This window comes from Capra hircus, chromosome 24 (assembly GCF_001704415.2).
Source record: "Capra hircus breed San Clemente chromosome 24, ASM170441v1, whole genome shotgun sequence".
In the NCBI taxonomy this organism is placed as follows: Eukaryota; Metazoa; Chordata; class Mammalia; order Artiodactyla; family Bovidae; genus Capra; species Capra hircus.
Window position 1 is genome coordinate 46,095,056 of NC_030831.1, and position 61,758 is coordinate 46,156,813.

General features: G+C 43.0%; 2 protein-coding genes across 3 annotated transcripts; one reads left to right on the top strand and one right to left on the bottom strand.

Moving 5' to 3' along the window:
- Window positions 1,673–10,406, bottom strand: ATP5A1 (ATP synthase, H+ transporting, mitochondrial F1 complex, alpha subunit 1, cardiac muscle). The gene is made up of 12 exons (XM_018039617.1): window positions 10,086–10,406; window positions 8,544–8,622; window positions 7,174–7,343; window positions 5,401–5,574; window positions 5,146–5,312; window positions 4,797–4,945; window positions 4,309–4,460; window positions 3,967–4,191; window positions 3,348–3,455; window positions 3,092–3,236; window positions 2,027–2,177; window positions 1,673–1,887 (listed from the first exon to the last, which is right to left on the bottom strand). The coding sequence occupies exons 1-12, from the start codon at window positions 10,143–10,145 to the stop codon at window positions 1,806–1,808; spliced, it is 1,662 nt and encodes a 553-aa protein (XP_017895106.1). The 5' UTR covers window positions 10,146–10,406; the 3' UTR covers window positions 1,673–1,805.
- On the top strand, window positions 14,331–27,582 carry HAUS1 (HAUS augmin like complex subunit 1). 2 transcript variants are annotated; one of them, XM_005697172.2, is made up of 9 exons: window positions 14,331–14,421; window positions 15,402–15,576; window positions 19,488–19,623; window positions 21,189–21,323; window positions 22,511–22,634; window positions 23,139–23,204; window positions 23,954–24,025; window positions 24,372–24,419; window positions 25,986–27,578. In XM_005697172.2, the coding sequence occupies exons 1-9, from the start codon at window positions 14,392–14,394 to the stop codon at window positions 26,034–26,036; spliced, it is 837 nt and encodes a 278-aa protein (XP_005697229.1). In that variant the 5' UTR covers window positions 14,331–14,391; the 3' UTR covers window positions 26,037–27,578. The 2 variants fall into 2 exon arrangements, with proteins under 2 accessions (XP_005697229.1, XP_017895268.1); XM_018039779.1 differs by lacking the exon at window positions 15,402–15,576 and having other exon boundaries at window positions 14,352–14,421; window positions 25,986–27,582.

Consider the following 61,758-nt stretch of genomic DNA (forward strand, 5'->3'; position numbering starts at 1 on the left):
GGACATGAGCTTCAGCAATAGAATGAGCTGAACTTTAGGTAAATAAAATTAGGGAAAGGGCCACAACTCAATCCACATGATCAGACTTAAATGACTTTCCAAATTCATACAGCTTATGCACAGACTGGTCTACATGAGCAAACTCACACTCTTCACAAGGCATACTTGATGTGTTGGTCTCATTACCACCAGACAAATTAAACTACAACTGTTTGGGGACTTCCTTAGTGGTGCAGTGGAGCAGAATCCACCTGCCACTGCAAGGTACACGGGTTCCACCCCTGGGCCATAAGAGTCCACATGCAGCAGAGGTGGGCCCATGCTCTGCAGTCCACCCACCTAGAGCCTGTCAAGAGAAGTCCATGCACGGCAGCTAGAGAAAGCCCCAGCCAAGCAACAAAGACCCAACGCAGTCAAAACAGTTTTTAAAAACTAGATCTTAAAATTTTCTGTGTATCCAGATTCTGAGAGGAAGGTAAAAATAAACATTTTGGCTTTCTTCAGCTGTCATATAAGCAAAATTTCTCTTTATCCCAAATCATAATCTACACTATAATGATAAATAGACACGGTGTATAGTGTGTCCACATGCAAAATTCTTAACTACTGGGTGAAATCAACAGATCACGTATATAATGTAAAAGTGGCACAATAAAAACTGCAATACACAATTGACAGAAGAAATAAAGTCAGCTGCTTTTAGAGAGCAGGAAGTTGGGGGTAGACAAACAAGATTGCCATTTTTTTCATCAACAGCCCTATCCTTGGCTCTGCCTATGGTACCGTTTTTGTTTCAGTATTGCTGTGAAGGGTTTGTTTTTTTTTGGTTGGGGGGGAGGACAATCTATCACTGGACTACCAGGGAAGTCCCATGTGAAGGTATTTTTTAGATGATTAACACTTTAATAAAAAAGCATTAGACTTCGAGTGAAGTCCATTACTCTCCATAAGGGTGGGTCTCATTGCCATTGAAAAACCTGAGGTCTACTGTGGGAGAAGGAATTGTACCTCCAAATGGAACACTTCCCTAAGTCTCCAACCTGCCCACCTAACCTTTCAAATTTGCCAACACTATAATCTCTCTGTACAACTACACTTATGTTTCATTTCTCTGAAGAACTCTAATATGTGAATTAAGCTCTTAGGTGACAGCAAATCTTCACAACTCTTAACAGAAAATAGTTATCTCTGTGACTGTAAAGATTTCCTAAGACCAAACATGAAAACCTGATCACTTTATAATAAGAACTGCAGCGTACTAAGTTAAAGCAAAGATATTGACATGTTCACAATTTTATTCATTCTGATACCCACTTTCACAATTTTTGCCCTGATCTTTTATTCTTCACTTAGCATTTTTTTTTTCATTTCTTTGAAAACCTTAGTTGCCCTATTTTATTTTACCGATTACAGTACCTCTTCATGCAGATCAGTCTTCTGGGCAGAGAAGCCAGTCAGGCTTTTCACATTATCAAATATGAACTTTGCCTCTTATGTCCAGTTAGTGAATTTCTCTTTAATCAATCACAAAACACTCTGGGATCGTGCAAAGAATTCAGTCATAAATATTATGTAGGCCTGCTAACTTTAATTAGTAAAAAAAGCTAAGAAACATATTTACCAATTCCTTAAAGTAACCTCAGTTCTTTTAAAGAATCAAACTATACAAAACCACCAAGCAACATGGAACCTTTATTTTAATGTGATTACTGTACATCTGCAGTATTGGAGTAATCCTTTTACAAATGGAACTAGAAGAAACAATGACAAAACCAAACTGGCATTTGATGTGAATCCACAGGAGTTTAAGCTTCAAATCCAGCCAAGAAGTTTGTTACAATCTCTTTCAGCTTTGCATCTGCCTCTTCTGAGATCTTTCCATCGGTCCTATTTGAAAACAAAAGCAGATCAGTTGTGACCTGGGCAAAAATTCAATGACTAACCTAATTACAGAATACAAAAGAATTTTAACAAGACTTTTTATTTTAAAGCTTACAAGAAAAGGAGACATCAGTTGTGTTCATACCTGATTTTGCCCAACAGAGTTTGATGTTGGCTGATAACGTGCGACAAGAAAGCATTCTCAAATTTTGTGATCTTGCTGGGCTCCAGCTTGTCAAGATACCCCCTGACACCCGCATAGATAACAGCCACTTGCTCTTCAATAGCCATGGGAGCTGAAATGAAAAGAAGTTGCTCAACAAATGCATGCCATTGTTCCCAGTTAGAGACTTATTTTTTTCCACAAATTATTAAAATGTCTCCATAGATCACGGAACTTCACAAGTAGAAATTCCATATTAGTACTTCTTCCCACCTCACTGGAGAAACAGTTTTTTCCTTATTGGTAAGCCTTGAAGTACAATCTTTGCACTTATTCCATGAGCACTATACATCACCCAACAGGATTGTTTTGGGTATAAACAACTTGCTGAAATTTTATAGGAAGATATTTTTGGCTGCACCACATAGCTTGCAAGATCTTAGTTCCACAACCAGGGATAGAAGCCAGGCCCTTGGCAGCGAGAATACAGAGGTCCTAACCATTGGACCACTGGGGAATTCCCAACACTAACATTCTTTATTAGTTATTCTTTATTAATTATTAGTTTATTAGTTATCTATTAGTTATCCCTTGTGGCTCAGCTGGTAAAGAATCTGCCTGCAATATGGGAGACCTGGGTTCAAATCCCTGGGTTGGGAAGATCCCCTGGAGAAGGGAAAGGCTACCCACTCCAGCATTATGGCCTGGCAAAGTCCATAGGGTCGAAGAGTCGGATATGAGTGAGCGAGCTTCACCTTCAACATTCTTTTAAATCTGCCAGATTCCACACGTATATAGCCAAGGCAATGGTGGGGAGACATACAGTCTACTATGTCTTAATTTCCAAAAGAAAGGTATTATTATAATTATACCCTTCCTAACATTTCCATTGAAATAATGACTGTACTTTAATTAAAACAGGTATCAATCATATTCAAAAGGCAACATCTTTAATCAAAGGTAATGACACATACTACTGTTTGTAAGGAGCTTTGTGATAGTCCCAGGTCCTAACAGAGTAGGAACTTGACCAAATGTACAACTCACAATACTGTCCTTGCTTGAGCAACTCAGTCAAACGCACACCACGACTCAAGAGTTGTTGAGTGGCAGCATCAAGGTCAGAACCGAACTGGGCAAAAGCAGCAACCTCACGATACTGAGCCAACTCCAGTTTCATGGTACCTGCCACCTGAAACATAGAAAGGGTTAACTCAAACAATACGAAAATACTTCAATGACACAGACCACCATACAAATAACATTTTTATTTTTAACCTAATGACAAAGTGATACAAATTACCTGTTTCATGGCCCTGGTTTGGGCAGCAGATCCAACACGGGACACAGACAAACCAACATTAATGGCAGGGCGGATACCTTTGTAGAACAATTCTGTTTCCAAGAAGATCTACAATGTAAGGAAAATTCAGAGGCATATCAGCAAGCTTAAAGAAATCAATTATTTTCACAATTAAGTCACTATAGCAAAAACTGAAGCCCCAAAACTGAAGAATGCTAAATGGCTTCTTATCCTAAAGAGCTCCTCAAATCTTTCACAACTCAAAATCGTCCTGTATATTCCACTGCTGAGATGAGGAGGTGATATGCAAAAAAATTAGGTACCATATTTACATTAAAACTTAAACTGATGAAGTGATGTGATCTCTCTAGGATTTGCTTCAAAATTGTACACAAAAGAGAACCGTGGGGAAAAAGAAAGCAAGAATGAAGTATACTATACCATCAATACATAAATAGGTGGAATATGTGGGGTTTCATTATACTATTCTCTTTACAATTGAGGTTTTTCCATAATGAAAAGTAAAAGGAATTTAACAAATTAGTTCAAGACTACCAGTCTCAATTGCTGCCTTGAAATCACCAAAGTTTTCACACTTATTTCATCATAAAAATAATACCTGTCCATCAGTGATGGAAATGACATTTGTTGGAATGTAAGCAGACACATCACCAGCTTGCGTTTCGATGACTGGTAGAGCAGTCAAGGAGCCACCACCAAAAGCATCGTTCATTTTAGCTGCTCTCTCCAGGAGTCGGGAGTGCAGGTAGAATACATCACCAGGATAGGCCTCACGACCCGGGGGTCGGCGGAGCAGCAGAGACATCTGACGATAAGCAACCGCCTACAGTATAGAAAAATGCTCACCTATTAGACAGGAGCTACATTTGTCAACTACCACATACAAACATATAAACACATACAAACATATAAACACGTCTAAAAGTACATTTCTTTTGACCTGTTTAGATAAGTCATCATAAATGATCAAAGCATGTTTGCCATTATCCCTAAAATATTCTCCCATTGAACACCCAGAATAAGGAGCCAGGTACTGAAGTGGGGCAGCATCTGAAGCAGTAGCTGAAACCACAATGGTGTACTTCATGGCATCTGAGAAGAAAATAAACATTAAGTTGTACACGATTATTAATACTGTGATTTTAAATTAGATGCTACTAAAATAAAAATTAAGCACTTTACTACTGTCATTACTATTAAGATTACCCAGTCTAATAGCTTCTACTTTAAAGAAACTAAGAAAACTTAAGTTACTGCTCCTTTATACTACTGATATAGTGTTTTACTTACTACTTTTGTACTGACTTGTATTAGTAGAAATTTGAATTCATTAGGGAGTAATTAAAATCAGACTTCATTATAATCATAAGCTAGTCTAAGATTTGCAGCACCCCAGATAACTGCAATGAGACTGAAATTCCTTAATACCTGCATCTGTAAGTCTCTTCACCAACTGGGCAACAGTGGATCTCTTTTGACCAATAGCAACATAGATACAGTACAGCTTCTTCTTTTCATCAGTTCCATCATTGAATCGTTTCTGGTTAATGATTGTGTCAATAGCAATTGACGTTTTGCTGTAAGAAAAAAGAAACATAAACCTTACTAAGTACTTCAAAGAACTCCCCAACTTAAATTCCACTACAAGTTACTCTCATATTACAGTCTACTCTCGTCATATAGCCGAAGTATTAATATCTACCATTCCAAGTCTAAAGGTAATCTTTCAATAGAGCATGTTTTAGTTAGAACTTTTAACAAGCTGTTAAGTCTTTACCCAGTCTGTCGGTCACCAATAATCAGCTCACGCTGACCACGGCCAATCGGCACCAAGCTATCCACAGCCTTAATGCCAGTTTGCATTGGTTCCCGCACAGAAATTCGAGGAATGATCCCAGGGGCTTTCAAGCCAACTCGTCTTCGGGCCTTGGAACCAATTGGACCCTGTTAAACAATAAGAAGAAATCCCAGAACAATCAATTTGGCTCTTTGTTTTGAAGCTACAACCAAATCCAATAAATGTTAAACCTACCTTTCCATCAATGGCATTACCAAGGGCATCGACTACACGACCCAGCAGCTCCTCGCCAACTGGAACATCTACAATAGCCCCAGTTCTCTTCACAATATCTCCTTCCTTAATAAGTTTATCATTTCCAAACACGACAACACCAACATTGTCAGGCTCCAAGTTCAGAGACATACCCTATACAAAAGACATAAATGAACATCCATGAAGCCAGAGTGGCACTTCTTCCCATACACCTACACTACATGTGAAAATGGAAGGGGGAGCAATACCAACTTTTCAGATCTGGTTCACTTCTATTTTTCCACCAATCTTCGATAAACACTTGTCAAGTTCCCTCGAATAATCAGAGTTTAAAATTATAAGCCAAACATGCACCTTACCACACCCTCTAGAAACTAAAACAAGCAAAGAAACTGAACTGCTTAAGCTTCTTCCACTGCATTTCCTTTGACTGCAGTTTTTGAATGGGGTGACCAGTATGAAGTAAAGTGTCAGGGTCAACTAGGAAGACACACTTGATTTACATCTGTGAGAACTCATAAACAATCTTTTTTAAAGATTATCTAGTAAGAACCTATATCCATCAAATCAGTAAAAAGTGAAATTAAAAGCTACCTAATCAAGAACAAATCTGTTCAACAGAACAGTGCTGGGTCATCTCATCATATTTCAAAATGGTAAGATTTTAGGTCCCTAGCTCATACATAATCAATGCAAAAAGGCTAGTCCAGGAACTGAATCTGATCAATAAATAAAGCTCTCAAGAATTACAGAGTAAATATAGAGGAGTACCATGGAATACCATTGCAAGTACAAAACCTTTAGTCTAAATCTCTAATGTTCAACAGAGTAGCCACTAACATCATATGGCTATTTAAAATTCAAATTAGTAATTGCCCTGTTACCCAAGTCAGAGAAACTTCAGTAGTTACCATATCCATATCTATAAAACATTTCCTTCATGGCAAAAGTTATTTCAGACAGTTATCAGTCTGGACTCCTAGATCTTTAAAAGTTAAATGAAAATGAGTTCCTCTATTTCAGCCTAACCTTTCAAAGATACGATAGATCAAAGGGTAATTTTTAGCCAAGGTCTGAGAGCTACTGATAAAACATTTGGCTCCATAATCAGTCTTTCACACCAACAGGTTCTTTTTCCATACTGGACACCAGCAAGAGAACCAAGACGATCCTCCCCCATCTATGTGATTAGTGGGTAATTCTACTGCCCCTGGTCCACCTGGATATCATAACTCTGCTTTTGTCAAGAGAACCCATGACTCCAACAACTCTGACTTCTCATCTTACTGGCCAACTACAATAATCTAATAGGAAAAAGCACACTTCTATTGTTAGTGCTTTGATAGCTATACCACTAGCTCACATCTCAACAACAGGTCTACTCCTACAAAAAATACAGTCAGTGACTTCCAACTTTCTGCCAAAAATGAATTTAACTAATCAAATGCTTTTGTTATAGAATGATCTTAACAGCTACGAACAGACTTGAGCTTTTCACAATCTGGTTGAAGATTTACCCAATTTTGTATTTCAGTGCTAATGGTTACAACTTATGCATAAATTAGTCCAGAGGATACAAGTTTGGTTAACAAAAAAATTTACTCTATTCACAATCTATAGTAATGACAAACACAAAATCTCTGAAGCAGACTCGAATTCAAAGTTTAAAAAAAAAGTGACACAATCTCTTAATTACTAAATAACGGAGGAAACACCAATGCTAAAACTATAAAATCTCACTTTACAATTTACCTTTAAACCTGAAGAAAACTCTACCATTTCTTCTGCTTGAACATTTCTTAGCCCATGTACCCGGGCAATACCATCACCAATACTTAAAACACGCCCAGTCTCTTCAAGGTCAACAGAGGTATCAGCTCCAAGAATGCGCTCTTCAAGAATAGAGGACACCTCAGCAGTGCCTATTAAGAGAGGACAATTTCATTACAAAAAACAGCCTGGTCCAAAGATCTTTTCAAAACTCATTTCCCCAACAACATATAAACTATAGTTGTGATCATAATAATCAAATTGTATTCTAAAATTAACATTCTTTAAAAGAAGCTTGATACCTACCACTATGAAAACGAGACTGAGAGAAAACTTCACGAGACAAACAAACCAGGTAAGGAGCTAATCAAATTAAGCAATATCCCTAAAATAAATATTTTCTATCTCCTAATTTTTTGGTATAATCTCTTAAGAAATCTGAAACTTGAATTTTTTGGCTAAATTCTATAAAAAGTATATCTTAAAAGGCAACTGCTTAGGAATTCCCTGGCAGTCCACTGGCTAGGACTCCGTGCTTTCAGTGCCAAAGGCCCAGGCTCAATCCCTGCTGGGGGAAGTAAGATCCCACAAGTCACTCAGCCAAAAACAAAAACACCCCAACTGTTTAACAAAATATAAGTACTGACAGCCCCTGCATTTTGAAAGTTCATTTATGTCACCTCACTTTGACAAAAAAAGGGTAATTTCTTCTTCAAACTTTAATCATTTCAGCCAAGGAAAAAATTCATTAGAACGCCCACTTTCAAATAGTGATGAAAAGCTGTTATTTCTCCCTTTCAAGGGAAGCATGTATTATATTCCTCATCTTGGCATACAGACGATACCTAACTGTATTTCAAAAGCCCTAATGCACATCTCAAAAAAATTTCCCAACCTACAGAATCTTCTTAAGTGTACCTCCTCATTTCTCTATTGCATTTACAATGTGCAAATTCAGACTGCCAGGTATAGGTTACCAGTTCCTGTTTTTGAAACACATCGTCTTTTCCCAATGTCTATTAGGAAAGGGTTCATAGGTCAGAAAGGAGCCTACCACCTGACATATACTGATACGGACCAAGAAGTATTCATTACAACAAAAAAGAACCTGTGCTCCCATGAAGAGAAATAAATAATTACAGTTCATTTCACTAGAAGGGAACCTACCAAAATAGAGCTAAACGGCATATTATGGGTTCAGAATCTAAACTTCCACAGTAACTAAAATTGAGAGAAAAAAATTCACTAATGGAAAAAAATCCAAAAAATATTCCCAGCAGGTATGTAACCTAACATTTATCATTTAGTAACAAGACAGTAAGTGTGGTCCAGACACAGAAATAATGACTTACCGGTTTTCTGAAGACGAGAGTTAGAGGCATGCAGGTTCCTTGCAGCAATGAAGGATGATCCCAAAGCATTTTTGGAGACCTAGTGCAAGAAATTTTCTTTAAAAATCTGATTTTAAAAAAAAGCCTTTATAAAATTAGCAAGCTTAAACAAATGCAGGCTTGGCATGATCAAATTATCAGCACAAATATTAATCACGTGAAAAAGCATTTATCGATATACATGAAAATTTGTTAATGAAGTTCCTGGTACACTGTAATTACACTAAAAAGCAACTGCTAACAAAGTATCTTTCCTTTTAAAGGCACCAGATAAATATTATTTTGACTTTAAATGTATTTCAATTGAGTTGTGGAAATCCTCAATTTTATAAACTGCTTCCTAAATGGGGCAAATCTCAATAGATTTTCTATTCTAATCTTAAAAAGCCTCTAAATGTTGAGTTTGGTTAGAAACTAAGAGATATGGCAATATGCTTTTCAAAAAAACTCCCTTCAACAAATCCTGCAGGAATCCGGACCCTCCTACAACTGTGCTTGGTCAAGGCGTATTCTGAAGGCATTCCCTTCTACAGGACTAGGATGAATGTCCTTGAGTACTTTTTTGTTTTTGTTAATAGAAATCCAAGATGTTATCAGCGGTTGTGTTAGGGCAGTAAATGGCCAACGAATTTATTTAGCTTTCCAAGCTGAGATTACTCTGAAGATGAAAACACAAGTAAATGTCAAAGCGTTTACATAACCTTTAGGGGTTATGTCCTTAACTTCAAGGGATTTAAGTAATGAAGGGCACTGACCTTCAAGAGATTCTCCCAAACTATGTTCTATTTTACTTGAGTTTTCAGTCACTAACATTCCTCAAGGATGAAATCTTAAAACAAGTCAAAGCACCGGCAACGGAAGTCTGCCCAGTGAGACAGTTTGGAAGCCAGCTCCTCCGCTGTCAGGGTGGCGCCCGCACTGAAACGCGTATTTGCACCTGTACGGTGTTTTCACGATCGTTTCGCTATTCGGCACTAAGAGATCGCATATAGAAGCATTAAGAAAGGCACCTTCATTTATTGCTTTTCTCTGAACCGACCTCGGGAGGAGGTGAAATGCCGGGGCCTGCTGACCTTCACGCGATGCTCCCTACCTTGCTTCAACCCGGGCTGACAACAGTGCTCTGACCTTCAGCGAGGAAGGCCGGGGAGTCAGTGGGACCCAGGCTCCCCGTTTCGGAGCAGGCCTCGGGAAACTAGCGCCCCAGCCCTGACCTTCATCCAAGGCCCCTCTCCGGCCTCTCGGACGAAGACTGGAATCGTTCCGAGGCGCCATCTCCAGAAAGCACGAAGGTCACTGTCAATGCAGCACCCTGCACCCTCCGGCACCGGGCGAGCAAAAGAGCCCTTCGCCGACAGCCCAGGCCAGGCCGAGCGGCCAGCGGGGCAAGATGGCGCCGCCCGCCACAGCCCCTCACCCTCCGCACGGAAAGAGAGCCCGAGCCGGTGTAATCGCCCCCCGCCGCTGACTGGACCCTCCCTCCAGCCAGCCTCCCGTGCTCACCAGCCCCGCTCGCCGAGGGAGGGCGCGGGCCACGGCAGCGGCGACGCGCACGGACAGCATCTTTGCAGCTCCTCCTCAGGTGCTTCCTCCGCAGCCGCAGCCTCGAGACTGACTGGGACAAAATGGCCGAGCTGCGGGGAAGGTCAAAGCAGTCAGCCCACGTGACCCGGATGTACCGCCCCTCGCTTCACCCCCGGACGCGAATCTGCCAGGATGGGGGTGGGGGGTTAATTACTTTCTTCCTTTAAGTATAATTTTTAGATTTTGAACCTCCAAATGACTGATTAGACGTTTGCCAGCTTCGACCCAGGCACTGGTTACATATTTACTTTTATCTTTCTCATCGACCTTGTGGTTGCCTTGGGCGACCACATGGTTATAGCGGAACTGGCTGAGAAGCAGTTTCCAGGCCGCATCCTGGTAGAAAAACGATGCTGCCGTCACCTTGTCCTGGGGCGCAGCTGGCTAGCTTGACCATCAGGGAGGTTGACTGTGGCGGGTCCCGAAGATACAGCTATTAAACCTTGGTGATGTGGGTGCAATAGTTACTCCTCTTGGGCGTGTAGGGAGCAGAGCATTTCCTGCTGTGCCAATTAACTCAGATTAATACGCACAATTGCACTCATCTCACACGCTAGTAAAGTAATGCTCAAAATTCTCCAAGCCAGACTTCAGCAATACGTGAACCGTGAACTTCCAGACGTTAAAGCTGGTTTTAGAAAAGGCAGAGGAACCAGAGATCAAATTGCCAACATCCTCTGGATCATTGGAAAAGCAAGAGTTCCAGAAAAACATCTATTTCTGCTTTTTTGACTAAGCCAAAGCCTTTGACTGTGTGGACCACAATAAACTGTGGAAAATTCTGAAACAGATGGGAATACCAGACCACCTGACCTGCCTCTTGAGAAACCTATATGCAGGTCAGGAAGCAACAGTTAGAACTGGACATGGAACAACAGACTGGTTCCAAATAAGAAAAGGAGTGCGTCAAGGCTGCATATTGTCACCTTGGTTATTTAACTTATATGCAGAGTACATCATGTGAAATACTGGGCTGGGCGAAGCACAAGCTGGAATCAAGATTGCCGGGAGAAATATCAATAACCTCAGATATGCAGATGACACCACCCTTATGGCAGCAAGTGAAGAGGAACTAAAACACCTCTTGATGAAAGTGAAAGAGGAGAGTGAAAAAGTTGGCTTAAAGCTCAACATTCAGAAAATGAAGATCATGGCATCCAGTCCCATCACTTCATGGCAAATAGATGGGGAAACAGTGGAAACAGTGTCAGACTTTACTTAGGGGGGCTCCAAAATCACTGCAGATGGTGACTGCAGCCATGAAATTAAAAGACGCTTACTCCTTGGAAGAAAAGTTATGACCAACCTAGAGAGCATATTCAAAAGCAGAGACATTACTTTGTCAACAAAGGTCCGTCTAGTCAAGGCTATGGTTTGTCCAGTGGTCACATATGGATGTGAGAGTTGGACTGTGAAGAAAGCTGAGTGCCGAAGAATTGATGCTTTTGAACTGTGGTGTTGGAGAAGACTCTTAAGAGTCCCTTGGACTGCAAGGAGATCCAACCAGTCCATTCTAAGGGAGATCAGTCCTGGGATTTCTTTGCAAGAAATGATGCTAAAGCTGAAACTCCAGTACTCTGGCTACCTCGTGCGAAGTGTTGACTCATTGGAAAAGACTCTGATGCTGAGAGGGATTGGGGGCAAGAAGAGAAGGAGATGACAGAGGATGAGATGGCTGGAAGGCATCACCGACTCGATGGATGTGAGTTTGAGTGAACTCCAGGAGTTGGTGACGGTCGGGGAGGCCTGGCATGCTGCAATTCATGGGGTCGCAAAGAGTCGTACATGACTGAGCGACTGAACTGAACTGAACTGAATCTTCAGATCTCTAGCCACACCCCCAGAGACTGAGTCAAACACTGGGGGCAAGCTGAACGTTTGAAAAGCACCCTCACTGTGATAAGCACTCAAATTGAAGAATCGTAGTTCTTTTAGATTCCATCTGAAAGAATTATGCCCGCCAATTAGGGCAATGTTTAACACTAAAATGTTTAACAAGGAAAAATTCAAATAGAGTGGTTGCTAATCCTGGGAAGAATGGTCCAGAATCACTCCAGAGTGAGCTAGGGCTCAATTTTTCCTTTAAAAGTAGCTATTTTCATGATAGTATAGACACTACTTTTTCATTTGAAGTAAAATGGCTATGATGAAAATAACTTTCTATTCCTACTTGATGAAATCAGGGCAGGACTTTTGCTCCCCTCAAGGAGTCTGTGTGTGTGTGTGTGTGTGTGTGTGTGTGTGTGTGTGTGTGAAGAGAGAGAGAGATACTGAGATAATTGTGAAATGTGCAGAATTTGGGTTGGGAAGGAAAATGTTAGCTATTTTGTGATGCATGTTCAGTCCTAACAGACTGCAACCCCATGGCCTGTATCCCACCAGGCTCCTCTGTCCGTGGAATTTTTCCAAGCAAGAATACTGGAATGGGTTGTCATTTCCTCCTCCAGGGTATCTTCCTGACCTGGGAATCTTCCCGACCCAGGGATCTTCCCAACCCAGGGATCAAACCCCGTGTCTTTTGTGTCTCCTGCATTGGCAGGTGGATTTTCTTTTTTTTACCACTGTGCCATTTTATGGCATTTTATGATAGTGGAGAGTATTTACATTAACTTTACTTGTAGCTGTTTTGAGAAGGATCTTATAGCTTCATTCACCAAATTTTGGCTTATACCCCAAATCTTAATTTGGGTTGGGCATATGAATATCTGGGTTAAAAACAGTCATGTCCTAAAACAGTTTGCAAATATATGATCAGCCATCCCTTTATCTAATATCCTACTTCCTTTTCAAGGTGAGCCTTGAGTAAATATGACAATCCTCCTGGGAATTAGGGGTAAGAATAGGTAAAATTTGGGTTTGTAAAAATAAAGTTCAAGGATATTTTGTAAAATTTGTAGTGATGAAAGTGGAAAAAGGGCATAAAGATAACTTCCCTACCCTTATCTGGAATTTAGTAAATGAGCAGATACATATATGACTGAAACAAAAAAGAAAAAAATTAGAAAGCCACACAATATGATATAGGCTACTTACTAAAATTTCATCGAAAAGTTTAATCATTTAAAATATGCATATTACTTAAGAGAAAGATATTTGGTGCTAAGTGATTCACAATTTGATATTGAAACCTGTCACAGAAAGACTGAAAGCGAAAGGAGAAGGGGGCAGCAGAGGGTAAGATGGTTAGATAGCATCACCGACTCAATGCACACAGTTTGAGCAAACTCCAGGAGATAGTGAAGGACAGGGTAGCCTGGGGTGCTGCAGTCCATGGGGTGGCAAAGAGTAAGACACAGCTCAGCGACTGAACACCACTGCCACCACAGAAAGTTGAGTACATGGCCTATTTTTCCTAATGTGATAGTATACTACAGGAGGTTGTGCATAGCAGTATGGTGTGACCTGAGGAGGCTGAAACACCCAGTTGGAGTCAGAACACCATGGTCAGATTCCAGGTCCACCACCTAATCTTGGTCAAGCCATATACTCCATGCATGTGGTTTTAATGTGAAAATAGGTAAAATAATGTGTGCCCATCTACTTTGCAGGGTTCCTGTAAGAATGAAACAAAAATAGGAAAACACAGAAAACTATAGAAATATAGAGAAATATAGAGAGCCTCTCAAGGTGTTAACTACAGAATGATGGAAGGAGGAGAGAACTTTAGGAAAGGCAAAGAAATGAATGAAAGAATGGCTAAGTGGCAGTGACTGTGCAGGAGTTGTATGCTGTAAACCTTTTAAAAACAGTTTCCAGCACATTTAGCTCTTTAGTAGTGGAAACTAAGGGATAAAAAGAGTGAGACTGCCCCAGCTCATATTGCCAAGGTAAAATTAAAATTTTAAGTGAGGAAGAAATAAACATCCACTATCAAATAACAAGTTCCAGGTTGTTTTGGTTTTTTTTTTAAGATGAGTGATTCAAGTGAGATATAAAAATATAAAAGAAAGAAAACACAGCCTGGTTCCATGCGGCCTTACTTCTCCTGGAGGTGATAACCATGAAGAGCGAAGAAAGCCACCAGGGAACAAGGGCTTGCAGGGCTGAAGACTTGGACCAGCTTCGTTCAAGAGCTCCGCGCCCTGAAGTCCTAGTAAAAACTACAACTCCCACAAATCCCGGACCCAGAAGGGGGTGGGCCTAACGGTGTGTGGGCGGGGCCGTCAGAGCAAGCGGGGAGCTGCTTCCGCGAGGAGCTGCCGGAGAAGTGGCGGGACTGGTGGCGATGGAAGCTCTAGAGGAGAAAGAGGCGCAGGTGATGGGGCGGGAGCTGGGCTTTGCGGCCTCCGGGAAACCGCGTCTTTGACACACCCGCCCCGCCGGCGGATCTCCTGGGCGAGCCACTTTTACTGTGTTTCTCTAATGATCCATCTTTAGTCCGGCTTTCACCATCTGTGAGCTCCCCCGTCTGCCCCCCAACCCCACCCCAACGCTGAAAAGGGAGTTTCCCTTCTTTTCCCGGCCTTCCCTGTTGGGACTCAGGCTGGGAGAGGGGTTGAGGAGCCCTCTCGTGTGAAACCTCTCCCTGGACACTGGAGGGGGACTTCTGATCCCAAACTCAGCTTCCAATCAGGCCTCGCAGTTCACCGCTGCTTTTTACTGGATTTATCGCTCCTTAACCAAGTGGTAAAGAACCTGCCTGCCAATGCAGGAGGTGTAAGAGACATGGCTTCGATCCCTGGGTCGGGAAGATCGCCTGGAGGAGGGCATGGCACCCACTCCAGTTTTCTTGCCTAGAGAATCCCATGGACAGAGGCGCCTGGAGGGCTACAGTCCATGGGGTCTCAAAGAGGCGGGCAGGACTGAAGCGACTTAGCACACACAACCTGTTTTCCGCATCTCGCATCCCAACTCTAGGAGCTTTCCGGCTCTGAGGGACTTGTGATGTGTTGGAGACAACTCTTTTTTCAGACTTTGAGCCCATAATAATGGTTAGCACTTGCATATTGAGCTTCCTATGAAAATACTTGCCTAGTACTGCTTTCGTAGCTTTGGGGAAGAACAGATTGTTTTCTGGTAATTTTGTTGATTGTGCTGTGCCTGCTCACTTTTTAATCTCCTGACATCTGATATCTCTCTGCCTAAAGACAAATTAGGATGTGAAGTAAGTAGGATGCCAGAATATTCATAGAAAGCATTTTGTTTGCTATTGATCATTACTTGACTTGGTCTTATTTGCTTCATGCCATTGAAATAAACAAGGATTATTAAATTCGTGTCCCTTGTAATGGTTAGGTCGCTGCATGGCTGAAAAAAATATTTGGAGATCATCCCATTCCACAATATGAGGTGAATGCTCGGACAACAGAGATTTTATATAACCTTTCAGAACGCAACAGGGTCCGAGACAGGGATGTCTACCTGGTAACAGAGGACTTGAAACAGAAAGCAAAGGAATATGAATCAGAAGGTGAGATCAATTACAGAATTTTGAATGAGATACTACCTAGAGGTAACCAGATTTTAAAAGAGTAAAGTATGCATGCCTGCTAAGTCCCTTCAGTCATGTCCAGCTCTTTGTGACCCTGTGGACTGTAGCCCACCAGGCTCCTCTGTCCATGGGATTCTCCAGGTAAGAATACTGGAGGGAGTTGCATGCCCTCCTCCAGGAGATCTTCCTAACCCGGGGATCAAACCCACATCTCATTATGTCTCCTGCATTAGCAGGAGTTCTTTATTACTAGTGCCACCTGGAAAGCCCTAACAGTCGAGTATACAAGATTGATTTAGTGTAGACAGCTTTTTAGCATTGCTTCTTTATTTTACCCAGACTTATCTTAAACTGTGTTGTTATAGCAACCTGATATATTACAGGGCTTGCCTCGTAGCTCAGCAGTAAAGAATCTGCCTGCCAATGCTGGAGACACAGGTTAGATCCCTGGGTTGGAAAGATCCCCTGGAGGAGGAAATGGCAACCCACTCCAGTATTCTTGCATAGGAAATCCATGGACAGAGGAGCCTGGCGGGCTACAGTCCATGGGATTGCAAAGAGTCGGACACAACTAAGTGACTAAAGAACAATAACAATACGTTGTGTCATTTAGTATATTTTATTGGTACTCTGATGGTAAAACACTGACCCCTAAAATACAAGTCTAAACTTATTAGCCTGACATATAAGATCAGTTCAAAAAAAAAAAGAAAAGATCAGTTCAGTTCAGTTCAGTCACTCAGTCGTGTCCAGCCTTTGCGACCCCATGGACTGCCAGCCTTTGCGACCCCATGGACTGCAGCACACCAGTCTTCCCTGTCCATCACCAACTCCCAGAGCTTGCTCAAACTCATGTCCATCAAGTCGGTGATGCCATCCAACCATCTCATCCCCTGACATTCCCTTCTCCTCCCGCCTTCAATCTTTACCAGCATCAGGGTCTTTTCAAATGAGTCAGTTCTTTGCATCAGGTGGCCAAAGGATTGGAGTTTCAGCTTTAGCATACATCCTTCCAATGGACATTCAGGAGTGATTTCCTTTAGGCTTGACTGGTTTGATCTCCTTGCAGTCCAAGGGACTCTCAAGAGTCTTCTCCAACACCACAGTTCAGAAGCATCAATTCTTTGGCGCTCAGCTTTTGTTATAGTCCAACTTTCATATCCATACATGACTACTGGAGAAACCATAGCTTTGACTAGATGGACCTTTGTCAACAATGTAATGTCTCTGCTTTTTAATATGCTGTCTAGGTTGGTCATAGCTTTTCTTCCAAGAAGCATCTAAGATACCTGTGGTTTTTAACTAATCTGTTTGTTTATGGCTGCCCTGGGTCTTGCTTGAGGCACTTGGGCTTTCTCTCATTTCCGTGAGCAGGGACTACTCTCTAGGTGTGGCGCCTGGGCTTTTCACTGTGGTGGCTTCTCTTGTTGTGGAGCGTGGGCTCTAGGGCGTGCAGGCTCTGTAGTTGTGATGCAGGAGCTTAGTTGCCCCACGGCATGTGGAATCTTCTCAGACCAGGGATGGAATCCGTGTCCGCTGCATTGGCAGGTGGACCAGAGAAGTCTTATTTTAGTAGTTATTAAAATACAGTATGTACACCCATGGCTGATTCATGTCAATGTATGACAATAACCCACTACAATATTGTAAATTAATTAGCCTCCAATTAAAATAAATTAATTAATTTTAAAAAATAAATAAAATACAGTATGAAGAAAGGGGCTTTGAGTCCAGAAAAATCTTATTTTGCAAAAGCTATTTTTTTTGTCTATACTAATATATAACAAAAATTCTAAGGATTTTAAAAGTTAAGATTATTTATGTCTGTCCTAAAGCACCTTTTAGGGTGACATATTAAGTTGCAAATATTTCTACTAATATATACAAAATTTTGACACAATTTTCCATACTAAATTATCCAATAAACATATACTTCTGCTTCACTGATTATGCTAAAGCTTTTGACTGTGTGGATCACAACAAACTATGAAAAACCCTTAAAGAGATGGGAATACCAGACAACCTTACCTGCCTCTTGAGAAACCAGTATGCAGGTCAAGAAGCAACAGTTAGAACCAGACATGGAACAACAGACTGGTTCAAAATTGGGAAAGGAGTACGTCAAGGCTGTATGTTGTCACCCTGCTTATTTAACTTGTATGCAGAGTACATCATGTGAAATACTGGGCTGGATGAAGCACAAGCTGCAATCAAGATTGCCAGGAGAAATATCACTAACCTCAGATATGCAGAAAACACCACTTTCATGGCAGAAAATGAAGAGGAGCTAAGAGCCTCTTGATGAAGGTGAAAAAGTGAAAAAACTGGCTTAAAACTCAAGATTCAAAAAGCTGAGATCATAGCATCCATCACTTCATGGCAAATAGATGGGGAGAAAGTGGAAACAGTGACAGACTTTATTTTCTTGGGCTCCAAAATCACTGCAGACTGTGACTGCAGTCGTGAAATTAAAAGACACTTGCTCCTTGGAAGAAAAGCTATGACACACCTAGACACCATATTAAAAAGCAGAGACATCACTTTTCTGACAAAGGGAAAGGTCTGTATAGTCAAAGTTATGGTTTTTCTTGTAATCATGTGGATGTGAGAGTTGAACCATAAGAAAAGCTGAGGGCCGAAGAATTGATGCTTCGAACTGTGGTGCTAGAGGAGACTCCTGAGAGTCCCTTAGACAGCAAAGAGATCATACCAGTCAATCCTAAAGGAAATTAACCCTGAATATTCATAGGAAGGACTGATGCTGAAGCTGAAGTTCCAATACTTTGGTCCCCTGATGTGAAGAGCTGACTTATTGGAAAAGACCCTGATGCTGGGAAAGACTGAGGGCCGGAGAAGGGGGTGACAGCGGCAGAGATGGTTGTATGGCATCATCAATTCATGGACATGAGTTTGAGCAAGCTCCGGGAGTTGGTGATGGACAGGGAAGCCTGGTATGCAGCAGTCCATGGAGTTGGAAAGAGTCAGACATGACTGAGCGACTAAGCAACAACTATAAGTTGGTGTCTGCTGAGTAGATGGCTGAATATCCGCATGTAGAAGAATGAAGTTGGAGCCTGCCTCATAATATATATGACTTAAGGGACTTAGGGGACTTGAGGGACTTAAGGAACTTCTGTGTGGTCCGGTGGTTAAGAATCTGCCTTGCAATGCAGGGGACACAGTTTCAATCCCTGGTCAGGGAACTAAGATCCCACATGCCACCAGCCAGCTAAGCCCGAGCGCCACAACTAGAGAGCCTGTGCGCTACAAATGTTGAAGTCCACACGCTCTGGAGCAGGGAAGATCCCGAGTGCTGCTGCTGAGACCAGATGCAGCCAAATAAATGAATAAATACATATATATATATATATATATATATATATGAGTTTTAAAGAGTTTAAAAAGAAAAACAAGAACTAACTCAAAATGAATAAAAAACCTAAAAGTAAGAGCTAATCTAAAACTCAGAAGACAGCATAAATGTACATCTTCATGCTTTGGATTTGGCTATGGTTTCTTAGCTATGATAGCAAAAACAGCGGCAGCAAAAGAAAAAGTAGGCAAACTGGAAATCATCAAAATTAAAAACTTTTGATCTCAAAATGTTTTTCTTCTCATCATCAAGTAAATGAGAAGACAACACACAGAATGGGAGAAAATATTAGCAAATCAGAGGGACTGCCAGTAAGCACAACATCAGTAACCATCAGGAAAATGCAAATCAAAACCACATTCCAGTTCACACCTACAAGGATGGGTACACAACTCTGAATATAGTAAAAGCCATTGAATTATATGTTTTAGGTGGGTGATTGCAATAAAGCTGTTGAAAAATTTAAATAAAGCAAAACAAAGATCTTAGTCACCATAGAACTCTTATTTCTTTTCAGCCAAGCATCTTCAAGACCTTCTCATGGAGAGTGTGAATTTTTCCCCTGCCAGTCTCTCCAGCACTGGTTCCAGGTATCTGAATGCTTTGGTTGACAGTGCAGTGGCCCTTGAAACAAAGGACACCTCTCTAGCTAGGTAATTCTTGTGATTGTTTAAATTTCTGCAGTCATGTATGCTATGAGGTGTTAACCTAAGGAGCTTTTGTATGTCAGGGTAATATAAGAAATTATAGGAAATAATTTTATGTTTATAATTATATAGGAAATATATGCAGAAGCACTAAATTTAGTCAACTCCTTATCATTGCTAGTGAGTATGTTTGATTATTTCAGATAAACTTGGTTAAATTTATAATGTATTCTTCTTTCAGGATTAGGTTTGTGAAGGTTGGTTCTCATGTATATTTGAAAAGGGATTAGGTATCACATTATTCCCCTCAGTCAGTCAGTTCAGTCACTCAGTCATGTCTGACTCTGTAACCCCATGAACTGCAGCACGCCAGGCTTCCCTTTCCATTACCAACTCCCAGAGCTTGCTCAAACTCATGGCCATTGAATGGGTGATGCCATCCAACCACCTCATCCTCTGTCGTCCCCTTCTCCTCCCACCTTCAATCTTTCCCAACTTAAGGGTCTTTTCCAGTGAGTCAGTTCTTCACATCAGGTGGCCAAAGGATTATAGCTTCATCTTCAGCATCAATCCTTCCAATGAATGTTCAGGACTGATTATTCCCTTAAACAGTAAGAAAAGCAGTAGGCTAAATCGCCTACTGTTGAATGTAATGATTTTTAGTCATGTTCCTACCCTATTGGATAGAGTAGGTTTCCTTCTGACAGGCATTTTACCTGTATAAAGACATTATTCTTTTAACAACCTTAAGAAGAAACCGAGGCTCAGAGGGATGGGTTAGATAATTTCTCTGAGCTAGTAAATGACAGAGTTGGGTTTCAAACCCCACTTCAGAGTCCTAGGACTATCCCTGTTGGATGAATCTTAGCTAGGGACTACCATTAAAGATTATAATCAGAGAACTGTATAGCTGTTCTGTTTAACTGCTAATGCAAAAGCTTGGAATATATATACATACATATACATATATGTATATATTTAAGCAGAAGAGTTTTAGCTAGGAGATCATATAAGCTGTATAGCAGTAGAAATCTTAATTCAATCGTCTTGAATTAAGCCAATTCAGCAGACACCAAATACTAAATATATGTATAGTTCTCTCTATATCTCTGTTCCCCTCTCTTCTTCCCTCCCTCCCTCCCTATATATATATATATATATATGTATAGCTATCTATGTAGGCACTGGGGAAGCAGAAATGAAGTGACTAGAATAATGAATGCCGGCAAGGACAGTCTCCACTCATGGTAAATTGAAGGAGATGGACTTGTAAAATTATAACATAGTATGGCAGCTGCAACATTATAGGAATGTACAAGTTGTACGTAGAAAGCACAGAGAAAGGGGTAGTGAATTCCAGAATAGGAATAAATATGGTTTTTAAGGAAATTTGCCAGCTGAGGAAGGGTATTCCAATGAGAACAGTATGTAAAATAGTACAGAGGTATGAAAGAACGTGATTAAGGAAGAATTTACATAGAAGTAAAATCATTTTTAGAGGTGAGGAATAATTGTAATAATTGTAATTATTGTCCTTAATGTCCGTTTACATGACCAGATTCTTCTTTTAGTTTTATCCCTGCAGTGAATGATTTGACCTCTGATCTTTTTCGCACCAAATCCAAAAATGAAGAAATCAAGCTTGAATTGGCAAAACTTGAGAAAAATCTAACAGCAACTTTAGTATTAGAAAAATGTCTGCGAGAGTAAGTAATTAGTTTGAAGTTGTGACAATTTTTACTATAAAGGCAATAACAGGACATTGTAAAATTTAGTTTTGGCCAATATAATTTAAAACAACACATTAGGAAATGGTAAGATAAAATGCGTTTTTAAGTAGAAAATGACTTGGATGAAGATAGGAGTGGTTGGGTACATACTTTTATCTTTTATGTAGTAGTTTCTTTTTCCCCTATATTTTTTCATTACTTACAAAGTTTTACAGAAAGAATACATCTGCGTATCATTCTATTGGTGATGACAATTGAACAGTACTCATAACTGTTCTTGAGTAACTAATAATTATCAAAGATTATAATTATACAATATGGGGAAATACAGAACAAAATACAATTATGGGAGCACAGTTGCTCTACAATATTGTGTTGGCCTCTGCCACACATCACCATGAACCAGCCGCAGCTGCACATATGTCCCCTCCCTCCTGAACCCCCAGTCCCACCTCCCATCCCATCCCATCCCTCGGGTTGTCACAGAACGCTGGGTTGAGCTCGCTGTGTCACACAGCCAATTCTCACTTGCTGTCTGTTTTTCACATGGTAATGTGTATGTTTCCATACTGTTCTCTCAATTTGTCCCACTCTCTCCTTCCATCACTGTGTCACATACTATGGTACAATTTAAAGTCATGTTCCATTTTATTGCCCTTTCTTACTAGAACTCTGGTATCCCTCTTGATGTTCTGGCTCTTCTTTAGGTCCCAGTGGCCCCAGAGGTTAGATGCTGTGAAGCAGGAGTATGTATATGCACAAGTAATATGATGTTGTGTAAATTTATCCAATAAATACTGACTCTGTGTATGCAGAGCACCTTGTCATGTTACATTTAGAAGAGAGGCCTTTGTGACCTCCATAATTCAAATTGTCTTTAGATCCATTAAGTCACTTTTTTGAGCAGCTGATCTACTTTCTCCAAGAATAATCAGCATAGATTAATCTTAAAGTTATTCAGTATTCCTTGAGAAAAATCCCAGATGGCAACATGGAGAGAAAGATGACCTGGAAGAATGCGTGGTAGTAGCCAGTCTGGAATATAAAATTTAAGCTAGAAAATCCAGCAAGTATGTTATCTACTCTTTGAATCAAAGAAGTAGTAGTTTGCTTTTCATAATAATTTCACCAAGAAGAAAATGTTCTCAACTTTCCTTTTTAAGGGATCTCAAGAAGGCAGAGTTACATCTGTGTACGGAAAGGGCCAGAGTTGACAGTCGTCTTCAGAACATGGACTTCCTAAAAGCCAAGTCGGAGGAGTTCAGATCTGGAATTAGAACTGCGGAGGTTTGCATGAAAGACTCAATACATTTAGCTCTCTTCAGGCTTCTTTTCAACTTTCATCCTCACAGCTAGGCAGTATTGTTATTGTCTTTTCACTACAAGGATACTGTGAAGATAGTTCAGTTCAGTTCAGTTGCTCAGTCGTGTCTTTGCGACCCCATGAACCGCAGCACGCTAGCCCTCCCTGTCCATCACCATTGCACAGCCGTCTAGCAGCAGATCCCAGTTCACGTGCAGGTCCCAAAGCTCAAGCTCTTAAGCCCTGCACCCATGTTGTCGCCATCTTGTCACAAATCTCAGACTGTCTGAAATGACTCACATGCAACATAAAAGTGCTTAGAAGCAAGTATTGTTCTTCATCTATGATTTGTTTGGTAGCTTTTACAAAAGCTCTATTTTATGTTATAGGTCTTTACTATGCTGTATATTGCTGTATATTGAAAATATTTAATGATGGTCACTTGCAAAATAATTGTTTAAACTGAACTCCCTTTTTTGTCATTGTAGGAGCAGCTTGCAGCCCGAGGAATGGATGCTTCTCTGTCTCATCAGTCACTGGTAGCACTTTCAGAGGTTCGCTTACTTTACCCAGCTTAGCTTCCTTTAAAATGTCAGTGCGCAATGTACTTGTTTCTTTTTATAGAGCTTTTTTCACTATTGACCCGATTTCTTTTCCTTTACCTCTGTATTTTGTTTACCAGTATTTATATCTTTATTACTTGTTTATCTATATATATTTTTACATTTGTTTGTTTTTTTCTTTATTTGATGGAGTCAATGATTATTGATTTATCTATTGAATAAGTGTATTGAGGTATTATGTGCTAAACCACCTAAATATTCATCTTTCTTCCCTTTCAGTAAAATACCAGCTCCCAACTCCTATACAATGCAATTCTGGGGTTTAGGTTCTATAAGAGTTTTATCTATTTTCGTGGGAAGAGGGAGAAATGGGGAGATTTGTTTTATGGTTTTATTCTTAAGATTTTTTGGTACTTTGACTTTTGGAATCTAAAATTGACAGTTCATAAATATGTGTTTGAGACTCTTGTTTCCTGATGTTCTGATGCCTCTTAATCACATTATTTTGTATTCCCAGACAGCATATTAGTCTTAATAAATGGGAGTATTACTTTCCTGTTTTAACATCTTGTAAGGATTGTGTCCATTTGTTATCCATTTACCTTTGAAGCTCTTTTATTTGTTACATTATTTAAAATGTCCTAGTGTTAATGCTTTGTCACGTTTTATTTCAGAAATAGGCAGTGTTTAATTGCATTGTGAATATCTTTATTATTCTGTATGCTTTTTTTCACCCTCAGAAATTGGCAGAACTAAAACGACAGACTGTACCGTTGAAGAAAAAATTGGAGTCTTATTTAGATTTAATGCCGGTAATTATTTTTATGAATTAAAAAAAAAATGTTTATCTCCTCCAGCTTTCTCTAAGGGCACTAAATGATCGTGAAAATACTGGGTCCATGTCTAAGGACCTAGGTCCTCCTCTTTCTTCTCTTTCAGTAAAATATAAGCTCCAAATTCTTATAGAATGCAATTCTGGGGTTTTAGGTTGTATAAGGGTCTGTACTGAAAGTCTCTATTGAATTTCAGTATTGTATGTACTTGGGATATGCTTTCTATAAGTTTTTTTACCTTTTGAAAAGGATTGTTTTATTTTTTTTCCCCTTGTTTCCTAGCTGAGACAATATAACCTTTCCTTATTCTATTTTTCTTTAAAAGAATCCATCTCTTGCTCAGGTAAAAATTGAAGAAGCAAAGCGAGAATTAGTAAGTAGTTCCATTTTTTTCCTTCAGACTTTAAAAAATAAATGCTGATAAAGCCAAAACTCCCTTCCTCCTCTTTCTTTCCTTTCTACTCAGACGTAAAGGTGAAGCACAGTCCCAAACTTAAGGTGTATCATTACCATGCATCTTTTAATACTTTTGAGAGGGGGGCGCATATATGTAATTTTTTTTAATAAAAAATACATAGTGGTCTTTTAAATTTTTGTATAGATTTTCCTGGATGGAGAAGGAGAGTTGAGAGGCATAGAATATTCTAGACAAAGTGAAAGTGAAGTCGCTCAGTTGTGTCCGACTCTTTGCAACCCCATGGACTGCAGCCTACCAGGCTCCTCCGTCTATGGGATTTTCCAGGCAAGAGTACTGGAGTGGGTTGCCATTTCCTTCTCCAGGAGATCTTCCCGACCCAGGGATTTAACCCAGGTCTCCCGTATTGTAGGCAGACGCTTTACTGTCTGAGCCACCAGGGAAGTCAGGAAATAAAAACATCAGAGCTGAAGAATGGAGGGCTTTTCCAAGCTTTTGCAAGTAAGGCAGTCTGCCTGCTTAGGGGTATGCTGTGGAAGATAGGACTGAAGTAGGTCAATTGGTTTAGGAGGTGAAGGGCCTTAAATATAAAGGAGGTTGAACTTAGAGCCTGTAGGGCAGGGGTCCCCAGGACTGGTCCATGGCCTGTTAGGAACCAGGCCTCATAGCAAGAGGTGAGCACCAAGTGAGTGAGCAAGAGAAGCTTCATGTATATTATAACTAAGGACAACCGCTCGCATTACCTCCTGAGCTCTGCCCCCGTCACATCAGCATCCGATTCTCATAGGAGTGTGAACGCCAACCCTAAAGTTAGGCAGAATATGCTGAGATTGCCACAAAATAAAAATAAAGTACGCAATAAGTGTCATGCACTTGGATCATCCCAAAACCATCCCCCTACCTCCAGTCCATGGAAAAAACGTCTTCCATGAATGTCTTCCACTGGTCCCTAGTGCCAGAAAGATTGAGGACTGCTGCTGCAGGGGACCACCGAAAGTTGCTCTGAGTTGCCTTGCTTTTTAAGCTAAAGTGAAGCGTGATCAAGGTTATGCTTTTTGATCAGGGCAGTCATTTAGGAAGATTTTTCTGGAATCAGTGTATAAGGTGGATTCGGAGGATAGAGAAAGAAAATTGCAGAAACAAGTTGGCCTGTTTAGGCCAGATGAGAAGTAATGAGAACAGTGATGGTGAGACTGGAAAAGAGCGATGTGAGAGACGTTGCGAAAGTACGTTGCTTAAGGCGTACAGGGCAGGAAAATCTATTCATGTAGCATGTCATTCACCTCTCTAAAGGGTTTTTTTTTCCCCCTCCTTAGATGTTTATTAGGAGTCTGAAAACTTGAGTGTGGGAAGTGGGAAAGATATAAAAGCAAGGAAAATCTCATTTAAAATGATATTTTTAAAAATTTCTGCTTTAGTGGTTTCCCTTTTTGTTTCCCTTATTTTAAATAGCTTTAGAAGTTAGAGCAGTTTTTTTTTAATGTCCTTAGTTATAATATTTATGGTGTTTCTTTCTTCCTTTAGGATACTATTGAAGCTGAACTTACAAAGAAAGTAAACATGATGGAACTGTGACCAGAGCCAAATAAATTTCACCTTTCTTAACAAAGTAGATTGAATAGGACTTTAAAGAATTTTTTCCTTGTGACATTCCTTATAACTTAATTTCTGTGTTCTTAGATGAAATAATGTTATTATTGATGAAATAGTGGTGTCTGGTTGTGTATTGAATTTTTATGTGCAAATGCATAGTTTTCATATGAAGAAACATTGGTTTTTGATGTTGTTGGTGGCTTGATGTCCTTCAGTAGCTCTCTTAGGTGAACGCATAACAGTCATCATGTAGTCACTCACGAGGTCAGCTAAATGAAAGGGAAAGATTCTGCAGCTTCAGTTATGTTTCTCCCACGCCCCCTTCTGCTGGGATTTGCTATTGTTTTTTCTGATCCATTTACCTGCTTAATTCCAAATGTTAATATATGCAGGAATTTGGTTTCTGAAAAAGATGACCTTTTAAATCAGTAATAGAGAGATGGCTAAGTTAACGCATGCTGCTAAATCTATACTTTACCCGTTATATCAGGATAATTTCAAGGGATCAAAGATTTAAATATTTTTTAAAAGATAGTAAAAGAAATCATAGAGGAATTTTAATATTTTGATTTTTAAATAATCAGAGTCAGAAACTTATGACTGAAATCCAGGAGCCATAAATAAAATGATTGAAATGTTTGAAAATTTTGAAATACTAAAACTTCCTGTATGGGAATATCTCTTATAAATAAAATCAAACCATGATAAATGTAGTCTAAAGAAGAAGAGAGATTTTTCACTTTGCACCTTTTGTACTTTTAAAAATTTTGTACCATGGGATCAAGAATCAATTAGTTTTTTAAAGATTACCTAATTGACCTTAAAAATTTCCCTCTCCTTTCTCACAAATATGTGGCTAAATATAATGCAAAAGACATTTATATTTCCTTTTTTGGAGACTGTCCATATCCTTTAGTCATTTAGGTATGATTGTTTCATCTGTTTCTTAACAGTTTATGGGTGCTTCTGGTGTGTTAGCTAAATTAATGTTTTACAGTTTGGAGTTGTGAATATTTCCCAAGGTTGCCATTTGTTTCTTAACTGCAGTGCTTTTGGTAAGGTGACTTGATGGGTCAGCTGTGGAAATAACCACCAAAATCCCTCCCACCCTTGTGCTCTCCCTCTTTCTACTCTAACCTCGCTACTTCTCTCATCAAGAGGTGGAGTCTCTCTTCACCTGCTGTATCTGGTTTGGCCCTATGATTTGTTTTGGCCACTGAGACAAATAGCAAATAGGACAAAACCAAGGACTAAAAACTTGTTATGCGTTGGAGCTTGCCATCTCTCACTGAGACTACCATGTGAAGAATCCTGGACCATTGGAGGATGAGCAAAGAAAGGTAATTCCAGCTGAGCCCTGCTCCCACCCCAAGACCACCAGGCTGCCAACTGCCAGATACAGGAATGAGGTCTTATACTGTCCAGCCCTCCTAGCAGACTACATAGATCAACCATGCTGTCCCAGGCCGGAAGCTCACAGAGTCAACCTGTAGAATCATACGAAATAATAAAGCTTAATTTAAATTGGGGGCTGGTTGTTGGCTGTAGCAGCTAGTTGATAAAAGTAACCTTTGAAATTTATTTTTTGGCTTCCCCGATGGCTCAGCAGGTAAAGAATCTGCTTGCAGTGCAGGAGACATGGGTTCAATCTCTGGGTTGGGAAGATCCCCTGAAGGAGGCAATGGCAACCCACTCCAGTATTCTTGCCTGGAAAATCCCATGGACAGAGGAGCCTGGCTGACTACAGTCCAAAGGTCACAAAGAGTCAGCAATGACTGAGCGACTAACACTTAACACCTGAAATTTATGTTCAGAGAAAAAAGCAAAACATGTACAATATGAGAATCAAAAAGAAACCTAAAACCTACATAATTTTATAGATAATAACCATATTCCATGTAAGTAAGAAAATTGTTTTAGATAAAAGACAGATTGAAAGAATAGGTTTTTAGAACACCTCCAGTTATTTAATGTACTTGAACAAAATGTCTTAAAAGTAAGGATAGGTAGATTCACAATCATAGTAGATGGATTACATCTTCTCTTAGTAATTGATAGAACAGGCAAAAAAAAAAAAACAGTCAGCAAGGATACAGGCTATTTAAACAGCACAATTAACAAACTTGATAATGGATATATAAAGAATCCTGTTACAGATTGCCACAGGTACATGTTCTTTTCAAGTGCCTCCAGAACATTTACAAAAATCATCCAAAGAGTGGTCAGTAAAAGAAATCTTAGCCATTATAGGACTGAAACCATACACAGCATGCTCTCTCAATACAACGCAGTTAGATAAATAACTGAAAACTTGCATGTTTAGAATTTAAGGAACAGTCTAAAACTGTGAATCAAAAATTGCAAATTAGAAAATATTTAGAACAGGCAATGGTGAAAATTCTATATATCCAAACTTACAGATTTCTGCTTTTGGCCACGTTGAAATAAGAGTGATCACACTGACTAGATGGCTTTAAATAGATAAACGAAAACAGGAAACTATAGTGTCCAGACATTGAGTAGCAAAGAAGCCTAGGACATTCATTCATAAGAGAAACAAGGTGAGCCTTGTGATAGACCCAGCTTAGTGATGGACAGGGTTTTCAAGTTCATAGCTCAGAGAAGGAGAACCCAAACAGCCTGGTGATCTTGCCTAGTTGAAGAGAGAGAGATGAGAATTGAGAAAATCAAAGGAAAATGTCAGAAAACATCAGAGGGTTCTGCAGGTCTGCAGAAGTATTTATTCAAATCTTTGTCTAAACTGATTTGCACACATAGGAGGAAATCACCTGGAGCCACTGAAGGAGCCACTGGAAAGGAGCAGGCTGAAAAATTCCTGGAACATGCAAAAGACGGATTATCTCATGTTCCTGTGAGCCAGGGTGGAGCTACTTCCTGCTCCGCAGAACACCAGTAGTGTCCTCAGAAGATTATTTGCCTTGGTGGTGAGAATTAGCTCAAAACCCATACCAACATAAAGGCAGCCATAGACTATACATAAACAAATGGAAATGGCCGTATTCCAATAAAACTTAATTTACAAAGACAGATGGCAAGTCAGATTTGGCCCACATACAGTAGTTTGCAAACTCCTATCCTACAACAATAGCTATAAAACAAAAAGGTATAGCTAGTAAATCAGTTGTGGAGTTAGCATGGAATCATAAAAAATGCTCAGCCCAAAAGAAGGCAGGATTTACACACAGCCATATCAATAATGGCATTAAATGCAACTGATATAAATACTCCAAATAAAGAGATTTTCAGCTTAAGTAAAAAAAAATCAAGACTCAGTTAAATGCTATTCTTTTAAAAATATTTATTTATTTCCCTACATGGCTGCATCATGTCCTAGTTTCGGCATGGAAACCCTTAGCTGTGGCCTGTAGGATATAGGTCCCTGATCAGGGATTGAACCTGGGCCTCCTGCATTGGAAGCTTGAAGTCTTAGCCTCTGGACCACTAGGAAAGTCCCAACCCACTTTAAATATACAGATACAGATAGATTAAAAGTAAAATCATGGAAAATGTGTACATGTAAACAGCAATTAAAAGTTTACAGTACAACTTCCCTGGTGACCCAATGGTTAAGAATCCGTCTTGCAGGGGACACCTGTTCTATCCCTGGTCTGGGAAGATCCCACATGCTGTGGAGCAACTAAGCCAGTGGGGCAACTAAGCCCGTGCGCCACAGCTACTGAGTCTGAGCTCCCGAGCCCACAAGCTGTAACTACTGAGCCCACACATTGCAACTACTGAAGCCCAAGTGTCCTAGAGCCTGTGCTCCACAACAAGAGAAGCCACCTCAATGAGAAGCCCCCATCACTGTATGGCAAGTAGATGGGGAAAAAATGAAAACAGTGACAGACTTTATTTTCTTCTGCTCCAAAATCACTCCAGACGGTGTCTGCAATCACTTGCTCCTTGGAAGAAAAGCTATGACACACCTAACAGCGTATTAAAAAGCAGAGACTTCATTTTGCTGACATAGGTCCAGATAGTCAAAGCTATGGTTTTTCCAGTAGTCATGTATGGATATGAGAGTTGGACCTTAAAGAAGGCTGAACACCGAAGAACCGATGCTTTCGAATTGTGCTGGAGAAGACTCGAGAAGCCCTTGAACTGCAGGGAGATAGAACTAGTCAATCGTAAAGGAAATCAACCCTGAATATTCATTAGAAGGACTGATGCTGATGTTGAAGCTCCAATACTCTGGCCACCTGATGCGAAGAGTCAACTCATTGGAAAAGACCCTGATGCTGGGAAAGATTGAGGGCAGGAGGAGAAGGGGGTGACAGGATGAGATGGTTGGATGGCATCACTAACACAATGGACATGAGTTTGAGCAAGTTCTGGGAGATAGTGAAGGACAGGGAAGCCTGGCATGCTGCAGTCCATGGGGTCACAAAGAGCTGGACATGACTGAGCGCCTGAACAACAAACCACAACACACCACAACTAGAGAGTAGCCCCTCCCTGCTCACCACAACTAGAGAAAGCCAGTGTGCAGCAACAAAGACCCAGCACAGCAAAATAAAAATAAGTAAATAAGCAAAAATTTAAAAAGCATGATTTAAAAGAAAGTTTACAGTATTATCAAAATAGATGTTAGAACAGGAGATAAAGATGGACAGTGCATGGTAATAAAAAAGCCAAAATCATCCGAAGATGATTTGGGGGAAAGAACAGTTTTTAACAAATTTTGCTGGGACAATTAGATGCAAAAAATAAAGTCAGACCCTTAGCTTGCATTATATACAAAAACTAACTCAAAATAAATCAAAACATTCGATATGAATGAAAACTATAAAATTTTTAGAAGAAAAGTTAGAGACAAATCATGATCTTGGATTTGACAAAGGATTCTTGGATATGAAACCAACAGCACAAGCAACAAAAGAAAACATAGTTAAATTGGACTTCCTGAAAATCAAAAACTTTAGTGTTTCAAAGGACACCACCAAGACAGTGAGTAGACAATCTACAGAATGTGGGGAAATATTTGCAAATCATATGTCGGATAAGGGACTTATATCCAGAATCTATAAAACCCAGCTCAATAATAAAAGACAAATAACCCCATTAAAAATAGGTAAAGGATTTGAAAAGACATTTCTCCAGTGTGTGTGTGTGTGTGTGTGTGTATATATGAATGCCCAATAAGCACATGAAAAGATGCTTGACATCATTGATTATCAGGAAAATAAAACTCAAAACCACAATGAGATACTGTCTCATACTCACTAAGAAGGATAAAAGAGACAGATGATGACAAGTGTTGGTGAGCATGTGGAACCCTCATACACTAATGGTAGGCTTGTAATATGGTACAATCATCTTGGAAAACAATTTGGCAGGGTCTCAAATGACTAAATATTGAGTTATCATATGACCCAGCAAATTAAGTCCCAGCTGTATATCCAAGAGAAATGAAAACACATGTCAAGGCAGGAATAGAGATGCAGACATAGAGAACAAACCTGTGGACATGGCGGGGTTGGGGGGACTGAGTGTAGGATATTGACATGTATACACTGCTGCTGCTGCTAAGTCACTTGAGTCGTGTCCGACTCTGCGACCCCATAGATGGCAGCCCACCAGGCTCCCCCGTCCCTGGGATTTTCCAGGCAAGAGCACTGAAGTGGTTGCCATTTCCTTCTACAATGCATGAAAGTGAAAAAGTCAAAGTGAAGTCGCTCAGTCATGTCCTACTCTTAGCGACCCCACGGACTGCAGCCTGCCAGGCTCCTCCATCCATGGGATTTTCCAGGCAAGAGGACTGGAGTGGGGTGCCATTGCCTTCTCTGATGTATACACTACCATATGTAAAACATAGCTAGTGGGAAGCTGCTGTATAGCAGAGGGAGCTCAGCTCGGTGCTCCATGATAACCTAGAGGGGTGGGATGGGGTTTGGCAGGAAGCTCAAGAGGGAGGGGATATATGTATACATATGGCTGATTCACATTGTTGTACAGCAGAAACTGACACACCATTGTAAAGCAATTATATTAAATACATCCATACAAAAGTAATACATGGATGTTTCCATCTGCATTATTCAAAACAACCGAAATCCCTACCAACTGACGAATGGACAAACAAAACATTCATCCATACAATGGAGTATTATTGAGTCATAAAAAGGAATGACGTACCCAGACATACTACAGTATGGATGAATCTCGAAACCATTCTGCTCGACTCCTCTGTTGGTCCAGTGGTTAAGAATCTACCTGCCCATGCAGGTGACATGGATTCAACCCCCGATCTGGGGCAATTCCAGATTCCATGGGACAACTAAGCCTGTTCGGCACAACTACTGAACTAGAACTCTAGGTAGAGCCAGCGAGCCGCAAGTACTGAGTCCAGGCACTGTAACTACTGAAGATCGTGCACCCTAGAGCCCATGCTCTGCAACAAGAGAAGCCACTTCAATAAGAAACCCATTAACTCTAACTAGAGAGCAGCCCCAACTCGCCACAACTAGACAAAGCCTGCATGCAGTAACCAAGACCCAGCGCAGCCAAAAATACATACTTAGAAAAACAGAAACCTTTATGGTAAGTGAAAGAAGCCAGTCACAGAGGATCATATATTATAGAATTCCATTCATATGAAATATCCAGAAATATATAGAGATATATTCAAGCTGGTTTTAGAAAAGGCAGAGGAATCAGAGATCAAATTGCCAACATCCACTGGATCATCGAAAAAGCAAGAGAATTTCAGAAAAACATCTATTTCTCCTTTATTGACTATGCCAAAGCCTTTGACTGTGCGGATCACAATAAACTGTGGAAAATTCCACAAGAGATGGGAATACCAGACCACCTGACCTGCCTCTTAAGAAATCTGTATGCAGGTCAGGAAGCAACAGTTAGACCTGGACATGGAACAACAGCCTGGTTCCAAATAGGAAAAGGAGTGCATCAAGGCTGTATATTGTCACCCTGATTATTTAACTTATATGCCAAATACATCATGAGAAATGCTGGGCTGGAGGAAGCACAAACTGGAATCAAGATTGCTGGGAGAAATATCGATAACCTCAGATATGCAGATGACACCACCCTTATGGCACAAAGTGAAGAAAAGCTAAGGAGCCTCTTGATGAAAGTGAAAGAGGAGAGTGAAAAAGTTGGCTTAAAGCTCAACATTCAGAAAACTAAAATCATGGCATCCGGTCCCATAACTTCATGGCAAATAGATGGGGAAACAGTGGAAAGAGTGTCAGACTTTATTTTTTTGGGCTCCAAAATCACTGCAGATGGTGATTGCAGCCATGAAATCACCTTGGAAGGAAAGTTATGACCAAACTAGATGGCATATTCAAAAGCAGAGACATTACTTTGTCAACAAAGGTCCTTCTAGTCAAGGCTATAGTTTTTCCAGTTGTCATGTATGGATGTGAGAGTTGGACTATAAAGAAAGCTGAGCGCCAAAGAATTGATGCTTTTGAACTGTGTTGTTGGAGAAGACTTTTGAGAGTCCCTTGGACTGCAAGGAGATCCAATCGTCCATCCTAAAGGAGATCAGTCCTGGGTGTTCATTGGAAGGACTGATGTTGAAGATGAAACTCCAAAACTTTGGCCACCTGATGCGAAGAGCTAACTCATTTGAAAAGACTCTGATGCTGGGAAAGATTGAACGCAGGAGAAGGGGACGACAGAGGATGAAATGGTTGGATGGCATCACCGACTCAATGGACATGGGTTTGGGTAGCCCCCGGGAGTTGGTGATGGACAGGGAGGCCTGGTGTGCTGCAATTCGTGGGGTTGCAAAGCTGGACACGACTGAGCGACTGAACTGAACTGAACTTAGATATAGAGACAGAAATCAAACTGAGGGCTGAGGGATGAAGGGTAGGGGGTAATAGCTAAAGGGTACAGAGTTCCTTTCAAAGTAATTGTTGCAAATGTCCATGAATATATAGAAAACCACTGAATTATATGTACTTTAAATAGGTGAATTGTGTATGGTGTATGAATTATATCTCAATAAAGCTGTTGAAGAAAAGATACAGAGATTATAAAGGAAGAATAAAACTATTTTTATTTGCAGATGGAGATAGTCAAGTGAGCATCCATGCCAGAAAGATAGGAAAACAGAAAAATAAACCCCCCAAAGCTATCAGGAACAATTAATGAAGATATGAGCAAAAAAGAACAAAACAGAAAACGAATACAATAGAGAAGAACAACAAAAAGCCAAGAGCTGGTTCTTTAAAAAAAAAAAAAAAACAACTAGGAAATTTACCTTGTCATCTAATTTTTTTTAATTTGGCAGCACTGTGTGGCTCATAGGATCTTAGTTCCCAGAGCAGGGATTGCACGTGCATCCCCTGCGTTAAAAGTGCAGAGACTTAACTACTGGACCTCCAGGAAAGTCTCTCATCTAAATCTTTAAGTATAGAGATATAGCATTGTTATTAATAGCCACTGTTTTCAGAATCTAAAGTGAATCCCCTTTGGTTTTTTGTTTCAATAAGATTAGTGGTTTAAAAACAAAGGCTGGCACGGGGATGATCCAGAGAGATGATATGGGGTGGGAGGTGGGAGGGGGGTTCAGGATTGGAAACTCATGTATACCCGTGGCTGATTCATGTCAATGTATGGCAAAACCAACACAGTACTGTAAAGCAAAATAAAGTAAAAATTAAAATTAAAAAAATAAAAACAAAGGCTGGTTAGGAAGTCAGGAAACCCAAGTCCAGAGGGCAAAATGGACTAGGTCCTGGAGGGGTCAGGGGCCTGGCTCAGGCCGACAGCCTGTCCATCTGTAGATGTGCAAGAGTGATGTGAGGTGTGAGCAAGCAAGCATCTAAAGCAGTCCCTAATTAAGCCTTCTTGCTCTAATTCCATTTCTAGGTCTCTTACTGCATACTTCTTGGAAATATCAAATATACCCATATGTGTGGGTGTGTGTCAATGAGAGGGGCCCTCTGCTCTTTCATCTCTGATACTGACTGCGTGTCTGCCTATGAGAACCCCACCCCTACATACTTCTGCATTTATCTCCAAAGCACAGAGACTTTCTAGGATTATCACAGCAAAATGATCAAATTTAGGAAATTTAACTTTGATTTTATTATCTAACATGTAGTTCATACTCTAATTTCTCCAGTTGTCTTTATGCGCTTCATAAAAATTGTTTTTCCAATCCAAGATCATACATTGTATGTAGTTGTGTCTGTCTTAAGAGATATAGCATTGCTATTAATATTCTCTTGTTTCCAGAATCTAAAGTGAATCCCCTTTGGTTATTTGTTCCAATAAGATTCGTGGTTAAAAACAAAAACAAAAACAAAAACTGGTTAGGAAGCCAGGTATCCTGGGTCCAGAAGTTTCTGATACCTGATTTTGACCATCTTGTTTTTACTGTTTTATTAGACCCCCATTTCTAGGTCTGTGAAACTTCCCATCCCTCCCTCCCAATTCATCTGAGTGAGTTCAGTCAGGGTGGCACAAATGTAGGGACCATTGCACGTAGAGGTCCAAGCCCTGCAGCATCACTACCCTTTGCCCGGAGTTCTGCCCTGCTGGAGGGGCTGTGTTGTCCACAGAGCTGCCTTTGCCTGTACTAAATTAAGAACTCATGACTCGGCTGGGGCTTGAGTTACCAGTAGAATGGAATTAGCTATTACAACTTCTGCTCCTTGGGGAAAATGTGAAACTGAATATTGGGTAAGAAGTCAGCTTGAATGAAGAGATGTTCCTCGTTAAAAGTGTCTGAAGCTATTTTAAGAGAAGACTGAGCATTGTGTGGGGTTGTCCTTGGAGCCTGTCTGGTTGCCAGGGGAGCTTTTTCTTGTGTTATCCCAGGAGCACGTGAGAGCCGGCTTGCCATAGCCTGGCTCCGACCCTGTGCCAGGACTGCTGATGTCCAGGTTTTGATGACACACCACCCAAAGAGGCGCCTCTGCCAGCTTTATTTAGTGCTCTGATGCATGGATGTGCTTTTCATATCGGCACAGCTTCCCCTCATGTTGCGCAGGTTTTTATTTTCAGGTTTATCTTACAGTACTCAGACCTCATATTTATAGTTTCCTTTCCATTCTGCAGTGGCGGCTGTGGGCTGACCACCTGCTTGCACTGCATTGAGAGGAAGAATTGCTCTATTTTCTATCACATCTTCAGACACTGAGCATAAAACCTAATTCGTCTACTACCTAGCTATGTGGTCTTAAAGACATCATGTAACTCAGGTATTGAATGGATGTAACAGTTTCCCTAGCTTCCCTGTTTTTCTTTCATTCACTCATTTATCTTTTTAAAATGGTTTTTATTTTATTTATTAATGGCTGTGCTGAGTCCTTTCTGCTGCACAGGCTTTTCTCTAGGTGCAGAGCGCGGGGGCTACTCTTTGTTGCGGTGCATAGACTTCTCACTGAGGTGGCTCTCTTGTTGCTGAGCACAGGCTCCAGGGCACGTGGGCTTCAGCAGCAGCAGCCCCCAGGCTCTAGAGCACAGGCATGTGGGGTCTTCCCGGGACTAGGGATCGAACCCGCTTCTCCTGTATTGCCAGGCACACTCCTTTCCACTGAGCCACCAGGGAGGCCCTCATTCACTTATTTATTATCAAGTTTTATTAAATACTGTGTGTTAGGTAGTGAGACTACAAAGATAAATAAGTTTCCCCTCAATCTCAGAGAGGCAGTTTATGCATTCACAGTATATTAGACTGGAAGTGACTGTTCAGCCCAAATTTTAGTCTTATAGACAAGGAAACTGAGGCCCAAAGAAATGAAATAATTGCCCAGATGTCACACCCAGCCACTGATGGAGTTGGGCTGTGAACCCAGATTGCTTATTTCCTGACCCAAAGATCTTTCCACCATATCACCTACTTTTGGCTAAACTGTAATGTTTCTGCCTCCCTGCTTAGCTTTTAAGTACTTTAAAAATCTAGACTGGGGGTGCCCAAGTTCTTTAAATGTTAGGGAAAGTTTTTTTCCTTAAGAAAATAACATGAGGACAGTCTCTGGATTAAACCTTGTGGCTAATTCTGTTATCTTAAAATGTAAATTATGGGAGTACGTCTGGTGAAGTCTTTACAACCTCCAGACATTCTTTGGATTCACTGGAGAGTATATAACTTCATTGCTAACACTAACAAGGGGGTACTGTTTCTGCCCCCTTCTGATGCCTATGTCAGAAGCTTTCTCTATCTCCTGTATGCTTTAATAAAACTTTATTACACACACACAAAAAGAAAGAAAATAACAAACAGCTCCAAAGTACTTTTAACCACAAAAGTAATACTTCTTTATTACAAATAATTCCAACTATCAAAAATATATAAAATTTAAAGTCTAAGCTCTTTCATATTCCTGTCCCCAAATATACTTCCCAAGAGTAACCAACTACTGTCTACTATCATTTTCATAGACTTAAACATGTACACATATTTTTATATTCTTCATAAACCAGTAGTATTTCAACATACAGATATATTATACTTTATGACTTTTCAGTTCAGTTCAGTCCAGTTCAGTCGCTCAGTCGTGTCTGACTCTTTGTGACCCCATGAATCACAGCACACCAGGCCTCCCTGTCCATCACCAACTCCCAGAGTTCACTCAGACTCACATCCATCGAGTCAGTGATGCCATCCAGCCATCTCATCCTCTGTCGTCCCTTTCTCCTCCTGCCCCCAATCTCTTCCATCATCAGAGTCTTTTCCAATGAGTCAACTCTTCGCATGAGGTGGCCAAAGTGCTGGAATCTCAGCTTTAGCATCATTCCTTCCAAAGAAATCCCAGCGCTGATAGATGGCTCCAATTTGAAATACTTTATAAACATCAAAAATTAACAGATACTCTATCACCCTTTAGGGTTGTAAAATTTGTATACTTGAGAAAATATACAGTGACGAAAGGTAATATGAATTCAGAAACCAAGACTTTTTATATCGGTTTGAATTTATTCATCAATCAGTAGCTCTAGATATTTGAAAAATATTTGTCATGTGTGTGTGTGTGACGGGGTATATATGCGGCCTGCAGTTTTTCCAGTTTGTGTGCATATATCAGGGTCCTTCTGATAACTTTGTTGTCCCTGGCCCATCCCCTGTTCCTTTGTTAAGAGGGTCACAAAGAGTCAGACATGACTAAGCAGGTAAGCACTGCTCTAGCGCTGCCAAGGATCATTAGCGCAAGTTTATACTGTAGACTATAGATCAGCAGGTCCCTCTGAGCCATTGTATTATTTTTGATTTGCATTTAGCTGCATATAACAGAAAACACAAAGATATGACTTGCCTTTCTTTCTTGTAAAATGCCAGAGGCAGGCATTTCAGGGTAGAGATGGGGACTTTTCTGGTTAGCAGGGAATCTGGCTTCTTCTTTGTGGTCCACGATATTTTAGTGCTGGTTTCTATCTTCAGCGTCACCTCACAATCATATGATGGCTGCTGCGGCACCGGCTTTCATGTCTACATCACTTTGGACAACCCTAGCTGCAAGCAGTAGGGAGCTGGAGAATGTAATATTTTCAGGGGAACATTCTTGCACAGGATAAATTTGAGTTTCTATTAGTTAAGAAAGAGTGAAAAGGAAAATGAGAATTAACAAGTGGATAACTAGAAGCCCCTACCAGGGAGGAAACTCTTTTACCTACCAGTCCTGGGCTGAATTTTCTTTTAGCTCCCATTCTCTTCTTTGTGGAAATAAGATTTCCTTTCTTTGTTTTTTTTTTTTTTTTAATTCAGCCAGTTTTGTTCTAACGAAGCCCAGTTATTCTTTCCCTTCCAATTAAAGATATCAGGCTCCCTTCTATTTTTTGTTTCTCATTTGTTTTGGCTGTGGGAATTTTAGCTCCCTGACCAGGGAATGGGCCCTGCTCATTACAGTGGAAGCTCAGAGTCTTAACCACTAGACCACCAGGGAAGTCCTTGTTTGTATTTTTAAAGTAACTCTTCTTAACATTTGCTGTATATTCTAGAACTATTTCTCTTCATCTCTAGGTTTGCAAATATGTATTTCTGTTAAGCAACTTTTCTGGAAGCAGAGTGCATATAGCAAAATCATAAGGCTTATAACTTGATGAATTTTCAAAGTAACACACACTCACTTGCACATCACCCAGATCAGGATATATATGGACCATCACCAAGGAACCCCTTCTGTGTACCCCGTTCCAGTCATTACTCTCACAAAGGTTAACAAAAATCCCAGCTTCTGTCACAGATTGAATTCACCCTGTCTTGCAAGTCATATAGCATGGACCCTTGTGTTTGGCTGTTTTGACACATTACATATTTAACACTTGTCTACAATGTCATTGTATTGCATAAATTTGCTTATTTTGATTGCTTTAGAGCAGTGAGTCTCAGCTGGGGAGAGTGGGGGAGTAGTCCTTCCCAGAGGCATTTGGCAATATCTGCAGACATTTTTGGTTGTCACAACTAGGAGAGTGCCGTGGTCATCTAGTGGGTAAAGGCCCAGGGTGCTGTTAAATATACTACAATCCTGGACTTCCCTGGCATCGAGTGCTTAAGACATCCTGGTTCCACTTCAGGGGGCATGGGTCGGATCCCTGTTCAGGGAACTAAGGTCCGTGTGCTGTGGGGCAGCTAAGCCCACACACTGCAACCACTGAGCCCTTGCACAGCCGCGAAAGGTCCCACAAGCCACAATTAAGACCTGATGCAACCAAAAATGGATTTAAAAAAAATTTTTTAATAGAAAAAAACTATAATCCTCACAACAAAAAATTATCTCGCTCAAACTGTCAATAGTGCTCTCCTTTAGAGTGCTTCATTGTTTCACTTACCCATTCTACTGTTGACGTGTTGCTTCTATTTGAGGTTCTTACAAATAAAGTTGCTATATATGTTCTCATACATGTCTTTCGGTGCACAGACATTTACATGTATTTGAAGTATATACTTAGGATTCAAATCTCTGATACATTCAAATCTAGAAAATACTGTGAAAACATTTCCCAAATTAATTTGCATTCTCACCAGCTATGTGTGAGGTCCAGTTGCTCCACAGCTTCATAAATCCTGGGTGTTATCATTAAAAAATTTTTAAGCCATTTTGTGAGTGTTGGTATTATCCCACTTATAGTTTCAGTCTACATTTAAAAAATATTTCTGCATTTTTGAGAGGTGAGCTATGTTCCCTGCAGTGCCCAGGCTTCTCACTGCCGTGGCTTCTCTCTTTTTGCAGAGCACAGACTCTTGGGTGCAGCAGGCTCAGTAGTTGTGGCTCACAGGCTTAGTCGCTTCGCAACATGATCCAACCCATGTCCCTTACATCAGCAGGCAGATTCTTAACCACTGGAACACCAGCAAAGTCCAGTTTGCAATTTCTTGACGACAAATAAGGCTGAGAACATTCTCACCTGCTTTTTGTTTATTCGCATACTCTATTTTGTAGATTGCCAGTTTAGTCTTTTGCCTACATTTCTTTATTTCTTTTTTAAATTATTTATTTATTTGGCCATATCGAGTACCTGTGGGCTTACTTGCTCCAGGCACTTGGGATCTTAGTTCCCCTACTAGGTATTGAACCTGCACCCCGTGTATTGCAAGGCAGATTCTTTACCACTTTACCACCAGGGACGTCCATGCCCATTTTTCTATTAGGCCGTTTGCCTTTCTCTTACTGATTTGTAAATTATTTATATTTTCTGGATATGAGTTCTTTATCAGCTATAATTATTACAAATATCTCCTCTCGCTCTGTGACTTGTTTTACTCTTTTAACAGCATCTTTCAATGAACACAATTAGTGTTAATATCAGTGAATCAGTCTTCATCTTTCCATGAGTGCTTTTTCACCTTCATTTGAAAAGTTATTTTCACTGGGTTTATAGTTATAGGTTGGTAGTTATTTTAACACTTTAAATATATGATTCAAATATTTTCTTACTTCCATCATGTATTAGTTTTCTATTGCTATATAGCAATATTATAACTAACTTAGCATCTTAAAATAAAACACATTTATGGTCTCACAGTTTCTGTGGGTTAGACTTCATAGCTTATTTTTGTCCTCGACAAGGCTGTAATTAAGATGTTAGTCAGGACAGGGTTCTCATTTGGGGCTTGACTAGGAAAAGGATCTGCTTCTCTGTTCATTTAGTTTATTGGCCTCGTTCAGTTCCTTGAAGTTGTAGGACGATAGACATCAGTTTTTTGCTAGCTACTAGGTGAGGCCAACCAAAGTCCTGGCCAAGTGAGATTCCCCAGTATGGCTCCTTACTTCTCAAAGACAGCAAGGGTGATGAGACCCCAGTAAAACAGGCACTGTGATCTTACGTAGTATAACCATGCAATATTGTAACTAATCTAACATACTCACACAGGTAATTATGTATACTCACACAGGTAATTATGTGCATCTTATCACCTTTGCCTTATTTATTGGCCACAGGTCCCGCCCATGCTCAAGGGTGGGCGACATGAGGATGTGAACATCAGGAAGCAAGGGACCTTGGGGGACCCGCTGAGTCTGTCCACAGCTTTTCACTGAGAAGTCACTGTATCTCTTGCACACTATATATCTTGTACACTATTGTCCATTCTTTTTTCTCTCAATTTTTTAACATCTTTTTCCTTTCCTTCAGTATGGATATTTTTACTAACCGACCTTCCAGATTACTGATTTTGTTTTCAATCTGCTGTTAGACACATCTAATGCATTATTAAGTTGAGTTGTATTTTTTCCATTTATAATTTCCATTTTGTTCTTTTAAAAAAAAACATGGAACTTCTAGTTCTCTGGTGAAGTTCTCCATTTTTGTCTTTTCTTTTCTTGAACACATCAATCACATTTACCACTTCAGTTCACATCCTTTTATAGGAAGCAACTATCATCTCACAATCCTGATATCGGGCTGTGAGATGGTACATACGTCAATACATATATTTACAACTTACAGATCTCAGCAACACTGTGAACATATAAAGTGCAAACACTGCAATTCATCATTCATCTCCTCTTTTATTATGCACATAGGACGTGAGTAATAACACACCCATTCACCTCAACATTGGTTAGATGAAACCCTAGTGAGAAAACCTCTAAGCCCTTGGTTCGTCTAATAAAATCATTGCCACGGAAGAAATTCTGGAAGGGAGGTATCCAGGTTTGCTCTCTGAGCAACAGTATCTATTTGGAATAAGATGGTCAGAGAAGGAAAAATATAGTAATACATCCCTTATATGTGGAATCTAAAAAGAAATGATACAGATGAACTTACTTACAAAACAGAAAGAGAGGCACAGACTTATAAAATGAACTTATCCTTGCCAGGGGGGATGGGATAGTTAGGGAGTCTGGGGTGATCATGTACACGTTGCTATACTAAAAATGGATAATCAACAAGGACTAACTGTATAGCAGAGGGACATCTGCTCAACATTATGTAGCAGCCTGGGTGGGAGAGGGGTTTGGGGGAGAATGGAAACGTGTATATATATGGCTGAGTCCCTTGGCTATTCACCTGAAACTATCATGACATTGTTCATTGGCTATATCCCAATACAAAATAAAAAGCTTTAAAAAAAAGATTTAAAAATAAATAAATGAAAAAAATGGCAAAAAAAAGGTTTCTCAAGAAAATTTATGAAGGAGAGTATGACAGGGGCCTCTGAAATGACCCCTGCCTTCTGGTATTCTCTTCTTTGTCTATTCCTCTCACCTTGCCCATGGACTGAACTTATCTATTTCCTTCTAACAAACAGGACTAATGGGGCACAGTTATGCTAGAACTGTCCTTGTTGTTTATCAAATATTCAAATTTAACTGGGTGTCCTATATTTTGTTCTATTTGCTAAGCTGGCAACCAGTGTGTATTCTCCACTTATGATGTCTCTAAATTAGAATTTCAATTATAAGTAGGCAATGTTACAGAAATTTTGACAATGGGAGTCACAACTTTGGTCATTTATGCAAGTAAAAATGGAAAGAAATTAGGTTTTAGGGGACTTCCTTCATGGTGCAGTGGCTAAGACTCTGCACTCCTAATGCAGGGGGCCTGAGTTCGATCCCTAGTCAGGAAACTAGATCCCACATGCCGCAACTAAGGGTTCACATGCCACAACCAAAGACCCTGAATTCACAACAAAGGTCAAAGATCCCGAGTTGCCCCAAGACCTGGTGTATCCGAAGAAATAAATATTTAAATCTTTTTTTAAAAAAAGAAAGAAAGAAATTAGATTTTGAAACTAACCCCTCATTCTCTTATTGTCCTAATATTTTTTCAGTGTATTCTCTTGACTTTTCCAGATATGTAATTATTTCACATGCAAATAATATAAGTTTACTTCCTCCTTATCAACTTTGGATCTTCTTATTTTTTTCTCAGCAAGAACTATCATGCCAACGTGGTCACGGTGGTATTAATAACAGCAAAAGTTTTAGTCATTATTACTGTACAATGACTGTTTCCCAGGTGGCACTAGTGGTAAAGAACCCGCCTGCCAGTGCAGAAGACAAGAAACACAATCCCTGCGTCGAGAAGATTCCCTGAAGGAGGAAATGGTAACCCACTCCAGGACTCTTGCCAGGAGAATTCCATGGTCAGAGGAGCCTGGCGGGCTACAGTCCCTGGGGTCACAAAGAGTTGGACATGGCTGAAGTGACTTGGCACGCGTGCATGGACTGTATAATGAACTACCCCAAATGGCATAAAATAACTGTGGATTCTTTGGGTGAGGAGCTGAGATGGGGCACAGTGGGCATTATTCACGTTTGCTCCATCCTGTATACAGCCTCAGGTTGGGAAGATTGAAAGGCTGGGGATGGTTAAAGAGCTGAGGGGTAGAATCACCAGGGATGCTTCAGTTGTTTGCCTGGCAGTTGTTGCTGGCTTTGGGCAGGATCTCAAGCTGGCAGCCTCGGGCTAAAACATTAACACCTGACGTCTTTGTGTGGTCTCTTCATGATGGCTGATCTGGGCTTATTTCCAATTTGATGGCTGGTTTTTAAGCATTTTAACAGAGCAAGGCAGAGATATAATAGCATTCTTATGACAAATCTTGAAAGTCACAAAGCCTCAATTCCATCATCACTGTATTAGAAGTCCACCCACAGAGTCAAGAGAAAGGGACATACACTCCCCAGCCAGTGGTTGGAAGGTCAGGATTACATTGTAAGAAGAGCGTGGAAGATATCACTGTGGTCACCGTTGGAAAATGCAACCTGACAAAAGGAACGACTTTGCTGTGTTCCTGAACTGAGTGGAGATCCTTCTACTAAAGTGCCTTCACCTTTAAGCCTAGGTTCAGATTTATTAACATGTCAAGGAAGTCCCTCTGTTCAGAAATTATTGAGTTTTTAAAAATAAAAACTTGGTTCAGTTCAGTTCAGTCACTGAATCACATCCAACTCTTTGCGACCCCATGGACTGCAGCAGGCCAGGCTTCCTTGTTCATCATCAGCACCCGGAGCTTGCTCAAACTCATGTCCTTTGAGTCGGAGATGCCATCCAACCATCTTATCCTCTGTCATCCCCTTCTCCACCTGCCCTCGATCTTTCCCAGCATCAGGGTCTTTTCAAATGAGTCAGCTCTTCGCATCAGGTGGCCAAAGTTTTGGAGTTTCAGCTTCAACATCAGTCCTTCCAATGAACATTCAGGACTGATCTCTTTTAGGATGGACTGGTTGGATCTCCTTGTAGTCCAAGGGACTCTCAAAAGTCTTCTCCAACACCACAGCTCAAAAGCATCAATTCTTCGGCACTCAGCTTTCTTTATAGTCCAACTCTCTCATCCATACATGACTACTGGAAAAACCATAGCCTTGACTAGATGGACCTTTGTTGGCAAAACAATGTCTCTGCTTTTTAATACGCTATCTAGGTTGGTCATAGCTTTTCTTCCAAGGAGTAAGTGTCTTTTTATTTCATGGCTGCAATTACCATCTGTAGTGATTTTGGAGCCCCCAAAAATAAAGTCAGCCACTGTTTCCCCATCTATTTGCCATGAAATGATGGGACAGGATGCCATGATCTTAGTTTTCTGAATGTTGAGCTTTAAGCCAACTTTTTCACTCTCCTCTTTCACTTTCATCAAGAGGCTCCTTAGCTTTTCTTCACTTTCTGCCACAAGGGTGGTATCATCTGCATATCTGAGGTTATTGATATTTCTCCCAGCAATCTTGATCCTAGCTTGCGTTTCTTCCAGCCCAGCGTTTCTCATGATGTACTCTGCATAGAAGTTAAATAAGTAGGGTGACAATAACAGCCTTGACGTACTCCTTTTCCTATTTGGAACCAGTCTGTTGTTCCATGTCCAGTTCTAACTGTTGCTTCCTGACCTGCATACAGATTTCTCGAGAGGCAGGTCAGGTGGTCTGGTATTCCCATCTCTTTCAGAATTTTCCACAGTTTATTGTGATCCACACAGTAAAGCAGAAATAGATATTTTTCTGAAATTCTCTTGCTTTTTCCATGATCCAGCGGATGTTGGCAATTTGATCTCTGGTTCCTCTGCCTTTTCTAAAACCAGCTTGAACATCTGGAAGTTCACGGTTCACACATTGCTTAAGCCTGGCTTGGCGAATTTTGAGCATTGCTTTGCTAGCATGTGAAATGAGTGCAATTGTGTGGTAGTTTGAGCATTCTTTGGCATTGCCTTTCTTTGGGATTGGAATGAAAACTGACCTTTTCCAGTCCTGTGGCTACTGCTGAGTTTTCCAAATTTGCTGGCATATTGAGTGCAGCACCTTCACAGCATCATCTTTTAGGATTTGAAATAGCTCAACTGGAATTCCATCACCTCCACTAGCTTTGTTCGTAGTGATGCTTTCTAAGGCCCACTTGACTTCACATTCCAGGATGTCTGCCTCTAGGTGAGTGATCACACCATCGTGATTATCTTGGTCGTGAAGATCTTTTTTGTACAGTGTATTCTTGCCACCTCTTCTTAATATCTTTTGCTTCTGTTAGGTCCCTACCATTTCTGTCCTTTATTGAGCCCATCATACTGGTATTTACATATATCAGAGAAGGCAATGGCAACCCACTCCAGTACTCTTGCCTGGAAAATCCCGTGGATGGAGGAGTCTGGTAGGCTGCAGTCCATGGGGTCGCTAACAGTCAGACGCGACTGAGCGACTTCACTTTCACGCGTTGGAGAAGGAAATGGCAACCCACTCCAGTGTTCCTGCCTGGAGAATCCCAGGGACGGCGGAGCCTGGTGGGCTGCTGTCTATGGGGTCGCACAGAGTCGGACACGACTGAAGGGATTTAGCAGCAGCAGCAGCAGCATTTACATATATAATTTTAACCACCAGGGGGCAGTCATATTTTAAAAATACTTTCAAAGGGGAAGAAAAAGAACAAACCCTTTCCTTGAAAGGCTGTCCCTGGGGTTCTGGGGCCAGAGGCAAAAATCACATGGTGGAATTCAGTCCAGCGGGGACACAGCGCAGCAGTGTGCCTCTTCAGGCCTGCGGATTGCACCAATTTGCCACTAGGCTCTGGCGCTTTGAGTGGAGGATGATGTAATGAAACCTGACCTAGGTTGTAAGGAAGTAGATCAGAGGATCTCCTAAGCCAAACACTTCAGAGGGAGTGAACCGCAGTTAGCCGTTACCCTGGAGGGAGGGGTCTGGAGCACCCCCACCCCTTCCACCTTCAAGTCCTCCCTGAAAAATCAGTGAGGGAGCACTTATTGAGCACTGTCTATTTAGCAGCGGGGTCAGTATCTGGCAGGAGAAAAGCTTCCTGGTTACAAAGCAAGGCCTCCATTGCACACGTTATGAGAGAGCAGTTAAGGACGGCTGGAGCCAACAGTGTCTAGTCAGGAGCCAGTGGTCCGCTCCAGAAGCAGAGGCCACCCACCCTGGGCCCCAGCTTGTCTAGATGCAGGCTGGGCCCTAACCCTTGGGGTCCTGCCAGCAGAACTGTGCTTCCAGGAGCTCCAAATCTTTTCTCTCCCTAGCCTCGGGTGAGGCATCTATTCCCAGTGTTTTGATGTGTCTTATTTTGGGTTTCGCTTGTCCAAAGTGGTTTATCAAAGCCCCACGTCCCCTCCCCATTTGGGGCTGGAACAGCTTTGGCGGCAGAGAAGGTGGAGAAACTCACAGGCTCCTACCCCATCCAGCTGCCCCTGTTACCAAGGCTGCTGCCCCAGAGTCATACCCTGCCCCTCCCTCAAAAAAAATGGATTGCTCTTATCTAAGTTTCAGGAAAAAGCTGCAAAGAGAAAAAACAATTTCGAACCAACCAGGCCCAAGATGATGGAAGATTTGATTTCCAGTGGACCTTGAGCCTCAGTATACGCTCTTTCTAATGCATTAGAATCTGAATGACGAGGACTTCTTTAATGGTCCAGTGGCCAAGACTCCCCATGCACGGGGCTCAGGTTCCATCCCTGGTCTGGGAACTAGATCCCACATGCTGCAATTGAAGATCCTGCGTGCTGCAACTAAGTCCCAGAGCAACCAAATAAACACTGAAAAAAAATAAAGACTCTAAATGACATACCCACAGGCACAATGACAGTTAACAATTGTCTTGACGACAAGTAGCAAAGCTCAGCTAATTCATGAACATTCCTCCGACTCTTTCCAAATCCCTCCCTTTTACTTGATCCTCCTATACTGTATATTTGGTATCTCAGCCCTAATCAGGTTGAGACAGGTTGATTTGTGAACCAGGTTCCTGCCTTTCCATTCATTCAGTTCAGTTCAGTCACTTAGTCATGTCCGACTCTTTGCGACCCCATGAATCGCAGCACGCCAGGCCTCCCTGTCCATCACCAACTCCCGGAGTTCACTCAAACTCACGTTCATTGAGTCAGTGATGCCATCCAGCCATCTCATCCTCTGTCGTCCCCTTCTCCTCCTGTCCCCAATCCCTCCCAGCATCAGAGTCTTTTCCAATGAGTCAACTCTTCGCATGAGGTGGCCAAAGTACTGGAGTTTCAGCTTTAGCATCATTCCTTCCAAAGAATACCCAGGACTGATCTCCTCTAGAATGGACTGGTTGGATCTCCTTGCAGTCCAAGGGACTCTCAAGAGTCTTCTCCAACACCACAGTTCAAACGCATCAATTCTTCGGCGTTCAGCTTTCTTCACAGTCCAACTCTCACATCCATACATGACTACTGGAAAAACCATAGCCTTGACTAGATGGAACTTTGTTGGCAAAGTAATGTCTCTGCTTTTGAATATGCCATCTAGGTTGGTCATAACTTTCCTTCCAAGGAGTAAGCGTCTTTTAATTTCATGGCTGCAATCACCATCTGCAGTGATTTTGGAGCCCCAAAATATAAAGTCTGACACTGTTTCCACTGTTTCCCCATCTATTTCCCATGAAGTGATGGCACCAGGTGCCATGATCTTCGTTTTCGGAATGTTGAGCTTTAAGCCAACTTTTTCACTCTCCTCTTTCAATTTCATCAAGAGGCTTTTTAGTTCCTCTTCACTTTCTGTCATAAGGGTGGTGTCATCTGCATATCTGAGGTTATTGATATTTCTCTTGGTAATCTTGATTCCAGCTTGTGCTTCTTCCAGCCCAGCATTTCTCATAATGTACTCTGCATATAAGTTAAATAAGCAGGGTGATAATATACAGCCTTGACATACTCCTTTTCCTATTTGGAACCAGTCTGGTTTTTCCATTCATTAGCCACTGAATAAAGCTTGTGCTATTCCGGCAACCCACTCCAGTGTTCTTGCCTGGAGAATCTTGGGATGGGGGAGCCTGGTGGGCTGCCATCTATGGGGTTGCACAGAGTCGGACACGACTGAAGCGACGCAGCAGCAGCAGCAGCAGCAGCATTCTGGTCTTAGTTTTTTGTTTTTTTTTTTATTGGCTGCACAAAATCAATTGAAAAAGAACCTCCCTGGATGAAATAAGGGGTCTTAGCCTGGGCTAGAACTCCAGAGTAGATCCAGTTAATCAGTTTGGTAACACTCCAAGTTACCAGTTTGGTAACCCCCAAGTCAGTAAATACAGAGCTCACTTGAAAGAGAAGAAGGAAAGGAGAGGAAAATGATTGATATTTTGAAAATATCTCCCTTCACAGGATTTTGAGAATGCACAAGACTTAGCCTAAATCTGCTGTGAGCAAGAACTCACTGGGTATTAGTTATTAGATGTCCACAATCCTTTACTGGAATTTCCAAAGTCCCAAAGCTTTAAAAACCCAAAAGTCCTTCATAATTCATTTGGCAAAACCTAATCTGACCTAAGCTTATTTGGCAGCAAAACCTCACCTGAACCACCATGCAGCTAATTTTGGTTTACATGTACAACTAGGTATGAGTAATCATATATTTCATTGCAGAAATCTACAGTGATTACAGAGTGCCGTCCCAGACTACACCAAGGATGTTGTGAGTCTATGGTGTAACTGTCTGATTGTCTTTCTAAAATCTAGAACAGTCTGAATTCTGAAACGTAACTGACCCCTGAAACCTGTTTCTATATGAACCCTAGGTTCTCTACCTTAACCCTGCTTTTATCTAGCAGGGTGACATGTGGTGATATAGTGACCCTAAGCTTCATGTCTCCCGCATTTATCCCTGTTTCCCTGTTGGCTCAGCTAGGAAAGAATCCTCCTGCAATGCAGGAGACCTGGGTTTGATCCCTGGTTTGGGAAGATCTCTGCCCTTTGAGCGTGGGCAGGATCTGTGGTCTAATATCTAACAGAATATGGCAAAGGTGAAGAGATTTTTGAGGATGTAATTAAGATCCCAAATCAACTGATTTTTATTTAATCAAAGAGGAAATGAGTGTAAGTGGGCCTGGTTTAATCAGGTAAAAGCTTCAAAAGAGGGACTGCGGGCCTTCCCTGAGGCCAAGGCTCTCTCACATGTTGGCTTTGAAGAAATTTCGATGCTGTGAGAGGATCTATGGAGAGGCCCTCGGTGAGGAACTGTGGGCAGCTTTCAGTCACTGAGAACACTTGGCCGAGTACCAGCACGAAAACAAAGACCTCAGTCCTGCTACCGCAGGAGAGGAATTCTGCCAGGAGCCCGAGGGAGCTTGGAAACAGACCTTTCCCCACTCGAGACCCTGATGAGATGGCAGCCCACCTGACACCTTGATTTCAACATATCACAACGCTGAGACACAGGACCCACTAAGTTAAAGTCAGACCCCTGACCCAAGGAAGCTGAGCTAATAAGCGTGTGCTGTCTGTACCCACCGTATTGTGGTTGCTGGTTATGCAACAGCGAGAACCAGCACACTGGAGAGTCCTTAATCTCCCTGGGCTCCAGCTGCTCGTCCATAAACTGGGGGAATGGGTAGACTAAGGTCACATCCATGAGTCTTTCTGGATCCAGCTTTTGGAGACCCTCTGAGATTTTGGGTGCTTTGGTTTTGGCAGAGAAGGGAGAATGGTCTTCCAGTGGGTGAGCAGACATGGGGCAGGGGGCTGTGGGTGCCAATAAAGTGCACACGCAGACAAAAATGCAGACAGCCGAGAACTTCCCGAGTGCCCAGTGACCCATCGTCTGCTGGGCTGGACACTGCCCGCAGCCGGCACCATTCCTGGCTACAGAGGTGATTGTCTTTCAAAAACAGGGAAAACAAGCATCCTCTTTTCCCTGCTCTGTCAGAAAAGCTCCACACCACCCTGAACACTGCCTCATCTCTAGCAGTTTAGGAGGGGCAGGCGAAAGGTCCATTCCCAGCCATCTTCTTCTCGAGACCGCTTTGGGCTGCTGGCCGCAGGACAGGGAACCACAGTGAGCTGAGTCAGGGCGGGCATCAGGTTTCCTGTGAGTTCTTGACAAACCTCTGGAGAGGGTAAGCTTGTGCTTCCATGTCCTCTCACCAAGCCCCTAAGCCACGTGTCCCTGCTTTCCACACTCCCATGCCTGTTGGGGGGCCTGGACCACCGACGTGCCCCAGGGGTGGCACAGCAAACTTCCCTCCGCGAAGATGCCCTGAGACCCAGATGACACTCTCATTTCACTGGCTGAAGGGATGGTCCCTTATTAAATTCCTTGGGGGATGATCTCATTAAGCCTTGTTATGGGTCACTTCTATTTTAGGGAGAATAAATTTGCTGGAATCTTTCTATGGGCAGCTGGTTAATTGAAACCTAAGGTGGGGGTTGGGGGAGGGGTGTGCACAGGTGAGGCGGTAGAGAAAGCTTGAAAGGCTGGGGAGTGGGGAGCAGGGAGCTGGTTGGAAGAAGGAGGGGGGGCGGGGTGTATATATGAGGGGAGCCCATAAGGAGGAAGCCACAGGCTGAGGAGGGGGAGGGAAGCTGAAACAAGCGTCCACTGCAGGCTGATCCACTTAGATAGCCTCCTAGCTGCCGCGTGGGCCTCTGTGCTCAACCCTGCCAGACACGTGAGTCCAGACCAGCGTTGATGTGATAAGGACCTAGGCCAGGATGCAGCAACAGAGATGGAAAAGAAGGAGATATGAGAGAACTTGGAAACAAATTTGATATAGGGATGGAAGAGAGGAAAGAAGCCGAGATGACCTTGAAAGATGCCTGCAGGATGGGGAGAGGTGTCGGAGTACAAGCCCAGCAGAGGCCTAATCAATGCCAAGTTCAGGGCTCTATTGTTTGAAGAATCCCTCTTCACCCACTTCTGGAAGAAACACTTCCTGCCTCCAGGCTTCTGGCTCTTCAAGCGTTCATGCCTGCAGGCAGCTAACGTGAACTGAGTACCTGCTGCCGGTGGCACCCAGGCTGAGCACTGGGCAATGCAAATGTACTCAAACACGTTTTAGGCCAAGTCACTTGAGTCCTTTCAGAGCAGTTAGCGGCTCAGCATCTCTTTCACTTCAATTTCCTTTTCAAAGGGTTGTGCTGATCTTCAGGATAGGTCCTACAGAGAAGTGGATATAAAGATAATAGAAAATCTTGGGTTGGGGACCATAAAGTCAAATGAATCGCAAGTGGTCACAGGTGACCACTAATTAATTGTGTGACCCTTGCCTGCACTGCAATCAGGCCTGGGTTCTTTCATCCGTAAAAGGAGTGAGTATGGTTAAGTGATTTCTGAAAACTCTCCTACCGTTCTTTGATGCCTTTTTTTTTTTAACTTAAATTTTTTAATTTAAAAAATTTATTTATTTGAATTTTAAAAATTTTGACTGCACTCAGTCTTTGCTGTGGCACGCAGGCTTCTCTAGTTGCAGCACTTGGGTTTAGTTGCCCCATGGCATATGGGATCTGAGCTCCCCGATCAGGAACTGAACTCGTGTCTCCTGCATTGGAAGGTAGATTATTAACCACCCACCACCAGGGAAGTCCCTCATGCTTTGATTTTGATGTGACAGTGTTATGAAAAGTTTGGTTTCTACATAAATGTGAGGTAGTGCTTTATTTCAGAAAATGATAATAATGTGAGCACCCACAGAGGGATGTGGGTATGACGTGGGAAATCCCATGGACGGAGGAGCTGGGCAGGCTGGAGTCCACGGGGTCTCAAAGAGGAGCACATGACTTACTGACTAAACAACAACAATAAAGTTAAATCAGTGTCCTTATAGGAGGAGATCAGGACACAGACAATACAGACGGGGGCGCCCACGTGGAGACATGGCAGGGAGAAGGCTGATGGTAAGCTTTAGAAGAAACTGAACCAGCTGACACCTTGATCTTGGAATTTAGCCTCTAGAACTATGAGGAAATACATTTCTGCTGTTTAAGTCGCCAGTCCGTGGTACTTCAGTCCTAGTGAATTAATAAACACTCTGTGTAGGGCCTGCCCACTTGCAAAGGGACTATATTCTGAGCTGCTCACCAGGTAGTGAATACGCTACTTGGCGGAAGGTCTGAGGTTGTCCAGTCTGTCTGCAGCTGGGTGAACACCATCTACAGTGGCCGTGACGGATTAGGAAGAGTGTGGGGCCTGCACACTTCTCTGTGACCTCCTATTTAGCTTTTATTTACCATAAAGTTGACATGTAAATGTTCACCTGTTTTCTGTGTCTTATTTTTCAATTGGTTCCAAACTTTGTTTTTGAGGAGAGGGAGAGAAGGCTATTTATTGCACCTCTACCCCTATCCTAGCAAGAAAAAGGAAAGAAAAAACCATCTCAGCCCATCTTACAAAAATAAGTCTTCCTCAGGGACTTTATTCTTTTTTCTAAACTCCTCTTTCACTGTTGCCCTCATCACTCCCAAATGAGCACTCTGACCCCAAGCCCACTCTTCCCCAGAATGGCTTGGCTCTTTTTGACATCTGCCTAGAAGACTTACCTCCTCTTCTCGATGCTGCAAATTCTCTTCATTCTCAGAGTCTTGGCTCAGAAGCCTTCTTCCAGCCGAGTCCTCCCTGGGCACAGGCCACGATTGCAGCTTCCTGGTCTCAGCTCCCATGACTCTGGGTGCACACTTGCTTTATGTTGTCACATAGTCCTAAAGTTAGGTGACCCCATGTCTGTCTTCCCCACTAGGACAGGGTAGGCTGAGTTCTGAACCTGGAAGGGCTCTGGGTCTGTGTCCCCAGGGCTGGCACGGTGCTTGGCTCCAAAGCAGGTCCATAAAGTGCTGGAGAATGAAAGAGTGGCAGGGTGATGTTTTGACATATTGATTTATATTTCTTATAGTATTCCAACTAACTCTTCCATTTCAAGTTGACTGCCAGGTTGGTAATTTCTTGTTTCCTTGATTCGGATTCGGTGCAAGGCAGAAGAAGGTTGAGGTCAATGACTCTTCTCGTCCTTTAAAAAAAAAAAATCTAAACTCAATGAGTTTCATGTACGTTGTAAAGAGAAGGGCCAAGGTAAGAAGGGGAGATGGCCTTTGAGACAGAAGAAATCGTGAGGGCCTGGAAGGTAAGAGGTGTGAGTAACGTTATCGTTGTACAGATGCCCATGATGCAAGTGGCCTGCCCACCTTCGTGGGGTGGGAGGCCTTTGGGGATCCAGTGTTGGCAAGGATTTCTCTCCATGCATCACATGGAAACAGACCCCAGCTACTGCCCACCACTGTGCTTTGGTAAATGACGGATCGATGTGTGTGAGAACACAGGCCCCGTACTAATTTTGCAGGCACTTGGGCGTCCTGAGTACAGAAGGGAAATGAAGCTTCAGCAATGACTGCCATGGAGTTTCCTGCCAGGTGGGGGCTTTAGAGTAGAAATTAAATTGGTTTATAGACCATAAGGAAAGGGAGTTGAATACAGATGGCCAACATGCACATGAAAAGATGGTCAACATTGCTAAATATTAGAGAAATGCAAATCAAAACTACAGTGAGGCACCACCTCATCCCTGTCAGAACTGCTGTTATCAAAGAGTCTACAAATAATAAATGCTGCGGACGGTGTGGAGAGAAGGGGACCCTCCTACATTGTGGGTGGGAGTGCAAGTTGGGACAGTTACTATGGAAAACACTACAGAGGTTCCTCAAAAAACTAAAAATAGAGTTGCCCTATGATCCAGTAATCCCAATTTTGGGAATATATCTAGACAAAATTGTAATTCAAATAGATACATGCACCCCTATGTTCATAACAGCATTATTCATAATAGCCAAGACAAGGAAACAAGCTAAACGTCCATCAACAGCAACGTGAAAGGATAAAGAAGACGTGGTGCATACATACAGCGGAGCACTATTCAGCCATAAGAAGAATCAGTAATGCCATTTGCAGCAACATGGATGGACTTAGAGATTATTATCCTAAGTGAAATCGGAAACAGAAAGATAAATACCATATAATATCACTCAGATGTGGAATTTAAAATGACACACACGAACCTATCTAGGAAACAGAAGCAGACTCAGAGACAGAGAGGACAGACTTGTGCTTGCCAAGGGGGAGGCAAGGCGGGAGGGGGTGGATTGAGAGGTCGGGGTAAGCAGATGCAAACTGTTATATATAGAACGGATACTCAACAAGGCCCAAATGTATGCGGTGCTGGGAACTATATTCAATATCTTGTGATAAACCATAACAGAAAAGAATATTAAAAAACATATGTATAACTGAATCACTTTGCTGTACAGCAGAAATTAGTACAACATTACAAATCAAGTATACGTTAATTTCTTAAAAAGGCTCAAAAAAAAAAAAATGTGAGCTGGGGATCTAGATTATAATCCACTAGAAGTAGACTCAATGAATTCCCCAACCAGGGATTGGACTCTGGCCTCAGCAATGAAAGCCTGGCATCCTAACCACTAGGCCACTGGGAACTCCCAGGAAATTTTGCTAAGGCCTGATCAGGTGCAGAAGTGACTTCTTCACCCCTTTACCTGTTGCCTGGAATGTGGCTGTTTGGGGGTGAACTGGTAGCCTGGGGCAGCCCAGGAAGGAGAATCTTTCAGTCAATGGATGTTTTCTGCCAGGTACTAAAGGCCCCAGGAGGGAAAGCTCTTCTAGGGAGCACAGTGAGGACCAGGACCGTGAGACACACAGGCCTCTCTCCGCGCTGAGTCGCCCCCGGCCCAGTTCAGCCTCCTCCCGTCTCCTCTTTGGCCCCACGCTGTCCCTGATGCCTTCCTCTCCCTCGATGTGGAGACCAGGCTCCCCAGGGATAGTCCGGTGATGGAGTCTCTAATGCCTCACTGGTGGTCGGCCTGGGACACACCGTCTGCCTGGAGGGAGGCAGGGGAGGAGAACGTACTTTGAGAGGAGGACAGAGCAGCAGAGAGAAGAGAGGAAGCTGAGTGGGGCTGGGGGAGACAGGGAGAGGAAGGAGAGCGGTGGGCTTGAAAGTGAAAAGTGAAAGTGCTAGTCGCTCAGTCACGTCCGACTCTTCTCCATCCATGGACAGTAGCCAGCCAGACTCCTCAGTCCATGGGATTCTCCAGGCAAGAATACTGCAGGGGGTTGCCATTTCCTTCTCCAGGGGATCTTCCCGACCCCAGGATCGAACCCAGGTCTCCAGCACTGCAGGCAGATTCTTTAGCATCTGAGCGGGGACAGCAGGGACCAGGGAGAGGAAGGAGAGAGGTGGGCTTGGGTTTGCCCAAAACAGAGTCCAGGACAAGAGTTTGTGCACAGGCCGTGGACTTGGGGAAGTTCCCCAGGAACAGAAGGGAGTAGCTTCGAAGAGTAGCTCAAGGAAGCAGGGAGGGCCACTGCAGGGGTCTCCAGAGAGGCCTCGGAACATGGTCCAGCTGGTGGCCACTAAGGGGCCCGGCAGAGAAGGCTTCAGACTTATCTGCCTGCAAGAAGGCAGCCAGACATTTATCCCCCAGCTCTGGCCTCTGCTAGCTTGAGGGTCACCCTGAGGGGTAGTAATAATTCCTTCTCTCCTTCAGTTTATCCAGGGTCCTCCAAGTCCTGGGAGAGAAGCCCTGGGACAGGGGACAGTAGGCAGCTGAGTGACGATAAAGACATGATGGGGCACGTGCCAGAGAGGAGGGTGAAGATGGAGCAAAAGGCGCGGCTGCTGCTGCTGCTGCTGCTAAGTCGCGTCAGTCGTGTCCGACTCTGTGTGACCCTGTAGACGGCAGCCCACCAAGCTCCTCTGTCCCAGGGATTCTCCAGGCAAGAACACTGGAGTGGGTTGCCATTTCCTTCTCCAATGCATGAAAGTGAAGTCGCTCAGTCGTGTCTGACTCTTTGCGACCCGTGGACTGCAGCCCACCAGGCTCCTCCATCCATGGGGTTTTCCAGGCAAGAGTACTGGAGTGGGGTGCCATTGCCTTCTCCAAAAGACACAGAGAGGAAGGCAAAGAGGGCGGTGATGGGAAGCCGAGGCAGGGCAGACAGGAGCTGTCCCGTTTGCAGGGAGTTGGAGGGGAGCAGGTTTTCTCAGGTGACGACAGTGGTGAAGAGCTGCCTGCCAACGCAGGAGACAGAAGGAACACGGGTCTGCGTGGCTCCATGGGCTCGGCCCAGGTCGGGAGAGGCCGGCTGGCTGCCCAGAGCCTGTCCTCACCCTCCTCGGCCCTGCCACCGAGGAGCCTCCCGCAGCAGGCACACTGTGGGACCCCTGGCCTCCCAACCCTCCTTCCCCCGCCCCCGCCCCCGCCCCTGACGAGAGAGGTTCCTGATCCAGGTGGCAGGGTGGGTGGCCTGCCTGGGCCCTGGGCCCTACCTCTCCACACCACCCACCGCTGCGGCCTCTTTCCGGCTAACACAGTTCACCACGAGGACCCCCTTCATGTGCCCACATGCTGAAGCCCCGTGGGTGCCCAGGCCCTCTCCTCACCTCCCAGCACCACCCCCCTACCACCCTGCTGGCCTGCTGGCCCAGCTCCCGCTGTGGCTGACGCCAAGGGCCAGCATCCAGCCATGTGCCATCGCCCCTCCGTCACTGCCGTTTTGTCTTTAGCTTCAGGGAGAGAGTCACTGTGCCATTGCAGCCGTCCCCCACACTCTCCCCCAGCCTGGAAGAGCCCCGCTCCCCCTTGGGGGCTGGGGGGCACATGCTCACTGCCCATCCCTCTGTGCTGGCCTGGACCAGATGGGGGACGGGGGGATGGGCAGTGCGGTCTTTCGGTGCCAAACACAGAGCTGAGGGTTGGGGAGGGGGGTGCCCCGTGATGCCCTGGGACTTGGGGCAGGCAGGGTGCGGGCTGGGCTGGGCAGAGGACAGTGACCTGGGCAGGGGTGCAGCCTGTGGGGACATTTGGGGCAGGAAGCCCACTGCTGTGAGCCTTTGGTGCCAACACAACTGCCGAACTCAGCGTGTGGGTCAGTCGGCCACACACACAGACACACGCTCATCCACACTCACGGCGAGCCCAGGCGCAGCCCACACCGAGCACGACCACGCAGGTTGCTGACCCTGCATCCGGCTTCTGGGGCTCCTGGTGAACCACCAAGTGAGGCGAGCCATTGACAGAGTGGCCAAAACCCCGGGACTTCCAGAAGCTCCCTGGACAGCGCACCCTACCCCATCCACTGGACGCTGTGGGCACTAATTGGGTGCCCCTCAGGCCTCCATGCACCAGTCCTGTGGGGGTGGGGGTGGGGACAGCCCCCCAGGAACAGCTCATGTCTCAGGATTCTCTCAGCTGGGAAGGAGCCAGGCAGCAGAGCACGGCCCCTCCTTCCTGGGGGAGGGGGTGCGATGTTTCTGGAGCCTCTAGGCCACAGAGCCCACTGGCAGGGGGGGTGGGGCTGCCCCAGCTAGACCACCCTGGGGTGGGGGTGCACCCACCCTGCCTGGCACCTGCACTCAAGTTGATTGCGAGAAGGGACCTACTTCTGGGGGTGGGATCACTGAGGTGGGACCAGAGGCCCACGGATGCAGGTCTGGGCTTCAGGGGGCGATGCATGTCTGTGTTTACGTCTAGCCGATGTGGAGCCCAATGCCTAGGCCCTGTGCCCCTCCCCGATGTTCACGTGTGTGAGGAGCTGCTCGTCCTGGTGGCCCCGCCACCCCCCACCCCCATGCTCCGCACAGCTGTCCCCCGGAAACAAGCAGTCCATCCACCCCACCTCCGTCCACCCCCTTACCCCCACATGGTGATCACTGTACAATTTTTTTATTTACAAATCCATGCTCCTCTCCCCTTCATCCTTCACCTTGGGATCGGTAGCTTGTTTGTCTGGCTTCTTGGAGGCACCTCTGTGCATTTGTCCTCAGTTGGTCTTATGGATATTTTTCAAAGAATGGTTATTTTTTATGATTTGTCATGGAATTTGTTCTAATAATCATTCTTCTATTATGTGGTAAAAATAAAAGAAGAAAGAAACACAGGTTTAATCCCTGGGTCCAGAAGATCTCCTGGAGGAGGAAATGGCAACCCACTCCAGTATTCTTGCCTGGAGAATCCCATGGACAGAGGAGCCTGGTGGGCTACAGTCCATGGGGTCGAAAAGAGATGGACACGACTGAAGCAACTTAGCCCAGAGGGGAGCAGAGGCAGGAGTAAGACGGGGCAGAGGCAGCGGAACGGGGACCGGCTGGGGTGACTCCTTGGTGCCAGTCTCCTCTTGCCCTGGACTCTGGCAGGCCCTCAGGCAGGGACTCTACATCCTCCACCCTTGTAGCCACAGGCAATCTCTTTTGTGCTTTCCAGGTAGATGAGCTGTCTGCTAGGTGTTCCTGGCTTTTACGCCACAACAACGTCAATTCAGGATTTGGCTGAGAACACGTTTCTCCCAAGGGGCAGTTGAAGGCAAGTGATTATACCAAAGGATGTGACCTGCCAGCCTGGAAGCGAGCTCCCTGCAGTCCTTGCGGCGATGGGAAATCCAGTTTGGGTGATTTGAGGAGAGAGGTTCTTGAAACTTCTGAAGTTTAATGGGCGTGCAACGTTCCTTATTTGTGTTCCACCTACACTTCAGACCCAGTCTCATCCCACCATCGAGGGGGACTCCTCCCACACAGCATCAGTCGTTTCCTTCTCTGAGTTATCATAGCACTCATAACCAATAGCACCAACTCACTTCTCAGCTCTCATCCTATTGTTCTCTCTGGGATATTTTTGTCTTCTCGGGTTGTAAATTCTAGAGCTTCTTGGTATTTCCCAGGTTCCTGGTACACCAGGAATGCAAAATAGTTGGCATTAGGCCTTGGTGAGATCACACAGATGACTCTGTGTTAGACTGGCTCTTCTAGGTCGTCAGAACATCGTGATTTGAGAATGCTGAAAAACCTGGTGAGCTAAAAATACCTTCCTCTCCCCAGCTGACCTGGCCTGCTGTCTGAAACGCCTTCCTTTTATGTCACTTCCTGACAGCTTCTAGGGAAGTGTTTCTTTTCGTTGGACAAAGGATTCCATCACCTCAGAGGGGTAATCTACTAGTCAGCTATCACTCTAGCAAGAATTAGGTTCCTTAATTAATTTTTTAAAACAAAGAGTAGAAACTTTAGAGACTGAGCCCTAGACCAGGAAGTCTTGGTTGTCAGAAGGTGGGGGAGAGAGACAAGGAGGGCTAAAGTCCTACGGCCTTGAGCGGCAGGAGGTGAAGGCACTGACTGGGTTGGGGGGTCGGGTGCGGAAGGGCGGTGCTGGACCTAGTGGGTAAACACAAAGCAAACTGTTGGCCTTCTGTAAGGCCCCTTGCATAGTGGAGGTAACTTGTCCAGGAGACACTAGGGTCCATTAGCTCTCTGAGGGCAGGGATGGCCAGCAGACATCCCTCTGTCTCATCTGCGGTACAAGCTGAGTGTTTTCGTGCATGACAAGGATGGAGCCAGCTCGGCACACACTCTCCAGCTTTGCAAACATCCTGGACTTGTGGTGAGTCTATACTCACCCAGGGCGGCCTCCCCGTCACTTCAGAAAGGGACCTTGAGATGACGCCTGCAGAGCTGGCCTTTGGCCTGTCTACGGACTATGAAGGCCTCAGGGCAGAAATCACAAGCAGAATTAAAAAGCCAGAACGGGGCTTCTCTTGCGGTCCAGTGGTTAAGAATCTGCTTGCGATGCAAGGGACACCGGTTTGATCCCTGGTCTGGGAAGATCCCACATGCCATGGGGCAACTGAGCCCCGTGCCACTGCGACTATGGAAGCCCTCGATCCCTGGAGCCCGTGCTCTGCAACAAAAGAAGGCATGGCGATAAGAAGCCCGCTCACAGCAGCTAGAGAAAGCCCGCGCACAGCGATGAAGACCCAGCACAGGCAAAAATAATAGATCAACAATTTTTCTTTTTAAAGCCAGAACAGTTCCACTAAGTGCTTTAAGAAACATTTGTCTCCAAAAAGGATAATTAGTAAACATATACTAGTTTTCTGCAAAATAATAGGTGATGTCTAAGCCTCCTTCCTCGGCCTGGTGGCTACTCATGCTTCCCAGTGAATCAATTACTCGAAGAGGAGGGGAGGCTTGTATCCCATGTTCCTGGGGACTTGCCCGCCTGGCTGGTGGGGGCCCTTCCCGTCTGCTGCCTCCCACACAGGTTCTGTAAATCTCTGCTTTGTCTTCCTCCAAGAGAGCCCCATCCTGTTTTCCCAAAGCCTGGTGCTTTTGCACCGACTCCTCAAGAGAGGAGTCACATGAGATACTCTGCTTCGTTTAATTTTAGATTATTGTTGCTGCTGTCAGTCTATTGAAGTACTTTAATGAATGCCTGTATTGTTCTCAGGCCCCAAGCCTTTTTCAAACGATCAGCACATTATAAAACACAATAATGAGCCTAATTCCCTACCCTCAATACACACACACACACACACACACACACACACACACACACACACAATGACATTGCTAAGTCCCCCAGCTACAAACAGGAGTGAAGAGTCTGGGATTTGGAGGCTGTAAAGAAAAGTGGTCCTGATTCTCCTATTTAGTGCTGGTGACCTTGGATAAGTTGTTCACTCATTCATTCATGCAAAGCAAACATTCACTGGGACTTTCCTTGTGGTCCAGTGGCTAAGACTCTGTTCTGCCAGTACAGGGGGCCTGAGTTCGATCCCTGGTCAAGGAACTAGATCTTGCATGCCGCCATAAGCAGTTTGAGTGCGGCAGCTAAAAATCTCACATGTGCCAACCTAAAGACCCTGCACGCTGCAACCAAGGCTTGCTGCTGCTGCTAAGTCGCTTCAGTCATGTCTGACTCTGTGTGACCCCATAAACGGCAGCCCACCAGGCTCCTCTGTCCCTGGGATTCTCCAGGCAAGAATACTGGAGTGGGTTGCCATTTCCTTCTCCAATGCATGCATGCATGCTAAGTCGATTCAGTCATGGCCGACTCTGTGCGACCCTATGGACAGCAGCCCACTAGGCTCCTCTGTCCACGGGATTCTCCAGGCAAGAGTACTGGAGTGGGTCGCCATGTCCTTCTCCCAACTAAGGCTTGGTGCAGCCAAATAGACTTAAAAAAAAAAAAAAAAAGAACAAGCATTTATTCAGAATCTCCTTGTATCAGTTGGATATATAATCTCTGCAAGCTATTAACAACACTCAC

Coding starts and splice junctions, on each gene's coding strand:
- ATP5A1 (XM_018039617.1), bottom strand. CDS start 10,145: ATGCTGTCCGTGCGCGTCGCCGCTGCCGTGGCCCGCGCCCTCCCTCGG. Junction 8,623..10,085: donor TCCCTCGGCGAGCGGGGCTG/GTGAGCACGGGA, acceptor TTCTTGCACTAG/GTCTCCAAAAATGCTTTGGG. Junction 4,192..4,308: donor ATGATGACTTATCTAAACAG/GTCAAAAGAAAT, acceptor TCTATACTGTAG/GCGGTTGCTTATCGTCAGAT.
- HAUS1 (XM_005697172.2), top strand. CDS start 14,392: ATGGAAGCTCTAGAGGAGAAAGAGGCGCAG. Junction 24,026..24,371: donor CTTATTTAGATTTAATGCCG/GTAATTATTTTT, acceptor TTTCTTTAAAAG/AATCCATCTCTTGCTCAGGT. Junction 24,420..25,985: donor AAGAAGCAAAGCGAGAATTA/GTAAGTAGTTCC, acceptor TTCTTCCTTTAG/GATACTATTGAAGCTGAACT.